At 40.3% G+C, this 72,089-nt stretch overlaps 1 non-coding gene across 1 annotated transcript; it reads right to left on the reverse strand.

The window, feature by feature from the left end:
• Positions 1 to 49,172: 49,172 nt before the first annotated feature.
• On the reverse strand, positions 49,173 to 49,279 carry LOC141616670 (small nucleolar RNA R71). The gene has a single exon (XR_012531003.1). It is a non-coding gene; the product is annotated as a small nucleolar RNA R71 (small nucleolar RNA).
• Between the last annotated feature and the right edge of the window lie 22,810 nt (positions 49,280 to 72,089).

Here is a 72,089-nt window from a genome sequence, read left to right on the forward strand (position 1 = left end):
CTTCGTCTCCTCTTCTCCTACCCGGTTTTAGGAGCCAAAACCAAACAATTTTGGTTCAATTTTTCACAAGATTAATATTGTACTAGCTCATATAATATTAATTTGATTAAGAGTAAGCTTTGGGTATTATTCCTAAGGAGAGATCCTACACTTGGATCTTGTTTCTTCCATTAAAGGAGAGCTCAAGAACAAAAGAAAAGGAGATTTCTTTTGTGCCCATAAAACCGACACTTCCATTGTAAGAACATGATTTCTTCTCTATTATGTTTATTTGTTTGCATGCATAAAATCCATGTTTAATTTTATGACAAATTAATTTAAACATATATGAGTATGTTAGTATGTATATAGATCTACATTTCCTTCAAAAAGTTTCGAATTTATTTCGAGAAAAATGTAATTGCGATTTATTGGTTTGATCAAATAAAACATCTAAAGCATATAAAAATTAATCTAATCAATTTTTCTACTTATATCTGATAAGTGGGACATAAATTCAACTTAAAATAATTTTCTCATGCCATGTTATTTGTTTTAGCTATTTTTTCTAAAATAGTCACTATTTTTGTTATTTTTACACTAAAAATTCATAAATCATGCAAAATGAATCAAGTTCATCTTAAATTTTACACATAGTGAGTAAAATGTGCATGTGACAACATATTAAAATTTCATGGCCTGTTTCGAAGTTTAACTATTTTTAAGCATTTTACCTCCTTTTAATCCATTTTTATCTCATAAAAATCATAAATCATGCAAAATAAATCAAATTTATACGAAATTTTACATACAATAAGTAAAATATGCATGTGAGGTCATATAAAAATTTCTAGGTCAGAAACTCAGTCTAACTATTTTTAGCATTTTAAATACCATTTTAATCATTAAAATGTAATAAAATCACTAAAAATCATTGAAATGAGCAATAAAATACCATAAATCATAAAAATGACCTAAGTATTTTAGAACCAGAATATATTACATGCAAATTTTTTTCGTGATTTATCATCATAAATCTAAAATATCTAGTTTTAATTAAGTTACCTTTAACTCGAAAAACCAGACCGATTATGCATGCAACATCAAAGCTCTAATACCAATTGTTAGGTTCATAAACCTCTATTAGACTCATCTAATTCATTTTATAAATTACCCATAATTTATATTTATGTCGATCTAGTGCATGCATAGCAAAATAAAAGAGATAAAGAAGAAAACAATGTTCCTTACATTATTAAATGGTTCGAAATGGGCACAAGTAAGGTCTCCTACCTTCACTTGTTCTTGAGCTTAATATTTTAGGATGATTTCCAAAAATCTTTAAGTTCTAAGTGTAGGAACACTCCAATCGGTTGCGCCCAAGACATTCCCATAACTCTAACACATATACTAACTAGGTATTATAAATTAGTAACCTTAAATTTGGATCTAATATAATTTCATTACTACTATAGTAACTTTTGGTCTTATTAGATCTAGAACAAATATTATGCATAAAATAACTTTTATGTGTAGAGAGAATATGTAAGATATATGCATGAGAATTATGTTGATTAAGATGAGAACTTATTCTAATCTTAAAGGGGGGAGGGGTGACCGGTTTTTTAGGCTTAGAAAAGGGTGAGCATGCCTTCTCCTTTTTGTCTTCTCAAAACATAGGTAGGCTAGGTCTAGGTTTAGGAGTCATCATTATGTTTCAAGCATCTTATTCTAAGATTAAGACAAAACGCTAAACTCCCATAACCACCCATAAAAAACCGGTCCACCCTACATAAAATGGACTCCATTTTATCTTTGTATTTTTGTCATTTGTAATTTGGTATGACATGTGACAAGTAACAAGTCATTAGAAATTTAAATGCATATTTAACTAATTAAATATCATTTTAAATCAAATAAATTACATTCAACAAATTAACAAGTAATTCACAATTACATGTGTATAAAAATGGGTCACATTAAGTCTAGTTAATATAATTTATAATATTTTGCAATTATGATTAACTAATTACTCTTATCTCAAATGTTTCATAAACATTGATCAATTTTAGTAATATAACATATTAATTACTAAATTGAATCTTATTTAATCACATTATAACAAGATATATAATTCTCACTCACAAATGAAATTTGTTCAATTTAAGGAATTAATTAATCTGTATCGACATACAATCAATAACTTATCAGTTAAGGGAATTGTCCTATAGGTGTGACCTTAAGGGATCAACTGACCACCAACGTCAAACGACAGTAACGTCAAACTATAGTTAGCCAATCATTACCGATTAATGTTGATCAGTTGACTATATATTGAATCATCCCTTTTGTATTTTTATTTTGAGGACACATACACCAACAATCTTACCAATTGATGACGAGGTGAATGCCTTGGAGAAGGATGCCTCGGACGGGGTATTCGTTTTCAGCGCCGCAACCATGCTTGCCATGTTCCAACAAGTTGTGGAGGCTATAACCACTCTCTCGAAAAGGATTACTCGACTTGACGACGCTTACCACCAATTTATTTTCAATCCTCCAACACCGCGCCTGAGGGAGGGTCCCCCAAACACCCAAAACTACCCTCACCAGGATGGATTGCTCCCGCGACCATTCTGGCACGCACCCCACCATAATCAACCCCACAATAATCAACCTCACAAAAATTACCCTCACAAAAACTACCCACTGAGGAATACCCCTCCAAGGTACCCTAGAGATCCCGAAATCAATGGTAACTGGAGAGATGACGCGGAGGACGTCTATGTGGTTCCGGGAAAGGGGAAACAGGCAAAAGAGATCGGCCATCTTACCCGGTCCGGACGCCCCTACGAAAACCCGAACAATTCAACAGTCGTTCCAACAACGAATGACCAGGTAGTCCCGGACGTGGACGCCCAACCCAAGGTTCCCGAAAATTCGATTCTCAAACAATTGCAAAAAGCAAAAGCCGAGATTTCAATTTGGCAATTGATTGCTACGTCCTTCGAACATCGGCATGCTTTACTACAAGCCTTGGGAAAGTAGACAGTTCCCTCTACCTCCTCTCCTGAAGAAGTGGTAGCACACATGACAAGGGATGTCCCCGACCTGAACAACCCGATCATCTTCTCTGATGAAGATATCCCTCCATTCGGAGCCAACCATAACCTGGCCCTATACATCACCATACAATGCCTCAAATGTGCTTATGGTTCTAGTGGATGACGGATCTGCGGTTAATGTCATTCCCCTGAAGACGACTCATAAACTGGGTATCAAAGAAGCTGATTTGGTCCCAACCAATCAAGGGGTACGCGCCTATGACGGCACTCGTCATAAGGTTGCAGGGCTGATCACCCTAACCATTACAACTGGACCCTTGGAAAGGCAAACCAGTTTCCAGGTAGTCGACATTGACGCCTCTTTCAACATGCTTCTGGGACGCCCCTGGATCCATGCCATCAAGGTCGTTACCTCAACCCTTCATCAGAAAATTAGGGTCCCTTTCAACGGGAAGACAATCACAATTCCCGCTTCCCCAATCAAGGTTGTCATGAAAAAGGGAATAGCCTCCAAGCTATTGAGGAGGACGATAGCGAGACGTGGGGATTCCAAGCTGTGAATGCCCTAACCGATGAATCAACAGCTTTCAATTGTGACCCGTTCTCCAACCTCACAGTCAACCGCATTTTGATGCGCTAGGGTTATTTCCCGGGTCTACCCCTCAATCCGCTGAAGAGCACCTTGCCTCCCTTGAAACAAGCTAAGGTCCCTAACATCCCTTTCAGCTAGGCTATGATCCTACCGATGAAGACATCCAGGAGATAAACCTCCTAATATGGAAGCGCAAGAAGCACAGAGTCATCCTCCGCCCCTATCATTTGACTCTCAATGGATACTTTGTCCCTGAGGGACAATTCGAGCTCTACCACGGCTTTCTTGAGCCGATCTATGATTCCGTAGCCAAGGTCAGGCACCCGGGTGTAGAAGTCTTTCAAGACTGCTACCTCATCCCCGACAACACCAAAGCTACATCAATCAAATCTGAGTCGACCCCATGTCTCGACGGACAAGCAGTCACTCTCCTCTTCAGGGAGGACAACATCAAGCACCTCCGCTATGAGGACATCATCAACATTGCTCTAAAGGACAATCAATTTGATCCCACCGCCTTAATCTCTTATACTGACCCAGAGAAAGCTGCACAAGGTTGGAGGAAAACTGTCAAATGGACCGATCGCCAAGGCCGTATTCTCAAGATTACAAATGGAGAAGGCCCTATGTTCAAAGAGGGAAGCGAAGAAGAGTCTGAGTCTGAGTCGGAGTCAGAGTCTGTCTTAGTTCCTAGCACTCTTGATGTCCCAGTAAAAGTCCCCTTCCCACTGTTTTATCACAAACTTGTGGCTGCTTCAGAGGCTGAATCAACTAGGGTCATCCCCACTCCCATGGAAGGTAGCAACGTAGAGCTTGTTATAGGGGCCACCTCCTCCACTGTGTCGCCTCTGACTGCCCATGGGATGTTTGTCCTATCCGAGCTTTTCGCTCAAGTCGACTTAATGAACGCTAAGTTTGCTTATGACTCGTCTTAATTTAACTGCAATGTAATTCTGAACGACTATGAGGAATTTGACTTGAGTGATTACCCGCCTCACCTAGCCAAAGAACTCTACAAATGAGAAACTAGGAGCCCCATCATTGAGGAGACCGAACCTATTAACGTCGGAACCGATAACATACCTCAAGAACTTAGGATAGGGACAACCCTTGACCCCTCGGAAAGACAATAGTTCATTGACCTCCTACACGAATACAAGGACGTATTCACCTGGTCCTACAAAGACATGCCCGGGATCGACAGGGAGATTGCGGAGCACATGATACCCATTAAACCCAGAGCTAAACCCGTAAAGCAAATGTTGCGCCGAATGCGCCCTGAATGGGCCCTAAAAATCAAGGAAGAAGTGGACAAACAGTTCAAGGCTGGGTTCATCAAAGTGTCTGAATACTCTGACTGGGTGGCCAACATTGTCCCTGTACCCAAGAAAGACTGAAGAATTCGGGTATGCGTCGATTTCAAGGATCTGAACAAATCAAGTCCAAAAGACGACTTCCTTTTGCCACATGTTGATATCCTAGTGGACAATACCGCCGAGCACGCCCTACTATCATTCATGTATGGGTATGCTGGGTACAACCAGATCAAAATGGCTGAGGAAGACATGCACAAAACTGCATTCACTACACAATGGGGTACATAATGCTACACGGTCATGCCTTTCGGTCTAATCAACGCCGGAGCAACCTATCAAAGAACTGCTACCACTCTCCTACATGATATGATGCACAAGGAGGTAGAGGTATATGTCGATGACATGATCGTCAAATCAAAAGAACGGGACGGCCACATCAACGCCATTCGGAAATTCTTCGCTCGTCTGCGGAAATATAACATGAGATTGGATCCTCATAAGTGTGCATTCGGGGTCACCTTCGGAAAACTCCTGGGACACGTCGTCAGCAAGAGAGGCATTGAGATTGATCCAACCAAAATCAAAGCCCTTCAACAAATGCTTCGGCCTAAGAACGAGAAGGAGATTCGGGGATTTCTCGGTCAAGTTCAATACATCAGCCGCTTCATAGCCAAGCTCACCATTATTTGTGAACCAATCTTCAAGAAGCTTCGCGCCTCCGATCACACCGATTGGGCGACGACTGTCAAACGGCCTTCGACAGGATAAAGGAAATCATATCCAAACCTCCTGTCCTCATGCCACCTCAACAAGGAATTCCTTATCCCTATACTTGACTGTCACCGACACAGCCATGGGAGCAATGCTAGCACAACCAGTCGACGGGAAAGAACGAGCCATCTACTACATCAGCAAAAAAGTTCATCGAGTATGAGACAAAGTACACCCAACTGGAAAAGACATGCCTTGCCCTAGTATGGTTAACAAAGAAGCTGCGACACTACATGCTCAGCTACACGGTTCACATCTACTCCAAGATGGACCCGGTCAAATATATCTTCGAAAAACCTGTACTAAACGGAAGGCTGTCTAGATGGACGCTCATGCTATCCGAATTTGATCTCAAGTTCGTACCCCTCAAGGTTATCAAGGGAAGGGTAGATGCCGATTTCCTAGCAGAAAATCCCGTCAACAAGGATCCAACGACCGACACCTAGTCACTTCCTGACGAAGACATCCTTTGTGCCGACACCGACGCATGGGACCTATACTTCGATGGTGCATCTAATCTGAGAGGCTTCGGGGTAGGAATCCTTCTAATATCACCATAGGGAGAACATGTTCTGATCTCGGTCAAACTAGATTTCGCCGTCACCAACAATGCCGCCGAATATGAAGCATGCCTCATCGGCCTACAAGCAGCCATAACACTTGGCATCAAGAGACTGCGGGTTCACGGCGATTCCTCACTCATCATCAATCAGGTGTCCGGATCCTGGAAAATCCAAAGCGACAGCTTAGCACCCTACCGAAAAAAAATCAATCAAGAGGTCGTATTCTTTGACCAAGTCGACTACTTCCACTTACCACGAGAGGAAAATCAATTTGCTGATGCCCTGGCAAAACTTGCCGCGCTCGTCAACATACCTAATGACATGATATCGATGCCCCTATGTGTCGAGAGAAGGAGCGAGCCAGCTCACATCTGTACCATTAACAACGACGAGGAAAACCATGTCGAACCTTGGTAACAAGCCATCCTCAACTACAAAACCAAAAAACGAATTCCCTCCTAACTATAATATAAGAGGACAAACAGCCATCCGTTTACTTGCATCACAATTCGTGATAAACCAAGAACAATAATACAAAAGAACACCCTAAGGGATTCTTCTCCTTTGCATTGACCATCACAAAGCCAAAAAGGTCATGGGAGAGGTCCACGACGGAGAGTGTGGCCTTCACATGAGCACAATGATGCTAGTCCAAAAAATCATGCGGTTAGGCTACTACTGGACCACCATGGAAGCCGATTGCAGAAACTACGTCAAACATTGCCACAATTGCCAAATCTTAGCCAACATACAACACATACCACCATCCCTTTTATACACCATGACATCACCCTGGCCTTTCTCGACCTGGGGCATCGACATCATCGGGAAAGTCAACCCAATAGGCACCAAAGGGCATTGCTTCGTCCTCGTCACCATCGACTACTTCACCAAATGGGTGGAAGCACAGTCCTATGCAGCTTTGACCGCCAAACAAGTGGCCAGGTTCATTCAGGTCAACATCATCTGCAGATATGGGGTACCCCATGAAATCATCAGCGACCAAGGCTCTCACTTCCGGGCGGAAGCACATGCATTGCTGGACAAATACAAGATCAAACGATAACGATCATCTCCCTACCGTTCCCAAATCGACGGAGTGGCAGAGGTAGCAAACAAAACTCTTGTCACCGTTATCAAAAAGATGCAAGAAAATTACCGCGATTGGCCGAGAAAACTCCCCTTCGCAGTCTGGGGGTACCGAACCCCCATTCGAACACCCACAGGCGCCACACCCTTCTACCTAGCAAATGGTATGGAGGCGGTTCAACCAGTAGAGTTGGAACTCCCATCTCTACGCATCCTACTGGAGAGTCAAGTTCCTGAGGCGGAATGGACCCGTCGAAGGTTCGAACTGTTGGAATATGTGTCTTCCGACAATAATGCGATCACGACTGTTGATCATAATGATCACATGTTTAAGTCTCATTATAAAGAATACAATTGGGAAGTAATATTTTTACTGTCAACTGATCAACATATATCGGTAATGATTGGCTGACTAGAGTTTGACATTACTGTCGTGCGACGGTGGTGATCAGTTGATCCCCTAGGTCATACCTATAGGGCAACACTCTTAATTGATCACTTAATTGATCGTATAACGTTACGAGTTAATTAAATTATTTGAAAATTGACGGACGATTTTGGAAGTAATATTTACGTATCTCATTGAAATTGATTAAAATGAGATACGGTCTGAGTAATCGAATTGTATCATTACTCAGATGAAATTATTGTTTAAGGAAACAATTGAATTTTGAATGAATTATTATAAATACAAATTGTTGTGATTTATAAATATTTTGGTACAAGTAATTATGAATTACTAAGTCGATTTTTGTATATGACGTATTTTTATTAATACGTTGATTTTTAATATGGTAAAAATACATAACAAATTTATGTGACATGTGACATGTAACATATTGACAAATTGACAAAAATAATATGGATTCCATGTTATAAGTGTACCGAAATTAAGAGGTGGATTAGGCTAAATATTGTGTTTATAATATGAGTGGTAAACATAATGATTACTTGCCTTACTAGCCATGCAACCCTAGTTTACATTGTGAAGATAAACAAAGGCATGCATTGGCTCCCCTCCCCACCTCTTATCCGATTTTACCACAAGAAAAGGCAAAGGGTTTTTGCCTTATATTTTGATAAAACAATACATCACAATGTTGTTGATATTCATTCATTATTCATTCACCTAAAATATTTTTAGAGAGATAAAATTATTTTCCTTTCTTCCTCTCTCTCCTACCCGGTTTTAGGAGACAAAAACCAAAATTATTTTGGGTCAATTTTCTTACAAAATTAATATTGTACTAGTATTTATAATATTGATTTTAATTAAGAGTGAGCTTTGGGTATAAATCCTTGGGAGAGATCCTACACTTGGGTCTTTGTTCATCCAAAAGGAAAGCTCAAGAACAAGAGAGAAAGGTGATCTCTCTTGTGCCCTATAAACCGAAAATCCAATGTAAGAACAATGTTTCTTCTTTATTTTGTTTAATAGTTTGCATGCATAAGATCATTAGTTAATTTTATGACAAATTAAATTACAACATATATGAATATGTTAAGTATATAGATCTACTTTTCCTTCAATCGGTATCAAGAGCCATGGTTGTTTGCATGCAAATCGGTTAAAAGTTTTTCCGAGTTATAAAGATTAACATATAAAACTTATAAAATTTGTGTTATTATGATATATCACGAAATTAATTTATGCATGTTAAAATTTCTGGTCCTAAAATGTTTTTAGGATATTTTGGTTATTTTATGGATTTTTATTGATTCATATTACATAATAATGACATTAAAATATGATTTTGTGAATAAAATGTCATTTTCGGACTAAAACTAGCTATACTTCGGATTTTCAAGTGATTTTTGGATATGTTATCACATATATTATTTTGAGATGACCTGTAAATTTTCATAATTTTTGGACTTCTTATGCTCGAAAAATGGATTTTTCATTATTAAAATCGGTTTTAGGTGAAAAATAGGTTAATATGAGATAAATTTTGAATCTGGTCATAGAAATTTAGTATGTTGTCACATACAATTTTACAAGATGTGTGTAAAATAATGGGCTATAGTGAAGTCTTTTTGCATGATTTATGGATTTTTGAAGAAAAATGGCATGAATAGTGACTTAATTAGTGAAAAATTAATAAAACATACTCTATGACTAAAGAAAAACATTATATGTTGCGTTTTATTATCTTTTTCAGATCTAAAATTGAAAATTTAATGAATATAATTTTTCACATGTTTTTATGATTATTTAGTTAAAACCGATAAACCGCAACATTGTTTTTCCGGAAAATTTTCGAAATTTTTAACCTAAGTTTTTTGAACATTATGAGTGTCATAGTATTTTTTCCAGAATGTTCATGAGTTTAAATTTCAAATTTTGAATTTATTTGAAATTTTGTGATTTATTTGAAGTTTATAGCTTATTTTTGTATTTTTGGTCCATTAATGAACAATTTTAGAAATATAAGTTAATTATGGTCAAATAATTAGTGAAGACTAAATTTTGAGTCCTAAGAGGTTAGGGTAATTAACTTATGCATAAATATGAATTTATGTAATTTTTGTGATTATAAAATGTTGAAATCACGCAAATCCGTAAAAACCGAGTAATATACGATATTGGCTAATTAAAGGCGATTTAGCATAAAATTGGGCATGTTCATACATATTATAATGCTGCATTTTCTTTATGATTGTCATAATTTTAATTTATGTAATTTTTGAATTATGTAATTTTACTTAGTATGGCCTTAGTTTTTAATTGGTATTTCCCGAAATGTATGGGAATATCGATTCGGTTGTAATTTATTGTGATCTCGTATCACCGTTTTGTAATTTAATAGATTTATTTTATTTTAGTTACAAATGTATAATAGGAAATTATGTAATTTGCTATGTAATTTAATTTATCTCGGAGTTCCCAAAGACGGATTTCTTCAAGATGGCGATACATAAAGACGGTGTTACCTCGAGATGCGTGCCACAACCGAAGTTCAAGGGACCAATGGAGTTGGTTTCCGAATATGTAATAGTTAAATAGTTTTTCTATTTTAGGAAAGGCCATACTAGGATTTTTTTTTTTTTTTATGTTTGCATTTTATTTATATGTCGCATGCATCGCTAAATCGCCATAACTAAAACATGCATCATCATCTTCATCGAGTTTATCGACCGTGTCAATTAGGATTATCGTAGTTCACCGCTTTAGTTCACTTAAAACGTGATAGATAATAAATTGACATGACCTCTCGCTAAAACAATCAATTGAGACATAGCCTTACCAAATAGTAGAAACCATGAAAACCTATTTCGTGAGGGAGTGCACTCGGTCACACCGGGGTACAAACCTTGTTACGTAGGGGAAGTGGGTGATGAATGTCTATCCACCGAATTCATTTTAATAAGGGGTATTTCGGCACACCGTGCCCTAAGTTGATATGGGTTTGGATTATGGACACATTTATTCGAAATTTGGGTTGTACTCAACGAAAGTATTCACGACGATTTCCGGATGTGTTTCGGGCTAAAGATGAATATTAATGTAAATATCATCGACCAAGAGTTCTAAAAGTAGAATCGATTAAAAGGTTAATCCACCGAGTTATGTTAATAAAGGGTATTTCAGCACACCGTGCCCTAAATTAATATGAATTTGGGTCTTGGAATCATTTATCTAGTTGGGTAGAGGTCACTAGAAAAATGCATAAAACTTGTTTAAATTATACATTTTACGAGTATTATTTTTAAAACGACATTTGTTTTACTCCTTCTATTTTGTTTTGTAGACCACTTCTTTTTCCCTCATAACAAATGGCAACACCAACCCCTAACACCACGCCTCTCGCTAACACATCTTGGCTCCGATCCTTCATGGATCGATGTAAACTTGAAAAGAATGGGTCAAATTTCTCCGATTGGGATGCCCAACTCAAATTAGCCGCCCAAGGTGACGACAAGCTTCGTTACCTTACCGAGGCCTCTCCTCCCGAACCTACTACTAGGTCGACCGCCGCCACTAGGGAAGCATATGAGGCTTACCAAAAGGAGTCCGCCGCAATGAAAAACGTCTTGATATTTGCAATGGAGGCGGATCTCCAAAGGAGAGCCTTTAAAATGGGCAATGCTAATGAGATTTAATCCAAGCTTGTGACAATGTTTTCACAAACTCCGCGGATCGTCCAATATGAGGCGGCTGCGGCATTCTTTGATCTCGACTTCAAAGAGGGCCAAAAGGTTAGCCCTCATGTGCTCAAACTTATGGAGCTTGTCGAGACCTTGAAAATTCAAAAGGTTGAAATCCCCAAAGAACTCATTGTAGATAGGATTCTACACTCCTTGTCCAAAGTAAAAGCGTATGTTCAACTCCGGGTGAATTTTAACATGCAAGATAAGGATGTGTCTCTTGAAGAATTGCACAAGTTACTTGTGCAAGCCGAGAGGGACATAGGGTTAAACGTGAGCCCACCAAAGGATGTGCTTAACATAAGCACTAAGAGTAAGGGGAAGTTCAAAAAGAATGGGAGGAAGGGTAAGAAGCAAGCTCCCACTTTCACCAAAGCTAAAGCTAATGATGCTAGCACTTCAAAAATCAAGAAGGGTCCTCTTGATAAATTCCATTATTGTAATGGTATGGGACATTGGAAAAGAAATTGTTCCAAATACCTTGGTGATATTAAGGCTGGAAAGATTACTCCAGTAGGTAAATGACTATCCCTTCTTTTATGTTTTTAATTCAACTATGGTATTATGATACAAAGTTGTGATAATGTATCTCCCTTTTTATTGTAAATAAGGCCTCCACTAAGCAAAGACAAAGGAAAGGAAAAGCAAGCATGAGAAACCATCAAGAAGCTAGGGATAGCTTTCATGGAGCTTTGCTTTTCATTGTCTTATTTTAAATTATGTTTTGGATTTTTAGAACCTCAAGTTTCCGTGTTTGACATGGAAAGGTATTTTGGATAATTGGTTTTATTTTGGATAATGGTGACTTGGTTTGCAACCCAAGTCACCCGTTTTATCATTTTATCCTTTTGTTCTAAAATCCGTATTTAAATGCTTGATCTTATAAACATATGATTATTCACTTAAAGTGATCTAATAGACAACTATAATGACGGGATTCATTATATGTCCACATGCTTAAGGCTTGTGTATGATCATTTATAAAGCGGTGTTGAGTCTATGAACTCTTTTTAAAGGAATGTCAATCACCAAGTACACTTACGAAATCTATAACTATTAGTCAACCTATGAGATAGTTCTCCTTATACTTCAAATTCATTGTTTGTGTCTCATATGCTATCTTTTTAATCTCTAGTGTATTTATTCTAAAGATAGAGTGGGAGAAAAATGAGGACACAACACACAAGCCAAGATAAGATTGTGTAAATGAGATCTACGCAAGAGAGAATGATTTGAATAAAGGTATATCTTTTTATATAGTATACCCAATAGATGAGATCTATGGTCTCAAGTAAGTTCTACATGACTAAAGAGACCAAGTGAAGTAATCGTAAGAGAATGTTCTCAAGATAACTACACGAGGAGACCAAAAGAAAGTTTTGGAACCAAATGACTAAAGTTAAGTCTTAACAAGAGTTTTGACTAGTTTATGTATAATTTTGACCAATAGTTTCAACCTTGAGATTTACTTAAGAGCCTAAATGAATCAATATGACATCCTAGTGATAAGCGATATTTATGACTAGAGGTTGCAAGGATTGATATACCGATATCTTCAATAGCCAAAGTTTTAAACCACGCAGATGTCATTACTTAACCTCATTATGAAAATGAATTGGTTAAACCTCCTTCTAAAAGGGGATATTTTGAATGATGTGTATTAGATATTACTCATATTTAATAAATGACATTGCCACACATCATTATGACATGAATGTGTTAGAGATTTAAAATCTCTTTCCATAAGGTTAAGATGAGACCTCTTCAAAATAGGAATTTTGAAAGGATATGATGGGAACATATATGGCTTCATCTTAATAACTTTGCAAAGCAACATACATTCCAATTTTGAAATGTTTTCGATTAAGTAATAAATTTCGAAACATGTGGAATTAAGTGGGAGTTTAGAAATTATCATGTGAAGACATGGAATTTAGTGGGAGCTATCATCCTTTGAATGTTTACAACTCATCACTCATTGAAGAATGATGAGCTAATACCTTCTTTCATAAAGAAGCATTTGAGTTTTCAATTCTGGATCAAAATGGACCATGATAAATCCAACTACATCATGAGATGTTGGATAAGTATTGTTAGATACACATCGAATCAACGAGATACGTAGGTTATTCATTTAAATGAAAATGGAATTGCCATTAGCAGTCATGGTCGTTCCTTGAACCTAAATATAGTTGATGACATGATTAAAAGTTACTAATGTTTCCGCCATTAGAATAATCATGCACATGTCCAATTATGAATCATATGCATAAGAGCATGATGGATCATTGGTAAGCCATAATAGAAACGTCATGAATTCACGAGTAGAATCCGATGAGCGATTTCGGTGTTTGACAGAATGCTCTATTGTGTGTCAAGAGGTTGCACATATTATAGAAAATTCGAGCACATGCAAGGATTTATGAGAATCCTAAACCTTTCAAGCTAGAAAGAGAAATAAGAAGTTTTGGAAAGATAGGAAAATGCAAGTATAAGAAGTTTGAACACATGGACACATGGCATGTTAAACTTCTATTGCAATCAATAAGTGTTTACACTTACGATATGCATCACAAGGTTGTAATATGGTATTGACTACCCAAGTGTGATGTCGACATTTGTCGTTTGAGTTATTATCAACTCACCTTATACTTTGTTACATCCAAACGGGTTGTGGAGACAATTGAACCCCGTTAAAGTGAACATGGATTAACATTGTATTTGCCCATAGTTACTTACATGAGGTGACGTCTCAAAGTGACTAGAGTGTGATGCGATTGATGGCAAGTTCAAGTGCCATAGAGTCATACGAGATGACTAGTCGATCACATAGGCAGATCATAGGAACATTTTGTCGGGCCTTATGACCGCTTATAGAGTTCTGGCAAATTTATATAGCCTGGTCGTGGCGAGAGCTGCTATAGTATTCAAATGAGTCGATTCTTTTGACTAAAGACTATTCGCCTAAGATGGCACAGTTTCAGATTAACTTTGATTTGTGTTACTAAGACCTTCGTAAATGGGGTCAAATGGGCATATTTTGGGTTATGATGGCTGTGGCTAGTTGAAGGGAATGAGTGCGATAGGAATTGTCCACCCCTAGTCAGGGTTATAACAATATCTCAGGGCCACTCGAGGAGTAATGAACTGGAAATGCGTGGCCACGCTCGGAATGTATCCATTGTGGATAAATCCGGTCAATCAGTTATTCTCCAGATCGAGGAAACCACTCTCGATATGATCACTTGCAAGTACGACCTGAAAGACACCTTGCATTGAGTGGGAGATAGTAATAGGACAAGAGAATTGGTGACGCACACTTGTCTAGGACAAGTGGGAGATTGTTGGAATATGTGTCCTCCGACAATAATGCGATCACGACTGTTGATCATGATGATCACATGTTTAAGTCTCATTATAAAGAATACAATTGGGAAGTAATATTTTTACTGTCAACTGATCAACATATATCGGTAATGATTGGCTGACTAGAGTTTGACATTACTGTCGTGCGACGGTGGTGATCAGTTGATCCCCTAGGTCATACCTATAGGGCAACACTCTTAATTGATCATTTAATTGATCGTATAACGTTACGAGTTAATTAAATTATTTGAAAATTGACGGACGATTTTGGAAGTAATATTTACGTATCTCATTGAAATTGATAAAAATGAGATACGGTCTGAGTAATCGAATTGTATCATTACTCAGATGAAATTATTGTTTAAGGAAACAATTGAATTTTGAATGAATTATTATAAATACAAATTGTTGTGATTTATAAATATTTTGGTACAAGTAATTATGAATTACTAAGTCGATTTTTGTATATGACATATTTTTATTAATACGTTGATTTTTAATATGTTAAAAATACATAACAAATTTATGTGACATGTGACATGTAACATATTGACAAAAATAATATGGATTCCATGTTATAAGTGTACCGAAATTAAGAGGTGGATTAGGCTAAATATTGTGTTTATAATATGAGTGGTAACCATAATGATTACTTGCCTTACTAGCCATGCAACCCTAGTTTACATTGTGAAGATAAACAAAGTCATGCATTGGCTCCCCTCTCCACCTCTTACCCGGTTTTACCACAAGAAAAGGCAAAGGGTTTTTGCCTTATATTTTGATAAAACAATACATCACAATGTTGTTGATATTCATTCATTATTCATTCACCTAAAATATTTTTAGAGAGATAAAAATATTTTCCTTTCTTCCTCTCTCTCCTACCCGGTTTTAGGAGACAAAAACCAAAATTATTTTGGGTCAATTTTCTTACAAAATTAATATTGTACTAGTATTTATAATATTGATTTTAATTAAGAGTGAGCTTTGGGTATAAATCCTTGGGAGAGATCCTACACTTGGGTCTTTGTTCATCCAAAAGGAAAGCTCAAGAACAAGAGAGAAAGGTGATCTCTCTTGTGCCCTATAAACCGAAAATCCAATGTAAGAAAAATGTTTCTTCTTTATTTTGTTTAATAGTTTGCATGCATAAGATCATTAGTTAATTTTATGACAAATTAAATTACAACATATATGAATATGTTAAGTATATAGATCTACTTTTCCTTCACGAACAACTCACACTTCTAGACGAACGGCGACTCAACGCCTTGCACAACGTCCAGCTATAACAACGACGTATACAACGGGCATTTAACAAAAAGGTCAAACCCTGAAACATCAAAGAAGGCGACTTGGTCCTCAAGTCGGTTCGAGCACCACTACCCGTCGATCTGAGGGGGAAATTCAAACCCAGTTGGGCCGGGCCATATCTGGTCAAGAAAATACTTTCGGGGGGCGTAGTGAGACTAAGTGACCTAGACGAGGAGGATTTAACAAACCCGACCAACCTAGACCAACTCAAGAAATACTACCCTTGAACCTTAACGACCAACAACCTCACCCTAGTTTTACAACTAGCGACCACCATATCCCTTTCAAGTCAAGTTCCTCAACGCGTTCTGATTTGAAATTGCATGTTTTATCGAGTCTATGTTTCGGCACCTCGCCCGTTTCAAATGCCCTTTGATCTGTCAAAGGCAACATCCATTTGAACTCAAAACAAAAATACCGGAACTACGAGCATGGTTTGATTTCACCTTTTCAGGTGGATACGTAGGCAGTCCTTTCTTACACAAGAGTGATACAACCACAAAACCCAAATAAATTTACAAAATATTTAGAACTACGATCATGGTTTGATTTCACCTTTTCAGGTGGATACGTAGGCAGTCCTTTTTTACACAAGAAGGATACAACCATCCCCATAATAAAAAAACACATCCCCACAGACAAAAAAACATCACCCATATCAACTTAAAAAAAAAACAAAACAAAGGAAGTAAGAGGAAAAGACATTCCCTTTTCCGCAAAAAATACAAAATAGAAGCGTTTCTCCTTTCCCACAAAAATCCCACTTTCCAAGTGCAATGTTTAGGATAATTCAAGCCGAATTGCCTTTACAAAATGGATGGAAGAAACAAGCATTCACGATTTCATTTAACACAAGCAATCCTCTTATTTAATTAGTAATGAGAAGGATTACAAATTCGACAACAAATAAAGTTCGGCAAGTCTACAACTTTTCGAAGCTAGAATGTCTGCTAAGACACCTCGCATAATAAAACTAGCACAAAACATACAATAAATAGCTAGTACAACATAATAAAAATCACAACACTAATACAACATAATAATAAATTGGGTAATGGAGATTTCATTCTTCCATTCTACCCTTGCCCTTTCCCTCGGGGTACATCTTCCCCTTGTTCTTCTTGTTGGCACGCCTAGCATGAACTTCCTCTACGGAACGGATCCTCAACGGATCTACAACGGCGACGGCCTGCGGTCTCTTGCATGGCCCCATACACGGTCCAAGACGAGCCCAAACACGGCCCACTACCTCCTTGGGACCCGAGCTTCTCCTCTTTGGTGGCCTCATCTCATCCGGACTAGCTCCATCAACAAAGTCGTCAAAGAAGGCACGGTTGGCTTTGCCAACCTCTCTATACTTCAAATCAAGAACCTCGTCCTTACGAGATTTGGACCTTTCCTCCAAGGTTTGAGCTCTTGCCCACTTGACATAAGCGGGAGTCACCCATGTCGTGGCAACGGGGTTTGGTACCTCCCAAATCGGCCGAGTGGCCCACCATCTTTCGAAGACCTCCACAAGCTCGGAGTTCCGAAAAACACTCTCTTGAACAAGGATATCTTGAGCGGGAACCTTTTGTTGACGCCCCATTTGCCTCATGAGCCTTTCGGGATAAATGAAGGAAACAACCTTCAAACCCACCACCATTAAAGAACAAGAGCTAGCAAATGAAGCGGGCAACCCTGTGAAGGACCTCAAGTGCCACCATGGCATAACCCAATGGATATGAGGACCACCCTGCTCCACCAATCTCGAGATCCAATAGGCCTCGGTGGATGCAAAACTATCCGAGTACAGTTTCTTCCTCATAGTAAGGTGACGGAATGAATAAGAAGAAGAATCGGCCGGAGGCTCCACATACCTTAGCCTATCCAATAGCCATACTTGGAGGATCCTTGGAGATCCAAACGAAGGAGCTTCTCCATGAGAGCCCTTCTTTTCCAAAGCCTAGATGATCTCGCCAAGTACCGACCATGATCGATCTCTACAATGCTCCATTTGCTCAATCACATGCACAAGGGTCATACTACCATAGCATTTTAACCCCTCCTTCTCCAAAGCATCAACGAAGAGGTATGCATGCACTAGGCAAAAGGCAAGAGCCCTTCTCCTAGCCACCTTCGAAACATTGACATCCAACCGGTTTGAGAAAATGTTGATAAGAGCCAACATATCCACACATACGGGGTTTTCTCTTCTTTTTTCAGGGGGAAGGGTTAGTCGCCCCGATCCACGACGGATCGTTTCGATCTTAGTCGAAAATTCCGAAAATTTTTCGCTTTTTCACATTTTTCCAGAAAAATCGAAAATTGATAACACGACGTCAATTTTCCTCAAAAATTCAAGCTCTTGCAAATTCGAGTCTTGATCTCACAAAAATCAAATCAAATACACTCGCGTAAATCAATTTTAAAATTCACCCGTGACGGTTTGAGTTTTAATTTTTCGAGTTACAAATCAATGCAATTTAATTCAAAACACAAGTTAATTGCTCAAAATTTTCAAATTTTAACTTCGAGCCATCGTAGTTATTTTGTTTCCATCAAGTGCTTTTACGTGTTTACATTTGTGCATACGTGCTACCTGTTGCCTGTTTTCTACACTAACGATGCAAGAACTAGCGCGACGCAAAGGGCAACTGACAGCCTATAGCGCTTCTCCGAAACACAACACAAAAAAGCCAAAAAACACAAATAAACCACAATCCAAAAACACATATATACAAACCGCCTCACGTAAAATGTAAATATGTACAAACAAGAGTCCAAAACACGAACTGACAACTACAACTACTCAGCACCTCCCGGTAGACCAGTCTCGATCTCACGGGGAGTCACGGGCAAAACCGACACCACCTCCTGCCCGGGCCTCCTCTCCGGAGAACTCTCCAGCGTCTCGTACTCCTGGTCCCGACTGAGCCCTGAGAGACGCAATCTCCGCATCTCGGCTCCGCAACCCGTCCTCGCGACGCCTCAACTCCTGGTCCCGACTGGTGATCTACAACCCCTGGGGCTCAATCGTCGACCTAGCTGCGTCCAACTCAGCACGGACCCGAGCAAGCTCTACCGGATCCGCAGTATCCTGCAAAACACAATTAATACAGATTGTTAGGATCTAAAAACGTGAAATGCAACATAAAAACACACAAAAATAACCAACAAAAAGCACCTGCGCAAGCCGAGACTCCCTCGCAGCCAGGTCACCAGTAAGTGCCCTCTACCGGTTAGCCATCCGCCACAAAGCCTGATGACTAGCGGTCGACACCTACAACCAAGAATGTCCTTCAATAGAATGCAAGGCAAAACATAAATGAGGAGGAGCTTTCAAATCAGGAACTCACCCTTAGAACAATCAACCTCTACTCCATGCCAGCATCGGTCACCTCAGCAACCGCAGGCTCTGGCAGGTCCAGCTGTAGCTCCTCACCACCCGGCCCCTGAAAGGCGGTTTGTGTCGGGAAAACTGGCGGCTGGGTCCTCATCAACGCGTCGACCCCCTCTAATATGGATCCACAATGAAGGTAACAAACCCTTCTATCAAAAGGCAATGAAAACAAAGAATAGAGGAAAAACATACCTCAATCGGGTACCAGGCGAGCCTCGACAACCAGAAGGTGTCGTAGTCAGCCTCCCGTAATAACAGCTCCTCACCTCCGTGACCGTGAAGGTGCTCCTCAACCTCGTCGGGTGTCGACTCCTGGAACAACACCCTAGGCGGATCGACCGGAACCACGAAGGTCTTACTAAAACACTGAAGAGCTAAACGTTCGCCCAGGTACCAAATCGGCTCGATCGCCGTCTCGAGGTACAAACGCTGGGAGCTCCGAGGTCGCAAACGCTCCCTGACAGCGGCCGACACGTCTGTGTAGTGCTCCCAAAGCCACCCAACAAACTGCACTCAAGGCGAAGGTAATCAACTAACTGGGGGCTTTCTAGACTACCTAGTCATCCTATCTCTATCCGTTTCTACAAAAATAAAAGAGGTAAGAGACAACAACTTACGTCAGCAACTCAGAGGGCGTTCACTCGACGCCTACAGTCCTCGTAAGTCGACTTAGTCGACTTCTTCCGAGCCACCGTCCAAGCCCTCACGGGAGGGTAAGTCGAAGGAACGCCACCAGTAGTCCCCGGGCGCAGAGGGATGAAGTAAGCGTATAACCAAGCCTGTATCAAAACACAGCAACCATAAATCAGCCAATTTTTTAAAAATTGCCAAACTCAAATCAAAATCAAAATGAAAAACAAACCACAAAATCAAAATCAAAATCAAAATCAAAATCAAACTCAACAAAAACTACAAAAAGCTCGTACCTCCAAGATGAGGCCGGGACCAACCAAAGCGGGAGAACTGCCATCCCCCATCACCTCCGGACGCACAGAAGCATCCAAGTACCGGTAAAACTCGCCAAAGCCGGCGTAGCCCAGTCAAACTGACCCAAAGCGTCTAGGTCAGCAAGAAGAGGAAGTACCTTGGTAGACAAGCGCTCACCCTTGTCACAAAAGTACGTGGTACCCAAGAAGTACCACAACCACAACCACAACCACGCCTCCTGCGCGTCAGCTTTAGTCTCAGCCTCCGAACTCGCCAACGGCGCCGAAGCGTAGCCCACCGCTCTCCTCCTGAAGTGATCCCTCACGTACGTTAAAATTTAGGTCTGAAACGACAAAAACAGCAAAAGCTTGACAAAACGATAAAATTTACCAGGCCCTCGTGTGCACGGTAGGAGAGGTGAGTGTCTAGCCGCAACAGCAGCTGACAACCGTCAAAATCCTCAGCCCAAGCAGGCGCCGTCCGCAGGTTCAGCACCCGCGGACCTGTAGCCCGTCTAGCCTCCCAACCCATGACGTGAGCGTCTCCCTCAACCGTCTCCGCTCGCAGTCTCTTCAACCCGCGAGACTCCATATGACGTGGAGGAGGCCTCTCAACGAACCTAACGACGTTCTGCAGCTCCCGTCTAGTCAGCCGAGGACCCCTCCTCCTAACAGTATTAACCCTCCTCCCGGAGGTACCAGCCTCAGACCTTGTCTGAGCCCTCTCAACACCAGCAGCCTCAACAACGGGCTCCTCCCGAGCCCTAGTGGCTCCCTCAGCACCAACAACCCCAATAACGGGCCCCTCACAAACCTCAACGGCTCCCTCGGCCCTAGCAACCTCCTCGGCGGGCTCCTCCTCATCGGAAGCGTCCTCTACTACCACCTTAGGTGCACTAGCCGGAGTACTAACCGGCCCAATCCCAAACAAGACCTTTAAGGTCTCAACAACGGACCCGGTAGACCCCGAACACTCCTCTGCAATCGGGACAAAACAAAAACGTCAGCCGAAATTTCGGCATTACGACGGCACAAGATGGACAAATCCAAAAACAAAAAAAAACCTGCAAAACAGAACAAGGGCAAACATGCCCAAACCCAACCAACGGAAACAAAAACAACAAAACAATTCACAAAAACCGCAAAAAAAAAACGACTCGTCCATCTTTTCAAGCAAAAGACGAGTCAAAATAACAACAAAAATTTCAAAAAATCACCCAACACCTCAAGGCCCACACAAGGCCCACGAAACAAACAGCAAAAGTGCCCGACACAACTGGGTATTTTTCAGAGCTCAAAAAGGCAACTTTACGCCAATTCGAGCACAACGCCAATTCGAGCACAAACAGGTCAAAAATTCAAAAACGACCACGACGAAACAACGTGATTTAATCACGTCTCAAAGCGACCTAAACTACCAATACGGTCCATTTCACAACAAATTGGCTCAATTTGAGCTCAAACAGGCGCTTATTTCAACAGACACAAGACCATCGCAAAAGGCAAAAATTCCAATTTTGCCCACAATACCCCAACGAAGGTTCAATGTGGAAAACACGGTCTTACCCGACTACAATACAACCTAGTGGGGCACACAACTCAAGCACCCCTATACTCCTAAACAGGTTTCTAACCTAATGCAATCATCAATTTCACTCGAAAATGGCCTAATAAAAAATGCCCAATTCAATTTTTGAGGGTTTAGGGATTCACCCTAATTCAATCAACAAAAAGACAAACAAATTCAAATGGATTAAAGAGGATTTACATACCTTGAGATGACATGATGATAATGGCACAAAGACAAGCAAGAGACAGGATCAAAAATGGCGATTTTTTCGCGTTTTTGAGAAGTTTGTCGAAGAAGATGAAGTGGAATGGGGTCGTCCTGTTTGTCGTAACTTTTCTACAAAAAATGGGAAGCTCCCTTACTTCGCAGCAAAACTCACGCCTCAATGGGGTGCTCCTTAACTCATTCAGCGAGATTTTGGTCTTTAACCCAATTTCTCGCACCAATTTCAAAATTTCCAACGGCGGCAATAAAAACCATCATTTCAAATACAAAAACATAACAATAGTGAAATTCAAAATTCACTATTTCAAAATTTTCAACAACGGCAATAAAAATCGTCATTTCAGACAAGAAAACAATAATAGTGAAATTCAAAATTCACTATTTTCGACGACGGTAATAAAAACCGTAATTTCAAAAACAAAGTAGTGAAGTCCAAATTCGCTATTTTCTCAAAATATCAATGATGGCAGTAAAAACCGTCACTTTTAAAAAATAATAGCAAAATTCAAACCCGCTATTCTCAAAAAATTCGACGACGACATTAAAAATCGTCATCTTTCAAATACAAAATCAATAGCGGAATTCAAATCAGCTATTCTCACAAGTATTTCAACAACAGTCACAAATCTAAAACAAGCGGCAATAAAAACCGTTATCTCTCTTCAAAATTCGAAATCACCGCCGACCACAGGGGCCAGGCTCACAAACCTGTCCCTTTCCGGCACCATAAACATTCAATACAAAACACCAAAATTCCCCAACAGGATATCAGAGGCTTCCTTATGAAGCCCACTAATTCAAACAACTTCTCGAAGTAGACCCGTCCAATGCGGCTATTTCCCACAGTCGATCAATCGACATTCAATATGGCTGGCGAGCCTTACACCGCACATTCAACATGGCTGGCGAGCCTTACAAGGCACATTCAATATGGCTGGCGAGCCTTACAACGCACATTCAATATGGCTGGCGAGCCTTACAACGCACATTCAACATGGCTGGCGAGGCTTAGAATGCACATTCAACATGGCTGACGAGCCTCATAATGCACATTCAATATGGCTGTCGAGCCTTATAACGCACATTCGATATGGCTGGCGAGCCTTACAACGCATATTCGATATGGCTGGCGAGCCTTACAATGCACATTCAATATGGCCGGTGAGCCTCACAACGCATTGTGGCTGGAGAGCCCCTTTCATATACGCACCGCGGCTGGCGAGCCCCTTTCATATACGCACCGCGGCTGGCGAGCCCTTTTCATAAATGCACCGTGGCTGGCAAGCCCCTTTTATATACGCACCGCGGCTGGCGAGCCTCTTTTATTTACGCACCGCGGCTGACGAGCCCCTTTATATCTGCAACATGGCTGGCCAGCTTTTGTCCGCAAATAAGAAACGACTCAAGGAAATACCCCGAAAATGCCTCAGGTATGAATCCTTCTTATGGCTGGCGAGCCTTTTATACGTAGTCTAACGGACTTTAAACGACCCGCACGTACAGTCGACAGATTCTAAACTGTTCCCGATGATAGGTCGTTGGCTGCTACCATCGAGTCGCCTTGACGTCGCCCTTCCCGACGGCAGGTCCTTGGCCCGAATCCTTTCGAGCCACCTCGACGTCGCTTCGGTCTCCAGGTTGTAATCTTCGATTAACCTGGGGGCTATACTTTGACTTTTGCCCTATCCAAGCCTAAGTCAAAGTGGGGGCTCTATAGATACCCAGTATCTATTGAGACTCTAACAAACACCCGATGATTATCGGACTACAACATGCTTAGGAATCGCAGCGTTTGATCGACAGTTTTGTATAACTATGCGTCAGAAAACTTAAAACGATTTCGAAAATAAAACATTTCAAAACTTTTGAAAAGTACCTGGAGTGTTTAGTGCATAACGACGGGATCACAATGACACTAATTAGAGTCAAAACCGACACCGGACCAAAAACCGACTCAAAATTCAAATCTCGACTCCAACAACGAGCCAAATCGAGTCAAACACAAAAAATAAACTTTTCAAATACTTCCATGTTAAGATTTCCCGAATCCTTAGTGGTCAAGTAAAAATCAAGTTCATCCAAAACCTAGAATAGAACAAATCACGATTGCACTTGCATGATAGTGACAAGACACCTCGATGGCCCGCGAAATGGCTCGCGCCTCTTCGAGCAGCCCATGTGGCCACGTCGCTCAAAACGCACACAAGCACCCATTTTCTTATAAATACCCCTCAAATGCCACCATTTGAGAGTTACGCGAGCGTCCACCCCTCACCTCTCTCATAAAATTCTAGACTCGACTTCTCAAGTCACAAACCGACACGTGTTTACGACCTACCGATCGTAAACACAAGCCTTACACATTGTTTGGTACCGTCATCATGCATTAAATCACTTAATCGACCATCTCGACCACTACATCATCACTAAACTTAAAACACTCTTTTTACATTGCTAAAACGGTTTTCAAACCGAGTTTTCCGACCAAACAAGTTGATACAATTTCGTCGATTTCTCGTCTCAAGCCTAGTATGTAAGTATGAGGGTGTAAAAATCCTCTTCTATCAGTTTTTTCATTTGTTTCGTGACTATAACATGCTAAAACATGCATAATATGGTCCAAATATGGGATAAATGAGCCAAAACCGGATTTTCGGTTGAGGCAGGGGCTGCTTGTGTAGCAGCCAGGCTCGCGCCTAAACCCCCTTCTCAGCCTAAATCCAACCGTGTTTGGTCTCTTCCTCCCCTTTATTTTCATTTCATATTTGTAATCGGTTTCACCATTTCAAATATTTCAAACCATTTTTATGACAAATTTTTAACCATGCAAAAAACATTTTCACCCTTGGCCCCTAATACCATGACGGTTTAATCCATGCTTCGGTGATAATATTTGGTTAATTACATTATAAAAGGTATTTTAAAACCTTTTATTTCATTTCTTTACATTTTGAAGGGTATTTTAAAGCCTTTCTCATTTCTTTACATTTTCAAAACAAATGTATTAGTCGTCAACAGAAAATCATCCTTGGTTCTACATACCATGTCGGATTTTAACCCGAGTACGATGATGAACATTGACTAATTACAAACAAAATAACTTAAAACAATTAGTTCATGATCATTTTCAAAACTATTCATGTCAAGCTGGCAAAACCGAACCCGACATCGAATATTGTCAAAACAATGACGATTATTCAAGTCTCGTTCTTAATATCAACACAAAAGCGGCCTAAATCACTACAAGAAAACCTGAAACAGGCGACCGAAATTTGGCGACTGAAAGAAGTAGTCGCCAAATTGGCGATTGATTTTCAAATTGGCGACTGAAATTAGTCGCCAATCTGGCGACTGACTTTTTCAAAAAGGGAATCAAACGTGGCGACCGAAATTTTGGATTTGGCGACTGAATTATGGGTAGTCGCCAATTTGGCGATCAAATTCGATCGCCAAATTGACAATCAGTCGCCAAATTTTTTAGTAGAAACCAGGCTGTCATTTTTAAAAAGGGAATCTACGTGGCGACCGATCTTTTACATTTGGCGACTGAAATTAGGGTAGTCGCCAAATTTGGCGACTGAATTTCAGTCGCCAAATTTAAAAATTCAGTCGCCAAATTTTTAAATACATTCAGCCCCTGTCTCCTACTTTACTCTTTGCGAAAAAAAAAAAAAAAAAAAGGGGACGAGCGATTTGGCGAAGCGACGACACCAACCAACCACACCACACTTCCACCCTTCCACCGCCATTTCCACCGCCACATCCACCCTCTTTAATTAGGTTAGTTGTTTTTGTTTAATTTCAGTTTATTTAGTTTAATTTGTTAGATTAATTTATAGTTAGTTTGATTAATTTGTTGTTAGTTGGTTAGATTTATTTGTAGTTAGTATGTTTGATTAATTTGTAGTTAGATTTAGTTTAATTTGTAGTTAGATTTAGTTTAATTTGTGTTTGAATTAAAAGGGAATGATTAAGGGGGTTTTTGTGGGGTGGGCCGTGGTGGGGTGGGTGGCGGTTCGGCCGTGGGTGGGCCGTGGTGGGGTGGTTGGCGGTTCGGCCGTGGGTGGGCCCACCGGTGGCGGTTCGGGTCGTGGGGTGGTGTTTGGTGTTGGTAGGTAAGTGAAACCGTCTCATTATCATTAGTATTAAGCTAAGTGGAACCGTCTTAATTAATATTATTATTAATATTAAGCTAAGTGAAACCGTCTTTTGCATTAATGGAATTAGCTAAGTGGAACCGTCTTTTGGATTAAGAGAAATTAGCTATTAGCTAAGTAGAACCTTCTTTAGGACTTGATTTTGATAAATTTAGTTTGATAATTCATGTTATTGATGAATTGAGGTAGAATAACCTTGTTATTTTTGTTTTTCTTTTCTCTTTTCAGGGTATCACCGTGCTGTTGCTAGGCACCACCGTCGTGCGTAGCTGTTGCTTCATGTTTTCTTTTCATTTTTGCTTTTACTTGATTAGGTAACCTCCTCTTACCTGTTACCTTTTAAATTTACTAATTTTAGTTCAAATTATGTTACGGACTTTAGGATAGAAGCCTTTATTATGTGGTTGAATTGGGCTATTGATTGACTTAATTAATTTAGTACTTGATTGTGTTGTTGTTTGATTTGATGTTGACTTAGTACCCGTTCAAGAATTACTCATTAGGAGTAATTCTTGAATAGTCCCCATTTTGGGATCGTCTTTGTACGTTCAAGTCATTTAGGTAGTAAACACGTACTTGTGATTTATTAATGAGGAATGAGTTTGGTGGCGATCCCTTTAATGTTCTCCGAATACATGTATATGTGTATTTGGAGAACTCAAGGGAATTGCTTTGCCGAATTTTTTCCTCATTAATAAATTACAAGTGTGTTTGCTAGTGACTTGAAACGTACATTGACGGGTTTAGGTTGGAGTGATAAGGACCCCATTCGAAGATGGATTACTTATTGACAATATTTATATATTGTTTTCATATGTTTATTGTATAATGTGGAGTATAATGTTTAAATTTTGTATGTAATATTATTGTTATTTTTTAAAAATGTTTAAATTACTTTGGGGTCTTCTTTAGATTAAAATGAAGAGATTGGAACGTTCATGGATGTATGAAGGAATATTAGACCATTCCAATAAGAAAAGACGTCCTACCGCTAGATTTATAAAGGGTGTTAGCGAGTTTATTGAATTTGCTAAACAACAAGATGAATATGACTTGGTAGACAAAAAACTTAGGTGCCCTTGTGCCAAATGCAAAAACCTGAAATACCAGCTTGACATTGTAGTAGAAGAACATCTCATTATAAACGGGTTTAAGCCAAATTATTACAATTGGATTTCACATGATGAAGATGAGGAAGAGGATGAGGATGAGGACGAGGGGTTTGAAGATGAAGATGATTAAATTGGTATAATTTTGTATTCCTCAAGAGTAAATTATTAAAATTTTGAAGTCTGTATAATTTTCATTTATCATTATTTGTGTTAATTTTTATTTGTATTACTACAGATGGCTGGAGCAGGTCGAGGTAGGAAGCGTGGAGGCGGCTCAGGAGGAGGACAGAGTACGCGTCCGGAGCAGGAGGAGGAGTTTGTGTAGGAAGATCCGATGCAGACAGACGGTGACGGTGAGGAGACTGACGCTACCGACGAGCCAGCACGGGTGCCGATACGGTACACTTCGGATCATCGGATGATTCTTGAGCCGACGGGATTATGGTAAGTTTTATTCTTTATTAGTCTACTAGTTTTATTTCTTTTTTTTTGTTTGTAATTTTACATGTTCAAAATAAATGCAGGTTTATGGACGATTGCGTGATACGAGGTGTCACGAAAAGCACGAAGACTAATTTCGTGGGTCCAATTCCTACATCGTGGACACAAGCTTCTCATGCACAAAGAGAGGCGTGGTTCAATAACTTTCGGGTATATATTTTCCGTAATTCTTTGTTTTAGAAACCAAATAATTAATTTTGATAAATTTTTTAAGAACCAAGGTTATACTTTTATTTTAAACTAATATGAAATTTTGTCGCTTTTTTTTTTTTGTAGTTATCATTTGCTTGGTCACCGTCTCAAGAACAGAATGTCCGTAACAGGTACAATGACGTCGGTACTCGACGATATCGGGACGTGATTTGGAAGGTAGTTAGGCGCCCAAAGGAACCAGACCACATGAAAGGTATTTAATTAACTTGTTTTGTTATTTGTATTAATTAGCATATACTCTCTTATATTATAAATAATATCAGTAACTTATTAGTTATGATTTCATATGTGTAATTGCAGGTGACAAGTATGAAGGCTTAATAAAGCATACCAAAAGTGAAGCTTTTCAGAAGAAGTCTAAGCAAGCATCCCTCAACAAAAGAGGAGGAAATGAAGACGCCGTGAACGAGCCTACTCATTACGCGGGTTCACGATCGTTCTGGAATCGTATGTTGGGTGTAAGTTTGTCTATTATTTCACACTTTTTTTTTGTTTTCAATGCAACATGTTTATTTTATGTTAGATTTTTTGTTGATTTTCTAACATGTATGTTTTTTTTTTCATTCAGAGAGGAAAGAAGAAGTCACAGCCGATTGCGACGGTACCGGAACTGTTTCTGGACACGCATTCCAGGGTTGACCACAAAGGGGTTAGAACTTGGACTAAGCCAAAAGACAAGCAATTATATATAAGTTTTCCGTAACACTTAATTTTAGTTAATTTATTCTCTTTTAAAATGTCGTATATAAGGTGGTTACCATATTAACTTACAACCATTTGTTTAATATTGTAGGAAGCATTTGAACGAGAAAAAGCCGCAAATCCAGAAAAACCGGATAATGACATATGGTATGAGTTAGTGGATGGCTTGAAGAAAGGGCACGTGTATGGTACCGGAAGTTCAACACCGGCTTTCTATGAGAAAACGCGTAGAACATCGACTTCAACAATTCCCAGCAACACGTATCAACCGGGAATTATTAGTCAACTTCAAAGTCAAATAAGAGAGCGTGATGAACGTGATGCCAAACGTGATGAAGAACTTGCCAAACGTGATGAAGAATTCCGGCAAATGAAGGAAAGAATGGAAATGTTTGAGAATTGGTGGCAAGGTTGTAACCCCGGACCTAGATCCAACTACGATCCAAATGATCCGCATGGTCCACATGGGGGGAGTGGAGCCGGTGTTGGCTTCCAAGTAAGATGATTTTAGCATGTAAGCTTGTAAAACTTGAACACTTTAGACTTGAACATTTAGAATAGCTTAGCTTGTAAAACTTTCATTTTCAATATATGAAATGAAGTTTGAGAAATTGGGAGGTGTTGGGTTGAAATGTATGGTGTTGTGTGTGTTGAAATTTGGGATGTATGGTGTTGCGGATCATCGGTTTGTATGCAGGTTGTAAATATTTGGCTAGCAATGAAAACGAAAAAAACCACCAAAACATACAGTAGCTTTGGCGACTGAATTGGGATTTGGCGACTGAAATTCAGTCGCCAAATTGGCGACTGATTTTTGGTAGTCGCCAATTTGGCGACTGAATTGCAGTCGCCAAATCCCAAATCAGTCGCCAAATTACCTCAGCCAAACTGGCTACGTCACCCAAAAAAGGCGACTAAATTGGCATTTGGCGACTGCTATTCAGTCGCCAATTTGGCGACTACCTTGAATCAGTCGCCAAATTGGCGACTACCCTATCCGTCGCCATTTTAGTCATTTGGCGACTGATTTTTCAGTCGCCAAATTTGGCGACCGACTTTAGTCGCCAAAGCTAGAAAAGGCGACTAAGGTCTGCGACTGACGTTTGGCGACTGATTTCAGTCGCCAAATTGATTTTGGCGACTGATTTCAGTCGCCAAAATCAGTCGCCTGTTTTAATTCTTTTTGTAGTGAATGGCCTTTTCAAATCAAGACGGGTTCAAACACCCTCTTTTCAACATATTTTACGAACTTTTTCAATGGTCAGAAGATGCTCTTCCATCGTCTATTGACCCGCGCCTAAACAGGCCACTCATTTTTCCATTTTCAAACCAGGGCAGACCTGCTTACATCGCCTGACGGCTCGCGCCTCTTCTGGCTGCCTGATGCAGGGTCTGTTTCCTTCCAGCCTTGTCTAGGACGATCCCGACTTCGGTTAACCCGAATACAGGACGGATCAGATGACAAATCTGCCCATTTCACATTATATCTGCAAAACGCCTTACTAAGACAAATGGAACACGTTATACACCATAAACCTAACTCGGTAAATGGATGTTTAATTTCCGTCTTGCATGCAAATCAACATTAAATCCAACTCGACATCAAATAGTTGATACTTGGATTAAAACAATCGACATAGAAAGCTCACATGTTAGGTTTAAACTCGTGGATGCGTATTCATGCATTTACCCGTTTTATCAACTTTTGCATTTAACCAACTATATGGGTAAAAATACCCTCTCATTTTCATCATGACGTGGCAACTCGCTATTGGGTAAGATAGAGGCACACGGATCAATGATAAGGCAGCATGCTGCTAGACACCAGGAAGAACAAGGGAGGATGAACCTGGACATTCAAGTTATACAAAGGCCACGGTTGAACTAAGTAACAAACGGCCAGCAGGAACTTCGAAACGGTCAGCAGGAACATTACGGTAATCACACTACTATAGATATAGGGTATAACAACGGTTAAAGACCGTTGTTATATAAAAAAGCGGACGTTGTTAAAGCATCCGTTGTTAAAGGTTTTAACAACGGTTGGTTTTTTAAGAAACCCATTGTGAAAACTATTAACAACGGTTAAAAACCGTTGTCGTTACGAGTCATTCGTTGTGGAAAGTGTGACTAATTTTTGGTGGGAAAGTTATAACAACGGATATAATAGAAAAAACTGTTGTTATAACTAAAGACAACAGGTTTTTTTTTTTTAAATAACCGTTGTTATTGTTTTTAAAAAAAATAAAATAAAAAATAAAAATACAAAGCATTACTGCCAAAATCCCTCCTGCATCAATTAATTATATATTACTAGATGCATTATTACTGCCAAAATCCCTACATGAAAGGACACAATATATGGAATGCGAAGGGTTATAAGATTTGAAGCATCAAACCCTAAACATATTAATTAAAAAAACAACTCAAACGACACATATACTAATTATAAATTCATTCCACTATCTCAATAAGCAATCCATTATATCACTATCTCCACCATAAACTCCAAACCCTAAATCTTTAAAACCTAATAAATTCCAAACTTCCTTCAATAATGAATGATACCATTCGTTTAACATGCATTATGACCGAGTAAAACAAAAGTTTCATACGCCGCTTGCAGGAAATCGAGAGGAAGAACAGGCTCTTCCTTGAGCAAGCTCGGATCTGGCTTGGTGTAGGAGTTAGAGCCGCAGTGATGGCCAAACAACATGGCTAGGTGCAGGAGTTAGAGCCGCAGATAATGCAGCTATATGAAGATATTGCATCTGTGGAACGAAACCTCCAAATAGCAAAGGAGGAGAGGATGATTCTCATAGAAGAGAATCCATCCCTAAATGAACATCTAAGAAATGTATTTTTAGCAATGCATTAAGTTTATGTATATATATCAATTAATTAAGTTTATGTATGTTAAATGTGGATTTGTTTTACTATCCTCTCCATCATCTTCTTTGTTTTATTTTATTTAATTTGTTTTACTAATAAACGCAGAAAAACTAAGCGAATAATTTGAGAAAGAACAATGACGGAGGAAAACAGAGCAAATAAAATAATTAGAGAAAGAACAATAATGACGGAGATGACAAAACCTAAAACCATAAAGCGATAGATATATACCTGATAATTAGAGAAAGAAAGAGACGATGACAACAACAGTGACGGAGATGATAAAGCGACGATGAGAAAGAGTGTGGTTGTGTGTTTGTGTTTGTGGCTGTAGCTGATCTGTGTTTGTGTGGTATATATTGTAGTATTTGCTTGAAAGTATTGACAACGGTTAATACACATAAACCCGTTGTCATTAGATAATATATTAACAACGGTTCCTTTGACAACCGTTGTTAAAAAGTATGAACAACGGGTTCTAATATAACCGTTGTAATTACTTTTCACTAATTTTGAGCCAAATTATTAACAATGGTTATAATATATTACAAAGTAAACTGTTGTTATTAGTTTTTATATTAACAACGGTTATGTTAGATTTACCCGTTGTTAAAACTAATAACAACGGGTGATAAAATAAAACCGTTGTAATTAAGTTTAGTAAAATTGCGCGGAAAAACAATAATCCATTCAACAATGTCTTTTCGTAATTTTCGTGAATAAGCGTTGTTAAAGGGCCGTTGTGGTTGCCTAGTTTTGTAGTAGTGTCAGCAGGAGCTTTGACAAAGTCAGCAACCACATCCTATTTCATAGGAAGTGGAGCATATGGTTGAGCAAATATAGGGACATGTGCGACAATTCAAGGAAGGCTATAAAAGAGAAACAAACATGAGATTCAAGGCATTCCTCATTCCATTTTCACTCCATTCGAAGAAACATCATTCACCACCTGCAACAATTAATAATTAACACACTTAGAAACATATACACCATTCGTGTCATTTGTACTTAGTCATTTTGAGATTTCTGCGGTTCCTCCTGATTGTTCCAGCTAGGTTTATCCTCGAATACTATTATTACTAGTGGATCATTAGTGGGATACCATTCCCCCCGCGGTTTTTCCCACATTTTGGGTTTCCTGCGTCACCATTTTGCTTGTGTCATTTGTCTCTCTTTCTTTTTCGTTTGCTTTTCTTTCGTACTAGTTGTTTACTTTCGTTCTCGTTATGTTCTTACTACTGATCTATCTAAGTCTATAAATACCGTATTTTAATTGAAATAGCCGCATTGACTCACAAATCTTTAGTCGGTAAAATCTTACTAAAACAATTTGGCGCCCACCGTGGGGCATTGTGGTTAAATCTTGGTTAAAATACCTCTTTTCGAAATATCCTAACATCTCTATAGTTGGTCATGTCAGGATCGAATCAGAACGTATCTGATCCGATGAGTACATCAGCGCAAACTCCAGTAGTAGGGGCAACTCTAGCAACCTCCGGTGTTCCAACAACGGCAGTCCCTACCACCAGAGCAACTGCAGGCCAGGCTCAGCCCCAAGCATCAGCAAAGCCTCCTTACTTCCCCAAAATCACAGATCTGGGAGCAGGAAAGGCTGGCAAATCACCAGTTATTAATCCTGTACCCAAGCCTAATAGGGATGGGAGTCCGTAGCGCCCAGGATCACAAGGACACCTGACAGGAGCCCGTCTCCCAGGAGCGTCACAACCGGATCCGGTACAATAGTTGCTCCAAGGGATGACATCCTTGTAGCAGGCGGTGATAGGGGTACAAAGGGACAACCAGTCCTTGCAGGAAAAGATAGATGCAGTGTCACCCCCGGGAACAACCTAGCAGATGGCAAGGTCGACACTCGGCCATGGGAATGCCAGGGAGTACTCAGGGAGGCTACTGCCGCAAAATCTAGTAACCAGGCTCGATATGGATATGCTGCCACCAGGGGTAACCACACCACCCGAGCAAGTATATCCAGCAGGAACGGTGGCCACCCAAGGTACAATCCAACCACCAGGGGTTCCACCACCACCAAGGATGCCGCAAACGTACCTTATGGTACTTAATCCTGTGGGATTAGGATCACTACTCCAGATCCCATACCAACAACCAACAGTATGCCAGTGGTACCAGGAAGCAATCTAGGGGAACAGTCAGCAAGAAACGCATATCCCGGGATGTGCTCCAATATGCCATATACTCCGGACAGCCAGTTCAGGCCTATTGTGAACTCAACACCATTACCTGGAAGCTACATGGTCCCTCCTTACATGTCAGGAGGAACACCAAATCCATATGGGGCCAAAGGGGTTCACCACGCCAACAATGACGTTGTATGATGGAACAGAGGATCCGCTGGAGCACATCAACCAGTACAAACAGAAAATGATGGTGGTTGCAGCAACATGGCCTGAAAAGGAGGCATGTATGTGCAAAGGATTCAGTTCCACCTTGTCAGGAGCCGCACTCCAGTGGTTCATTAACCTTCAATAATTCTATTTCCAGCTTCGCAGGGTTAGTGAACGTTTTCAATCAGCAAATCGCAAGCAGTCGCAAGCCAGAAAAATTATCCAGTGATCTATACCGGATCGTCCAGAGGTTCGAGGAGTCCACCAGGGATTATCTCGCCAGATTCAATGTGGAAAAAATATATATACCTAGGTGCGACCTTACAACAGCAGTCTATGCCTTTAGAAGGGGATTGCATCGCGACTCTGATTTGTACAAGGATCTCACCAAGCACCCATGTGCCACCTTCAAGGAAGTCAAACAAATGACAGAGGCTACTTATCGCCTAGAGGAGGATGAGGATAGAAGGGACCTTTACGGAACAGAGTCATCCAGCAGAAAAATCACAACCGAGAAGAAGAACGAAAGAGCCAAACCCTACAGCAAGAACACAGTGAACAAAGTCTCAGGAGAAACAGAGAGCACCGAGGCTCCTCCTAAGCTCAGCGAGGCCGGGTTCACCACTGGACTTGCTGGGGTATTGAAGGCAATCAGGGAACTAAGGCAGAGGGCCAGGTGGCCCAAGAAGCCTACCCCCAGGGAGAACGACAGAATAGATGCCAGCAAAAGGTGTGAATACCACAACGATATTGGCCACAATACAGAAAATTGTGTAGTACTACGAAAGGAAGTAAAACACCTCTACAGTGCTGGATGCTTGGATCACCTGCTCCCCAAGGGAGCGAAATCTTGAAAGGTCAATACTGCTAACCAGGCCTAACTATCCCCCACCTTTACCTTAGTCAAAGGTCGTGAGCGTCATCACAGGAGGGTCGGAGATATGTGGTCTCACTTATTCAGTAGCAAAGCGCCATGCAACCGAGACTAAAGGAGATAAACCATATTTCTCCCTCAGGGTCAGTAGACAGGATCTACCAGCAATCTCATTTGACGAGGAAGACATACCCGATGAGGCAGAACACCACCATGACGCCTTGATCATTACCCTTTCTATAAGGAATTGCCTTGTTAAAAAGATATTGGTAGATACAGGAAGCTCTGTGAATCTAATAATGCTAGAAACCTTGAAGAACATGGGGTTCAGTGAGAAAGACCTAGTGCAGAAGGCAGTACCCTTGGTAGGCTTCAGTGGAGAAACTAAACAATCCCTTAGAGAAATAGTGATACCTACCTTTGCAGGGGGTATGAACAAACAGGTACGGTACTTGGTCATTGATGGTCTGTCAACTTATAACGTGATACTTGGCAGGCCTTTGATCCATGAAATGAAAGCGGTACCATCAACGTACCATCAAAGCCTGAAGTTCCCTACACCATGGGGGGTAGAGGAGATACGGGGAGATCAAAATATCGCTCGGGATTGCTACAAGAACGCTCTGAAACCCACTGCAACTTGTCCAACATAGCAATTACAGAAAACTGTGCGTCCAGAGGAGTATATCGCACCTCCCCAGGAGGAACTCGACGAAGTAGTCCTAGACCCACAGTTTCCAGCAAGAACAGTGCTGGTGGGAGCTGACTGTGCAGGTAACATCTGTGAGCAGATAATTGAATTTCTACGTACTAATATGGATTGTTTCGCCCGGTCCCATAGCGACATGATTGGCATAGATCCAAGTGTAATTACACACCGGTTAAATTTAGACCCCAGCTTTCCTCCAGTCCAGATGAAATGGCGGAAATTTGCTCCTGAAAGGAACGAGGTGATAAACCAGGAGGTAGACAACCTCTTGGCAGCATGCAAGATCAAGGAAGTTAACTACCCATAATGGCTCTTTAATGTTGTGGTTGTACCCAAGAAGAACAACAAGTAGAGAGTATTTTTTGATTTTACAGATCTTAACAAAGCTTGCCTAAAAGACCCGTTCCCCCTGCCGTACATTGATTTCATGGTAGACGCAACAGCAGTGCATGAGCTACTTACCTTCCTTGACGCCTGGAGTGGATATAACCAGATAAAAATGGACCCTAAGGATCAGGAGAAAACAGCCTTCAGATCTGATAGAGGCTTGTACTGCTACAATGTGATGCCCTTTGGGCTCAAGAATTCCGGTTCCACCTATTAGCGCCTGGTGAACAGAATGTTCAAGAAGGAGATAGGGAGAACAATGGAAGTCTACATTGATGATATGGTAGTCAAATCCAAGAAGGCAGGACAACACATGTCGCGCCTGGAAAATACCTTCTCGATCCTCAGAAAATACCATATGAAGCTGAACCCCCTGAAATGCACTTTTGGAGTCTCCTCGGGGAAATTCCTGGGGTACTTGGTGACGCAAAGAGGGATAGAGGCCAGCACGGAGCAAATCGAAGCAGTACTCCAGTTAGAATCTGCTCAGAAGCCAAAGGACGTACAGAGGCTCACAGGACGGGTAGCAGCACTAAACCGGTTCATATCAAGGTCTTCAGACAGGTGTCGATTGTTCTATGACATCCTGAGGAAGAGCCAGAAGTTTGAATGGACGCAAGAGCATGAAAAGGCGTTTGGGGAGCTCAAGCAGTACCTAAGCACCCCTCCTCTTCTCTCCAAGCCAGAGCAGGGAGAACCACTGTACTTGTATCTCACAAGAAAAAGAGGCTACAGAAGCGCCAGATCGGTACGAGAGCACGAAGGTATGCAAAAACCAGTATACTATATAAGCAAGTCTCTGTTACCTGCAGAGACCAGGTACACATCTCTAGAAAAACTCGTTTTAGCACTTGTAACTGCTTCGTACAAATTACGTCCCTATTTTGAGTCACATACAATTTCAGTCGTGACCAACTACCCCCTGAGAACCATAATGAGGAAACTCGAACTGTCAGGGAGAATGGTTAAGTGGTCTGTCCACCTAAGTGGGTACGACCTAAAATTTGAACCACGAACAGCCATAAAGTCCCAAGCCCTAGCTGACTTTGTGTCAGACTTTAGTCCCACCCTTCAAGAACAAGCCGACAGTGAAATCTTGACCCTAATTGAGGCTAAAGGGGAGCAGGTATGGGAATTAAATGTTGATGGGGCATCCAACACGTAGGGAGCGGTGGTAGGGCTGGTCCTGAAATCACCTCAGGGGGAACAGATAATACAGGCAGTACGGTGCGAGTTCAAAGCAACGAATAACGAGGCTAAATACGAGGCCCTTATCTTAGGACGCCCATTAGCCTTAGAAATGCAAATCAATCACATCAAGGTGTATAGTGACTCCCAACTGATTGTCAATAACGTGAATAACGTGTATATGACCAGGGATCCTAAAATGGTAGCCTACCTAGAAGTGGCAAAGGAGCTCAAACTCCGCTTTGCCTCCTTCCACATCCAGTAGATACCAAGGGACTAGAATGCTAAAGCAGATGCTCTCGCCACCCTGGGAGCAGCCTTCGCTCCAGAGGTAGTGGGTTCTATACCATTCATCCATGTCATGAAATCTGCCATATGCCAGAATGAACAACAGAACGCCAGTAAGGCTGCAACCACCCAGTGGACATACAAAGCGGGGATATTGTGTACTACCACACCCCAGGAAGAAACTGATGATTGGTGCAAGCCTTACATTATTTGGCTACGCGATGAGGTATTACCACCTGACCAGAAAGATGCTAGGAACTTTAAAATGAAATCCTCAAGATTCTTACTCATTGATGGTATCCTGTTTAGAAGTCCTTGGCAGGACCCTATCTGAGGTGCTTGAGCATATAGGAGGCACAGGCAGTAATGTGTGATATCCACAATAGTGATTGTGGAAATCACACAGGGGGTAGGAGCCTATCCAACAAGACACTGAGACAGGGTTACTTCTGGCCTCCCATGAGGAAGGACGCCATAGATTACGTCAAGAAATGCGAAGAATGCCAAAGGCACGCTCCTGTCAGCCACCAGCCAGCAGAACATATGCATCTGATCATCTCGCCTTAGCGTTTTATGAAATGGGGAATAGACATTGTGGGACCATTACCCCGTGCTTCTGGAAACAAGACGTACATGCTGGCAAAAACGGACTACTTCTCTAAATGGATAGAGGCAGAAGCTTTCCCTCAGATCCTGGAGAAGCATGTGATATCTTTCATCAAGAGGAACATAGTAAGCAGATACGGCATCCCTTCAGAAATCATATGTCACAACGGGTCACAATTCTTATCCAACAGAACGGAAGACTATCACGCCGGTGGAACATCAAGTCGTTTTTAAGTCTACTCCTAGGAATCCACAGTCCAACGGTCAGGCAGAATCCAGCAACAAGATAGTCATTAACAACCTCAAAAGAAGGCTGTTGGAGATATGAGCCAATTGGGCAGATGAGCTCCCCTTCGTACTATGGTCTGATAGAACCACCCCCAAAGTGGCAAAAGGTCAAAGACCAGTCAGTCTGGTATATGGGGCCGAGGCAGTTATTCCCTCTGAGGTGCAAATACCGACGCATCGATATGCCAGTGCCACCGAAGAGAGGAACCAGATAGAAATGGCAAGCAGCCTAGATACCATTGATGAGCCAAGAACCAGCGCCCAAATCAGGATGGCAGCCTACAAACAGACAACAGCCAGGATTTACAACAAAAACGTAAGACTGAGAACGCTGCAGGTAGGGGACCTGGTACTCAGGAAGGTATTCCCAAACACCAAGAATCAGAGTGCAGGTAAATTCGCCTATAACTGGGAAGGTCCCTACCGCATAGAAGGCGTCGTGGGTAATGGGGCATACAAGTTGGAGACTATGGATGGGGAAGCTGTCCCTAGATCCTGGAACATCATTCACCTTAAAAAGTATTATGTCTGAGGTTCCAGGTGCAGGACCAAGAAGTTCCACCTCCAGCAGGTACACCCCAGGACCCTTGAATCCCAACATTCAGTACTCCAAAAACCTTAGAACATGAACTAACTTGCTAAAAGTCTCTTTGATTATACAGTTATCGCTTGAAGGGGAACAACCCCAGAACCCACTTGCTGGAGCCACAACTCACTCTCTCATGACGTACATACACAAAGAACTAATCATTTTGTCCCGTACCACCTGACTGTACCACCTGCGTTGGTCTAACAGTAACATCTCTTTTGACAGCAGGAACAACTAAGTCACCAGGCAAAGTCTTTCGTTCAGTACGCACGTGCTAAGTCTCCTGAATTCAGCAGGTACTACTAAGGAAATGACAACTTACAACGTATCTTTCAAATCCTTTGAGTCAAAACCCTTTTTTCTTTTTTTCCCTTGGTGTCGACTTCACAGGTGTCACAAGGAGCAAAATATGGAAGCAACGTACTTAGTATTTCAAAAGGCCAAAATAAAACTCTATTTCTTTTAAGTTGTTGTAAAAATTCTGGAGGAACACACTTTGTGCTCCCTAAACTATTTTGGATTTATGAAATTGCTTCCATTTTTAAGTTTATCGTTATTTTTAGATTGAATATGGATATGGTAAGTTGAATATTAAGGCAATGTCCTAGTAGGCTAACTGATGAACAAGAACTAGCAAATTGTTCCTCCTGCAGGAAGTACCCAATGTGCGCGTGGTCGAAACAGAGGGATTCGGGCACCCTAATAAACAGATAGCTCCCTGAACCACCATAGGCACCTCAACAAGTACGAAGTCGGCACACAAATAGAAAGAACAAAAGAATTGCTAGCAAAACAACAGACGGAACAAAACGAAAATTCATAAACACCCCTCAGCAGGGGGAACTTGAAAAGCAAAGTATTTTTGCCCCTCCTACGAGGCAAAAACAAATGTACTAAGAGGTGCCCAAAACTACCAGGCACCAAAGAGTTGGATTACAATAGGCCACCACACAGGGTGCCCAACAAAACATCAAGATAAAAAATTAAAACTTAAATGCCTAAACTAGGCAGCAATAGCAGAATCTGGGGCGGCATCAGCAGGAACATCCACAAGGATGTTAGGCTCCACAATAGCCTCTTCTCCAGATGGACCTTCCCCTCTCTGGGCGACGAGGGCTTCCTCCCTAACCTCCTTAACTGACGCGATAACTGGTTGTTCAGTCCTAGCATTGGTCTCTCCATCATCACCACCCAGCAAGTCGTTGATGAGACCGAAGTCTGGCTTGACTGGATACGCAGCGTTGAACAGCCGTTCCTCCTCAACAAGGTCCCAGTTGGAGTGCTCACCCGCCTCAAAATCCTTGATGCACTTGATCTTTATTTCCCAGGCGGAAACCAATGAAGAGTCCAAGAGCAGCTGCTTCAATAGCTCCACCTCCTTGTGAGCCTCTTCCATACGCCCTTCTGCCACCCTCCTCTCAGCATCCAGCTGTTTCTGGGCAGCTGCCTTCTCCTCAGCCAGCTTCTTCTAGGCAGCCACCTTCACCCTTTTAGCCAGCTCCAGATCTACCTCCACCTTCCCCAGGTTGACATTGAGGTTATTCACCTCCCCCATCAATCTGGCAACCTGCCTGCGCAGGAACATGCCATCCTTCAAAACCTGCCAGAGGAATTGTCAGCAGCACGAACAAAATAGACCACTAAACGTAAAGGGAAATAAAAAGGTACCTGCAGGGTGCGCCCAAGAGCTTCATCTAGCACAGTAGGGAAGGGAGTATTTCCCAGAGAATGGACTACAACTGGAAGCATGAGTGTTCCATATGAGGCCAGAGAGGCAGCCCACTGGAACCGTACCCCTTAGGAAGGCGGATTACAGTGGAAGTATTGGGCAGGGGTGGCCTAGGAGCCACCGCAGTCAGAGGAGCAGCCTCAACAGGACAGGCGTGCTAACCGGCTCCTTTTCAGCAGGGAGCGACGGTCTCTTCCTGGGAGAAGGACCGGAGGAGGCAGAAGCAACTTGCTTCCTCTTTCTATCCAGCAGGGAAAGAGAGGAAACAGGAGTATTCCCTAGTACAAGAACACAGTTAGAACATAAACACAAAATGACCATATAGCAAGAACAAATACCCATAAAAAACAAAGCCTTACCAGACGACATCTGGAATTCGGCAGTTGGGGGTTCTTGCTGACTGGTGGAGGTACTAACTTCCTCTTCCTCTTTTTCCTCTACCTCTTATTCCTTCTCTTCTTCCTCCTCTTACTCTCCTTCACTAATGTCAAGAGGCACGGAGGCACATGCACCAACAGGGGAAGAAAGTACACCAGGGTAAGAACGAGTTGCAACAGGGAGAGCAAATAAACGGCTAACCACGCTATGATCTCTTGAGGGAACTGGCTGCTTCAAACCTGCAACAGTACAACAGTAAGAACATTAAGGTAAAAGAAAAACAACAGACACCCAGAAACTAAAATTACCTTTAGAGGCCCCCCACTTATCAAATAAGTACTCGGGGGTGGGGGTAAGAGAGTCGATCATAACAAAGGTGAATTTTGTATTCCAGGCTTCATCCCTCACTTTGGGAGGAAGGATCACGCTAGGGTTGATGCGGTCACATGACCTCAAGGTGATAAGCCCGACAACAAAGGGTCTGAAAGTATATAGCAGGGCGAGGTCACCCAGACCAATGCCCAGAGCGCGATCCTCAGCAAGAATGCAGAGCGAAACCAGAACGCGCCATGCATGAGGCGCAAGCTGGCTGATCGCCAACCTATAGTGGCGCAAGATCCTTTGCACCAAAGGAGGGTAGGGAAAAGACAAACCCTGGGTAAAAGGGTACTTGTACAGGCACACCCAACCGGGATTATGGGCATCTGACGGCTCCCCAGGCTGAGGAATGTGAATCTCGACCTCCTGCCCAAGGCCAAACCTCTCTCTCACCTCCTCAATGGGGGGTGTCAGCTGTTGGAATATGTGTCCTCCGACAATAATGCGATCACAACTGTCGATCATGATGATCACATGTTTAAATCTCGTTTTAAGAATACATGTAGGATATAATATTTTACAGTCAACTGGTCCACACTTATCAGTAATGATTGGCTGACTAGAGTTCGACATTACTGTCGTGCGACGGTGGTGATCAGTCGATCCCCTTAGGTCATACCTAAATGGTAACACTCATAATTGAATATTTAATTGATCGTATGACGATACGAGTCAATTAAATTACTTAAAATTGACGGACGATTTTGGAAGTAATATTTACGTGTCTCGTTGTAATTTGATTAAATTAGACACGGTCTAAGTAATCGAATTGTTTTATTGCTTAGATGAAATTATTGTTTACGGAAACAATTGAAACTGAATGAAAAATTTATTATAAATACAAGATGTTGTAATTTATAATTGGTAAACCATTTTGGTACAAGTAATTGTGAATTACTAAGTCGATTTTGTACATGACGTATTTTACTAATACGTTGATTTTTAATATGTTAAAAATGCATGACAATTTTACATGACTTGTGACATGTGACAAATTGATAAATTGACAAAGATAAATTGGAACCCATTTTATCTTATATGGACCGAAATATGGAGGGAGTATGGTGTTTTAATTATGTTAAATTATTTGAGTGGAAACAAGAAGATTACACCTAGCATATAGCCATGCAAGCCTATGTTTTCTTGGATAGAAAAATTTGCCCATGCATTGGCTCTCCTACTCCCCACCCACCGGTTTTCTAAGGCAAATTTAGAGAGTTTTTCCTCTCTAATTTTTCATTCATACTTTACATAATATTTCTAGTGTAAGAAATACAAAAACTCTCTAAGAAAACTAGAGAAATAAAACTCCAAAAATCATTCTCTCTTGGCCGAAATTACAGGTGACAAAAACAATTATTTTGGGTCAATTTTTAGTAAGATTATTATTATTCTAGATCAAGTAATATTAATCTATTAAGGGGTTATCTTGGGTATTCATCTTTGGGAGAGATTCTATCTTGGAATCTTTGTTCATCCATATAAGGAAAGCTCAAGGACAAGTAAGAAGGAGATCTTACTTGTGCCCTTTGATCCGAAATTTCATAGTAAGAAAGACGATTTCTTTTCTATACTTATTTATGTTTGCATGCATAAGATCTACTTTTAATTTTATGACTAAATTAAATTGTCACATATATGAATATGTCAAATAATGAGAAAATAGTTTAACAAGCGGTATCAGAGCCTTAGGTTGTTTGCATGCAAATCGGTTATTGTTTTTCCGAGTTATACGATTAACAAACAAAACTAATAAATTTGTGTTTATTATGATATATCACGAAATTTATTTGCATGTTAAAGTTTCTGGTCCTAAAATGTATTTAGGATTTTTTGGTTTTATTTATGGATTTTATTGTTCATTTTATAGAATAATGGCATTAAAATGTGATTTTTATGATAAAAATGTCATTTTTGGACTAAAAATAGCTAAACATAGGTTTTTCCAGTGGTTTTTGGATATGTTTTCATATATATTATATAATGATGGCCTGTAAATTTTCATAATAATATGAGTTGTTATGCTCGAAATATGGATTTTTCAAAATAAAATCGTATTTAAATGGGAAAATAGGTTAATATGAGTAATATTTCGAATCTGGTCATAGAAATTTAGTATGTTGTCACATAAAATTTTACAAGATGTTTGTAAAATATTTGGCTATATAGAAGTCTTTATGCATGATTTATAAATTTTTGATGAAAAATCACATAAATAGTGACTTTAATTAGTAAAAATTGCTAAAACATACTTCATGATTAAAGAAAAACGTCACATGTTTCATTTTATCATATATTTTAGATCTAAAATTGAAAAGTTGATAAAAAAAAATTTTCTCATTTTTTTATGGTTATTATTGATAAATCCGATAAACCGCAACATTGCTTTTCTCGATAATTTTCCAAATTTTTAACCTATGGGTTTTTGAGCATTATGAGTGTCATGGTATTTTTTTCCAGAATGTTCATGAGTTTAAATTTCAAATTTTGAAATTATTTGAAATTTTTATGATTTAATCTGAAGTTTATGGCAAAATTTTGTATTTTGAGTCCTTTTATGAACAATATTAAGAAATATAAGTTAACTATTGTCAATATGTTAGTGGAGACTAATTTTGAGTCCTAAGTTGGTTAGGGTAATTAACCTGTACATAAATATGATTTTATGTAACTATTGTGATTTTAAAAGGTTAAATAACGCAAATCCGTAAAAACCGATTAATATACGATATTGGCTCCTTAAAGGCGATTTAGCATAAAATTGGGCATGTTCATACATATTATAATGATGCATTTTATTTATGATTGTCATATTTTAAGTTTATGTAATTTTTGAATTATGTAGTTTACTTAGTATGGCCTTAGTTTAATTGGTATTACCCGAAATGTATGGGAATATCGATTTGGTTGTAATTTATTGTGATCTCGTATCACCGTTTTGTAATTTAATAGATTTATTTTTATTTTAATTACAAATGTATAATAGGTAATTATGTAATTTATTATGTAATTTATTTATTCCGGAGTTCCTTGAAGACGGTGCCACTCGAGAAGGCGATCCATTAAAGAAAGTGTTGCCTTGAAATGCGTGCCAAGACCGAAGTTCAAGGGACCAAAGGAGTTGGTTTCCGAATATGTAATAGTTAATTAGATTTACTATTTTAGGAAGGCCATACTAGGATTTAATTTATTCTTTGCATTTTATTTATATGTTGCATGCATCGCTAAATCGCCATAACTAAACATGCATTTTAATCGAGTTTATTGACCGTATCAATTACAATTATCGTAGTTCACCGCTTTAGTTCACTTAAAACGTGATAGATAATAAATTGACATGACTTCTCGCTAAAATAAATAATTGAGACTTAGCCTTACCAAAAAGTAGAAACCATGAAAACCTATTTCGCGAGGGAGTGCACTCGGCTACCCCGGGGTACAAACCTTGTTACGTAGGGGAAGTGGGTGATAAATGTCTATCCACCGAATTCATGTTGATGAGGGATGAATCGGCTACCCCGTGTCCAAGTTAATGTGAATTTGGATTGACCTCAACGGAAGTATTCGTGACCGTAGTCGCATGTGTTCCGGGCTATAGATAAATATTAGAGTAATTTTATCGACCGAGAGTTCTAAAAGTAGAATCGATTAAAAAGTTAATCCACCGACTTATATTGATGAGGGATGAATCGGCTGCCACGTGCCCAAGTTAATATGAATTTGGATCTCGGAATCATTTATAATAGTTGGGTAGAGGTCGCTATATAAATGCTCATATCTTGTTGAAATATTTACAAGTATGATTTAAAAAGACAAATGTTAATATTTCCTTTTCCTCCATACTTGTAGTTCATTACAATGAATCCATCAAACGCTACTACACCGATTACCATTGAGTCTTGCCACAATGTTTTTGACGACGTTTGCTTCAACAATGATTTCGACACTACTAGACTTTCTTTTGGGATAGGTTCGGATGGAAACATAAACTTCATCACTTCTTCTAAACCTCCTACCACTACAAGATCTCTTGTGAGCTGGTCTCAGGAAGACCGCCTAATAAAATCTATAGGATCTTTGTCTTTGGAAGAGAAAGATGCTAAAACTAGTGGGAGCTCAAGCAATCAAGTTCTTGCTTCCAAGGGCAAAAAGTTTAAGAAGAAGGGAAAGAACGGGAAAAACTTCAAGCAAGTTGAAGATGAGTGCCATTATTGCTATGGCATGGAACATTGGCTTAGGAATTGTCCCGTATATTTGCGAAATATAAGGGAAGGAATCATAGTTCCAAAAGGTAAAATTCCTAAGGAAATTTATGTTATTGATGTAAATTATACTTCCACTACGACATGGGTACTGGATACCGGTTGTGGTTCTCACCTTTGTAATCATTTACAGGGGTTAAGAGACGTGAAGAGGCTTAGCAAAGAAGATGTTGATCTACGCCTTGGAAATGGAGCTCGAGTAGCGGCCGAATCCAAGGGAAATTATGTATTAGCTTTGACTAATGGGTGTGAGTTGTATTTACATAATTGTTTTTATGTGCCTACACTTTCTAAAAACATTATTTCAATCGCTATGTTAGACATGGTTTTGTCATTAAGAACAATCGTTGTACTATTTTAAGGAATGACTTGGTTATAGGCCAAGCTCCTTCCATTAATGGCATTTTCATTTTAGAAACCTCGAATCCGACTAATGACATCTACAACATTCAATCAAAGAAACTCAAATCAAGTGATCTAGATGAATCGTTCATTTGGCATTGTCGATTAGGTCACATAAACGAGAATCGCATCAAAAGATTAATTTCGACTAATGTGATTACACCATTTGATTATCAATCATATGGAACATGCGAATATTGCCTTCTTAGCAAGATGACTCGTAATACTTTTAACGGTAAAGGAACACGAGCTAGTGAGCTATTGGGACTCATACATACCGATGTGTGTGGACCAATGAGTATCACCGCTCGAGGAAATTATGACTACTTCATAACCTTCACCGATGACTTGAGTAGATATGGGTATATCTATTTAATGAAGTGATGCGACCATAATTGGCGCATATTTAGCCCCCGAATTACCATTGTTTCTATGCTTTTTAGTGCCTATTTGGGTCATTTCTTATCTTTAGATCTTTGTTTTGCATATTCTTTGAGATTTTGATCCCTTGGTAGGAAAGGAGTAAGAATCTTGCATTTTCATGGCAAAACGAGGCTAAATGGATCGTATTCAATGACCAAGCATCAAGGAGAGACAAGACTAGAAGGCCTTTGTACATAGCTAAGTAGAAGATCAATGTTGAGAAAGGATCCTTGAGTCCCCAAGGAAATCCCCAAGGATTCTATGAAGAAAAGGGAAGAAAAGAAGAAGGAATGACGCTGTAGAAGAATCCGAACGGATCATCCATGATCCGTCCGTCCGCCCAGCTCAATCCGAGCGTCCTTACCCAAGATCCGCTCGGATCCCCCAGGCCCAATCCGAGCGTCTTCTGCCTCCATCCGCTCGGATCGTCCATGCCCCATCCGTCCGTCTCGACCTCCATCCGCTCGGATCACGATCAAAGACACGGTTTCGTCCTTCAAGTTACAAAATGGAGACGCCCTTCTCTCATTGAATACCGGAGTCTCCTTGCTCAACTTAAAAAGTGTAATTACTAGTTTAACCCTTAGTTAACCCTAATGCATCCTCCCTAATTTTCACTATAAATACCCCATTAGTCTAATTAGAGGAGCATGTTCTTCTTATCAATAATTAGTGTAGTTAATATCAATCAAATCTCTCTTCAATATTGTAATCAAATATTAATCAAGTTTTAATCCAAGTTTTAGTTCCTTAATCTCTCTCTTGTTCTTACTTTATTTTGGGTAATTGAAGATTATTTGGGTTATTATTGGGAGATTGACAACCTCTCAATCTAGGATTCAAGTACTTCTATTATTCTTGCTTTATTATTGGAATCATTAGTAGGTATAATCTCTTAATCCCTTTTTAATTATTGCTAATTACTTTCATTTATTCATCATGTTTCATTATGTTAGTATGATTGACAACCTTTCTAGCATGATCAATATGATAATGAGTGAGTAGTCTCTTAGCTAGGGTTTAATGGGTGATTAAGGGAAACCAACATGGGGATGATTCATGCTTAAATCAATATGCTTTCATATCTTATTTGCTTGCTTGTTTTGATCTCAATACATGCACATGTTATGTTTGATGAAATGCTAAGCCTATGAATCCTTGCATTTATTATCATCTACTATCTCTTCAACTTGACTTGTAAGACATAACCCAACTCGAGTCTTGTTAGACCATGCATGCTTTGAGTAGGAAAGATTAAGTCGACTTGTAGGTGTTGTACAATCTATGTGATTCGGCTCCGGGACCCAAACTTTCCTAGGATCGTAAGATATAACCCAACTCGATCCATCACAACAATAATTGCTTGCTTATAATTTGAGAACATGTTTGTATGATCATATCCCATGAATCCCCTATGAACCCATGACACCCTAGTGCTTTTAATCAATTGTTTACACCCTTATTTCATTTACCTTGTTAGCTTATTTTCATTGCTATTTTAGTTTAGTAACCTTCTACATCAACCCAACTTGTGACACCCCTAGACACCCCTAGTAGCAATAGAAATCTTCGTTTTCAATACCCGTCCCTTGGGATCCGACCTTTACTTGCCCCTTTACTAATTGTAGAGTTGTTTGTGAAGTATAAATTGTGTTTTGTATCGACCATTGACCAACGACCACATATGCTTAATTGTGAACACCAAATGGCATCGATCAAAAATGGCGCCGTTGCCGGGGACGGTGTTTAATTGATTTTAGATTTCTTTTGTTATTTTTAGTTGTGTCTTTTTCACCTTGGGGAAGTAAAACTCCTCAAGGAATGTTCTAATTGTTTTCTAGTTGTTTGATATTTTGCATGTCTAGAAGGTTACAAAGAAATTTGTTACCTTTTGACCGTGAAATCGAAAGAACCTTGACGAATAATAGGAGACTTGTTAGGAGGAATTTGGGAGGTGTTGGTGAAGTTGTTCAACCCACTAGTGAGTTTGTCAATCCTTTCGCAATAGAAGGAGAAGAGAACCCATTAAACAATACCACACAAAATCCACCTACAATGCCTAAATTCTCGTCACACTCTATACCCACCGAGGAGGATCTACCAAATGGTACTCCTACCCCACAACATCTTACCGGAAATTTTATTGCCAAGTCCGCCTTCATCCAACTAGTTGAGAGGAGCCAATTCGGGAGAATGCCTAGTGAGGACCCTCATTCTCATATGGAAACATTTTGTGATTATTGTGAAGCTATCTCTCAAACGGGCGTGACTCAAGACCAAATAAGATGGGTCTTATTTCCTTTTTCGTTAATCGGCACCGCAAAGCAATGGTTGAAGGGCCTTGATAAGGCCACCCTTGGAATAGATTCTTGGAAGAAGTTAGCTCTCGCTTTCTACAAAAAATTCTACCCACCGGAGAAGACCAATATGCTAAGAGCTCAAATCACGAGTTTTAAGCAAAGGGATGAAGAGTCTTTGTATGAAGCTTGGGAGCGGTTCAAAGGTGTTTGTCGCTCATGTCCTCACCATGGACTTAGCGAATGGTTTTTAGTGCAACAATTTTGGAATGGTTTATATGAAGATTCAAGGAACATCCTCAATATGGGATCTAATGGAATGTTCACCGAAGTTGATGACAATCAAACATGGAACAAGATTGAGGAAATGGCGGTCCATAATTCGCAATATAGTAGGCCTCGCAAGGCTACTAGAGGAGGAAAGTATGAAGTGGACACCGTTACTCAATTGGGTGCTCAACTTAGTGCTCACATTGACACAATCAACTTGAAATTTGAACAAGCTATGGCTAGGCTTGAGGAAAACTCAAAATCATCAAAGCATCATGTCAATGCCATGACGGCATCCTCATCAATCCCAAGCGGGATATGTGAGAATTGTGGAACCTTAGGTCATGACTCAAGTGAATGTAGGGGAACAACCGAACAAGTCAATGCTTTCCAAGCTTACAAAAGTGGCACCCCTTATTCAAATTTTTACAATGAAAACACCAAGTTCCACCCAAATCTCTCATACAAGAGCCAAAATGTTCAAAACCCTCAAACTACATACACTCCACCACCCATGAGGAATCAAAATCAAAGACCCTTTTTCAATCAAAACCAAGGCTACCAAAATCAAAATCCATACAATCACCACAATGACCAAAGTTTTGATGTCCAAAAAGCGGTCATTCAAATGCAAAAAAATCAACAAGAATTCTTCACCCAAATGCAAAAGGATAGCCAAGCAAAGGATACCACCATCAACAACATTCTAGCTCACACCAAGATGTTGGAAACACAATTGACCCAACTAGCATCTTCAAGCTCATCAAGACAAAAAGGGCAATTACCACCTCAAGGTAATCCCCCTAGACATGAAACGGTCAGTGCCATTCACTTGAGAAGTGGTACAAGATATGAAGCCCCGAAGAAGCAAGTTGAGAATGAAGTTGTGAGAGCTAGTGAGAATGAAGTTGTGGTGGAAGGTCCCAAAGAAGGGGAATCATCAAAAGAAGAAAGTTCAAAGAAAAATGAAGACAAAACCAAAGAAAAGGAGCCCATTGTGATTAGACTTCCTTTTCCAAGTCGTCAAGCCAAGCCCAAATTTGATGATCAACTTGGAAAGTTCATGGAAATTGTAAAGAACCTAGAAGTCTCAATTCCTTTTACGGAATTAATCAATCACGTTCCGGCCTATGCGAAGTACATGAAGGATATTCTCACAAAGAAGAAGTCAATCCGGAAACTTGAGACTATCGCCTTCACTAAGGTGAGTAGTGCAATTCTTCAAAGGAGTTCACCTCCAAAGTTAAAGGATCCGGGAAGCTTCTCAATACCGTGTACCATTGGCGACACAACGATCAACAAAGCCTTATGTGATCTAGGGGCTAGTGTGAGTGTCATGCCGTACTCGGTGAGTAAAAGGTTGGGAATGGGAGAGCTCAAATGTACCAACATCACTCTTCAAATGGCCGATAGATCGACGAAGACACCGCTAGGGATATGGGAAGATGTCCCCGTGCGAATTGGGAAGTTTTTCATTCCGGTGGACTTTGTCATTGTTGATATGGAGGAAGATTCCAACATTCCAATCATCTTAGGAAGACCTTTCCTACACACCGCGGGTGCGGTAATTGATGTGAAACATGGAGAGCTCACTCTAGAGGTAGGAGATGAAAGCATAACTTTTAATCTTGACAAGACCATGAGAGCTCCTCGTTTGCATGAGCCATGTTTCATGATTGATCATTATAGCCGCAAAGATGAAAAGAAGAAATCGGAACTCCAATGGAAGAAGAAAGTTGAAGATACTCCATTCAAAGAGCAAGTGAATTGTGAAAAGGAGAGCTTGCAAAGCTCATCAAAATCAACCAAGGAAGAAGATGATGGCCTCATTGGCCAGAAGAAGAAATTGGGAGAGTTGTCTCCATCCAAGCAAGAGATTTTCAATGATCAACTCAATGAAGTTTGTGGTCTTTGGGACGACGAATTTGAAGGGATCTTTAATCCCTACATTGGGCATGCCATCGATCATGATCAACAACAAGAGCCACGGTCTATTGAGGACCTCTACCACAACAATGAACAAGCTTTTAATTACTTCTTCGAGGTGTTGAGCAACATCAACAACACCTTGAACATGCCTCCTTGACATCTCATCAAGAATGAGAGTTTGGTGGAGTCCTCCCTAAACCACCACTTGTAAATATTTCTAACTCCCTAACTTACATTTAATTTTTGCATTGCATTTTTGTCATTTTTGGATTTTATTTACCTTGATCAAAATAATTGTCATGAAAAGAGAGAAGTGAGGGAGGGACTAATGATTTTAATTGATGTGTAGTGATTTACCTTAGTGTGGGGATGGCAATTGCCTAGGCTATTCATGCCTTAGTAGTGCCCCCACAATGAAGAACACAAGATTTGAAAGAAAGAAAGAAAGAATGTTAAGGAATGGGTTTGCGCAAGGATCCGTGTAATCAAGGAAGAATCCGAGCGGATTCCTGACAATCCGCCCGTCTGCAGAGGATCCGAGCGTCCGGTGAGAAGACGCCCGTCTTGGGCTGTGCAAATATTGAAGAATTCTGTCATGTTAAGGAATCCGAGCGGATTTACGGAAAGACGCCCGTCTCCCGGATCCGTCCGTCTCGGTAAAATCCGCCCGTCTTGAAGCTGAAGAAAAACAAGAAAAATCTCTGGATGAGAATCCGTCCGGATTTCCCAAGAGACGCCCGTCCCTCAATAAAAATCCGAGCGGATTTCCCCAGGAGACGCCCGTCTTCAGGCGGGATTTTTAAAATTTGAAGCTTGAAAATCCGAGCGGATTGCGCCTAATCCGCACGGATCGTGCCTGCATCTTCGAGATTTTCGTTTTCTTTAAATACCCCCCCCACCTTCATTCATTCATTCATTCATTCATAAACACTACTCATAATACCAAAACCCTCATCCTCTCCATCTCAAACACAAAAACCCTCAACAAAATCACCAAAACAAAATCAAATCATCCTTCAAACATCAAATTAATCACTCCATCTTCAAGAAAAATCAAAACCAAGCACAAAATCTTCACCCTTTGAGTCGATTTTTGCTCTCATAAAAACAAAGCCTTTCACTTTCAAAATCGATTTGGGCATTCTACAAATTGAAGATTTTTGATTCTCTACTTGGTTTTCAAATGGCAAGAACAAAGGGAGCAACAAAGGCACCAAAAGCAAAGGCTCTCTCTCAAAGGCAAAAAGCTCTACAAACAAAGAAAGCTTTGGCAATGGTGGTGTCAACACCAAGCTTGGTAGTGGAACAACCTCAAAGAAATTTCTATGGAAGCATCACCTTCTACTCCGGTAATTAATCAACTCTTGCATTATCCGGAGGTAACTTTCATCTCCGATGACCATAGAAATTCATTTGTCAAGTTTGCTATGAAACAAATTCAATCCACCAAGTTCATATGTGAAAAAACCTTAGAGAAGCTAGGTGTCCTTGAACAAACAAGAGTCTTTTTCAATGCCATGGGTTTGAAGAAATTGTTTGAAATGAAAGAAGTAACATACCCCTCCCTTGTTTTGGAATTCTTAAGTTCTTTAAAAGTGACAAAGGTTGAGAATAGAGAAAATATTGAGTTTCGTCTAGCTAACACTAGTAGACGCATTTCCTTTCCGGAATTGGGTGCAATTTTGGGTCTTAGCGATACACATAAATTCTATAAGCAATATGGTAAGTACAATCCCGCGCCTCTTTGGGAGGCAATCTCCGGGAAGAAATATGAAGATTTTCATGCTTGTCGTGCTCTCTTGGTCCATCATCCGGGCATAAGAGTTTGGCACAAAGTTGTGGGAAATACCATAATTGCTAGAAGAGACACCAATCATTTCACGGGGCTCGATTTTATTCTCCTCGAATCAACCTTGAATATTGGAAGAATTCACACCAAGCCTTACAATTGTTTGAGGCTATTGGTTGATAGATGGCTTCATGTAGATAGTGGGAAGAAGGGTCAAACCGTAATTGTCAATGGCGGCCTTGTCACGGCTCTAGCCAAGCACTTTGATCCTAATTTCAATAAGGATAACAAGTACAAGGCTAAGGATGGTGGCCATCTTATTGATATGTCCACCTTGATTAACAAGTTTAAGTGGGTTGCTCACAATCCCCTTGATACCAAGTATGGGTGGCTTACTAGTGAGGCTCGTTCATTCACTTTACCCGCAAAGATTTGCCGTCTTAGTGTCCACCGGACCAACTATTTACTTCCCCTAACCAAAGAAGCCGAGTACATCATTCAACAACAAAAGGGTGATCATGAAACTCCCTCCTCTTCCATTGTTGTACCACCTTACCCCTATGATTATGAAGAGTTCAAACCGCAAGGAGTTGAAATTGGAAAAGATTATGTCACTCTTCTAATGCAAGCCATGCACAAGCAAGCTTATGAAGATCGGAAAAATGCTTATTTGGCTCAATATCCTCCCCTCCTACATCTAGCTAGGCAAGGACTCCTTGATCCATCTTGTCCTTTGCCTAGTTGGGCGGATAGAGAAGCCTTATTTCCGGGTGCATCAAGGGATGTGGTGGAAGGCAATGAGGTTGTTGGAAATGATGAGGAGATTGATGATAATATTGAGGAAGAAGCAAGTGGATATGAAGAAAGGGATGGTGAAGATGGTGAAGATAATGATGAGGAAGATGATGATGAGGAAAGCAATGAAGAAAGTGCCAAGGAAAGTGGCAATGAGACCACTTCTCATGAGGGAAGTGATGGTGATAGTAGCATGATGGAAGACTAGCCTTGGAGATTCCTACTCTCCCACGGTTTGTCTATATCTCTTTATACTTTATTTTCATTTTGATCATTGTTGGTTTAGTCCTAGCAACATCAAAGGACTCACACCTCGGTTCCATTGAGGTGTTCTTTATTGTTCCCATCTTTGAAAATCCAAAATGACAATCTAGTCTCATGCATAGCATAGTGTGTGCATGAACTCCCCCATGCTTTGACATTAGCAATAGTGTCTTACTTGGTTTGGGGAAGTTAATGCATACGCAACGGGAGGTAATTTAAATTATCCTCTCCGTCATAACAAAAACCATGCATCATGTAGAATAGTTTAGTGTAGAATTGCATTTAGCATAGAAATCATGCATCATCTTTGCATAATTTCCATCATTTTGGCCATTGAGGACAATGCCCATATTAGTGTGGGGATGGGAATTCTAACACTTAACTTCTATTCAAAAACCATAAAAAATTGAAAAATTTCAAAAACCGTAAAAATTTAAAAATTGAAAAATCCAAAAACAAGTTCATTTCCCTTGTATATATTGTCTTGTGTATATTGTGTTTGTTTCATCCTTGTTCACTTTGATTGACTACGCCACATCCGAGACATGAGGATATTGAAGACCGCATGGTATGATCTTTCCAATCTCCTTTTTCCTCTTTATGTTAATGACTATGTGGCTTTATTTTGATTGATGCGGTAAAACAATGTGAACTTAGGACTTGCATTTAGTTTATTTGTCATATTAGTTGGTAGAATCATTTGCATTAGGATGTATAAATGTTAGTTGCATCATGGCATGTAGTTGCATGTTAGAAAATTTTGCGAAACCGTCTATTTGGGAAGCTTGACAAGTGTATTTAGGCCCTAGTAGATGCTTTTTCTTCTTAAGACTTTGCTTGTTAGAATACTTGTAAAACACCCTAGGATGTGTCATGCTAGTATCCTTTGACCCATGGATTAAGGCCTAGTCAAGAGTACCTTGTGGTGTGATAACTCCTTGGCTACCGTTTATTCCAAGGTGACCCTTGAAACCATGCATACTTCTATCATTCATCCATGTTCTACCACATTTTTGTCATCAAAGGGAATGGGCACAAAAACAAAAAGAAATCAATTTGAGTTCAAAGAAATGAAAAGAAAAGAAAAAGTTTGCAAAAATGCATCAAATGAAAAGAGGAGCAAAAATAGAACTCCTAAAGCTTCAAATACAAGGCACCCTCGTTACTAATTGGGGTGACTTTGAAAATGTTCAAAAGAAAATGCAAAAAGTTGTCAAGTATTGAAATGCCAAAAATCAAAAAGAAATGGCAAAAAGAAAGTGTTCTCAAATGTCAAATGCCAATGAAATTGGGGGGAAAAACAAAAACAAAAGCAAACTCCCAAAGTGAAACTCAAATATCTATCGATCCCTTTATCCATCGTATCCATTTTTGTGCATGGTAGAGAGGGGACGACCCTTCTTCTTGTCTAGGCAAGAGGGGGAATTCCGCGATCCTCCGGTGTTTCTAACACCATAAGGAGTCTACTCTTGACAAAAGCATTTAGCGATTGAGGACAAAGGTACCCTAGCTTGACACATTTTGGAGGTGATTTATTGGTATCCTTCTAGGCTTAGTAGTTTGAACAAATTGCATCTATGAAGGATTGTGTACCCTTGAATTGCTTCCCTTGTAGATAATTTCCGCCACTTAGATGAGGAAAGTGGCTATTCTTTTGTAGATGCATCCATTACTTGATTTTGTGTGCTTTAATGTTTGGATGTGTCGCCATTTTGGCAAGACCCACCTTGCCTTGCAAGAAGGCATCCTACCTCATGGTTGTCTTGTTGTGAGTTGAAGGGGCGGAGTGAGACCCGCTAATTGTCTCATATCGGCTATTATTATTAGGTTAGGTTAGTATTGGTCCTAGTCTTTGTCACCTCTTTACTCGGGACGAGCAAAGGTTCGGTTTGGGGATATTTGATGCGACCATAATTGGCGCATATTTAGCCCCCGAATTACCATTGTTTCTATGCTTTTTAGTGCCTATTTGGGTCATTTCTTATCTTTAGATCTTTGTTTTGCATATTCTTTGAGATTTTGATCCCTTGGTAGGAAAGGAGTAAGAATCTTGCATTTTCATGGCAAAACGAGGCTAAATGGATCGTATTCAATGACCAAGCATCAAGGAGAGACAAGACTAGAAGGCCTTTGTACATAGCTAAGTAGAAGATCAATGTTGAGAAAGGATCCTTGAGTCCCCAAGGAAATCCCCAAGGATTCTATGAAGAAAAGGGAAGAAAAGAAGAAGGAATGACGCTGTAGAAGAATCCGAACGGATCATCCATGATCCGTCCGTCCGCCCAGCTCAATCCGAGCGTCCTTACCCGAGGATCCGCTCGGATCCCCCGGGCCCAATCCGAGCGTCTTACGCCTCCATCCGCTCGGATCGTCCATGCCCCATCCGTCCGTCTCGACCTCCATCCGCTCGGATCACGATGACACACGGTTTCGTCCTTCAAGTTACAAAATGGAGACGCCCTTCTCTCATTGAATACCGGAGTCTCCTTGCTCAACTTAAAAGTGTAATTACTAGTTTAACCCTTAGTTAACCCTAATGCATCCTCCCTAATTTTCACTATAAATACCCCATTAGTCTAATTAGAGGAGCATGTTCTTCTTATCAATAATTAGTGTAGTTAATATCAATCAAATCTCTCTTCAATATTGTAATCAAATATTAATCAAGTTTTAATCCAAGTTTTAGTTCCTTAATCTCTCTCTTGTTCTTACTTTATTTTGGGTAATTGAAGATTATTTGGGTTATTATTGGGAGATTGACAACCTCTCAATCTAGGATTCAAGTACTTCTATTATTCTTGCTTTATTATTGGAATCATTAGTAGGTATAATCTCTTAATCCCTTTTTAATTATTGCTAATTACTTTCATTTATTCATCATGTTTCATTATGTTAGTATGATTGACAACCTTTCTAGCATGATCAATATGATAATGAGTGAGTAGTCTCTTAGCTAGGGTTTAATGGGTGATTAGGGGAAACCAACATGGGGATGATTCATGCTTAAATCAATATGCTTTCATATCTTATTTGCTTGCTTGTTTTGATCTCAATACATGCACATGTTATGTTTGATGAAATGCTAAGCCTATGAATCCTTGCATTTATTATCATCTACTATCTCTTCAACTTGACTTGTAAGACATAACCCAACTCGAGTCTTGTTAGACCATGCATGCTTTGAGTAGGAAAGATTAAGTCGACTTGTAGGTGTTGTACAATCTATGTGATTCGGCTCCGGGACCCAAACTTTCCTAGGATCGTAAGATATAACCCAACTCGATCCATCACAACAATAATTGCTTGCTTATAATTTGAGAACATGTTTGTATGATCATATCCCATGAATCCCCTATGAACCCATGACACCCTAGTGCTTTTAATCAATTGTTTACACCCTTATTTCATTTACCTTGTTAGCTTATTTTCATTGCTATTTTAGTTTAGTAACCTTCTACATCAACCCAACTTGTGACACCCCTAGACACCCCTAGTAGCAATAGAAATCTTCGTTTTCAATACCCGTCCCTTGGGATCCGACCTTTACTTGCCCCTTTACTAATTGTAGAGTTGTTTGTGAAGTATAAATTGTGTTTTGTATCGACCATTGACCAACGACCACATATGCTTAATTGTGAACACCAAATGGCATCGATCATGAAGCATAAAAGTGAAGGTTTTGAGAAATTCAAGGAATTTCAAAACGAAGTAGAGAACCAATTGAACAAAAGTATAAAGGCACTACGATCCGATCGTGGTAGAGAATATCTTAGCCTTGAATTCGATTTACACTTGAAAGGTTGTGGTATTATATCACAACTTTCTGCACCCGGAACACCACAACTCAATGGTGTTGCCGAAAGGAGAAATCGAACCCTAATTGAAATGGTTCGATCCATGATGAGTCAAACCGAGTTACCGAACTCGTTTTGGGGATTTGCAATCCAAACTGCAATTATATCTTTGAATAATAGTCCCACAAAGTCAACCGAAAAGACTCCATTTGAGATATGGAAAGGAAGAGTTCCTAATCTATCCTACATGAAAATTTGGGGATGTAATGCTTACGTCAAGGCAAAGACCGACAACAAGCTTGCCCCAAGATCCGAAAAATGCATCTTTGTAGGTTACCCCGTGACCTCTCGAGGATATTACTTCTACAAGCCTCAAGAAAACAAAGTGTTTGTGTCTTGCGAGGCTGTCTTCTTAGAAATAGAATTTATTTCTAAGAGACAGAGTGGAAGAAATTTTGAACTTGATGAAGTTCAAGAGCCACAAACCGAGGTAGAGACGCAAGAAGATGTTCCTTCGTCATCTAGCGTGGTTGTCCCTCCTCCTCTCAGAAGAACGGGCCGAGTTATTCGCCATCCCGATCGATATGTGGGACTTATCGAAGAAGATGGAACACTCGATGTGTTGCTTTTAGAAAGTGACGAGCCCGCCACCTACAAGGTCGCAATCTCTAGTCCAAATTCCTCCTTATGGCTTGAAGCCATGAAGTCCGAGATGGATTCTATGCACGAAAACCAAGTTTGGAACTTGGTGGATTTGCCTAAAGGTGCAAGACCTCTTCAATGCAAATGGATTTTCAAGGTCAAAAATGTCATAGAAGGACATGATGATGTCTACAAAGCTAGGCTAGTGGCAAAAGGATTTACCCAAGTCCAAGGTCTCCATTATGATGAAACCTTCGCCCCCGTAGCCATGGTAAGATCCATACGGATTTTGTTAGCGATTGCCGCATTTCATGATTATGAAATATGGCAAATGTATGTCAAAACCGCTTTTCTAAATAGGCATTTAGAAGAGGAGGTGTACATGATACAACCCGAAGGTTTTGTCGATTCTAAATATCCTAACAAAGTGTGCAAACTTAAGAGATCCATTTATGGTCTTAAGCAAGCATCTAGAATTTGGAATCATCGATTCGATCATGTGATAAAATAGAATGGTTTCACTCGAAGTGTTGAGGAACCATGTTTATACATGAAATTTAGTGGGAGCAATGTTGTGTTCCTAATCTTGTATGTCGATGACATACTACTCATTGGAAATGACATTCCAATGTTGTCTTCTGTTAAGAAGTGGTTAGGTAACCATTTCCAAATGAAGGATTTAGGAGAGGCACAACGCATATTAGGTATCCGGATCTATAAAGATAGATCCAAGAGGATATTGGCACTAATTCAAGAATCTTATGTTGATAAGATTCTTCGACGTTTCAGCATGGACAAATCAAAAAGGGGATTGGTGCCTATGGTAACTGGGACAATATTGAGCAAGTCTCAATCTCCCTCCGAACCCCATGATGTTGAACGCATGAAGATGATCCCTTATGCTTCCGCTGTTGAATCAATCATGTACGCCATGATATGCACACGTCCTGATGTCTCGTATGCCTTAAGCATGACGAGTATATATCAAGGAAATCCAGGTGAGAGTCACTGGATAGCTGTCATGAACATCCTTAAGTACTTGAGAAGAACTAAGGATTCTATCTTAGTGTTTGCAGGAGACACCGAGCTCCATGTTAATGGTTACACGGACTCAAGTTTCGAAACGGATAGAGATGACATGAAATCACAAGCTGGTTTCGTTTTTATGCTCAATGGTGGTGCCGTTAGCTGGAGAAGCTTCAAGGAAGCTGTGACTGCGGATTCAACAACGGAGGCTGAGTACATTGCAGCATCAGAAGCTGCCAAGGAAGCTGTATGGATCAGTCAATTCACAGAAGGTCTAAGAGTAGTACCTACCGCCAACGATCCCATCCCTCTTTATTGTGATAATAGTGGGACGATCTTCCAAGCTAAAGAGCCAAAGTCTAGTAATAGATCTAAACATGTACTTAGAAAATATCATGTAATTAGAGATTTCATTGAAAGAAAGGAAATTGCGATATGTAAGGTTGGGACGGATGACAACATAGCTGATCCGCTCACCAAGCCTTTATCGCAGGCTAAGCATGATGGACATGTTGCGTCCATGGGACTTAAAGGTGTACCAAGTTTGTGTTAGATTTTGAAATGAAATAAAAGTGTTGTTTTTGTTCATGTTCATAATCACATTTGTCTTTTATCTTTTCTTTATACATTGTTACATCCAAACGGGTTGTAGTGACAATTGAACCCCGTTAAAGTGAACACGGATTAACATTGTATTCGCCCATAGTCACTTGTATGAGGTGACATTTCGAAGTGATTAGAGTGTGATGCGATTGATGGCAATTTCAAGTGCCATGGAGTCATATGAGAATGACTAGTCGATCACATAGGCAGACTGTTAAGAACACTTTGTCGGGCATTATGACCGCTTATAGAGTTCTGGCAAATTTATATAGCCTGGTCGTGGCGAGAGCTACTATAGTATTCTAATGAGTCGATTCTTTTGACTAAAGACTGTTCGCCTAAGGTGGCACAGTTTCAGATTAACTTTGATTTATGTTACTACGACCTTCGTAAATGGGGTCAAATGGGCATATTTTGGGTTATGATGGTTATGGCTAGTCGAAGGGAATAAGTGCGATAGGAATTGTCCACCCCTTTCAGGGTTATAACAATATCTCAGGGCCACTCGAAGAGTAATGAACTGGAAATGCGTGGCCATGCTCGGAAGGTATCTATGGTAGATAATTCCGGTCAATCAGTTATTCTCAAGATCGAGGAAACCACTCTCGATATGAGCACTTGCAAGTACGACCTGAAAGACACCTTGCATTGAGTGAGAGATAGTAATAGGACAAGAGAATTGGTGATGCACACTTGTCGAGGACAAGTGGGAGATTGTTGGAATATGTGTCCTCTGACAATAATGTGATCACAAGTGTCGATCAGGATGATCACATGTTTAAATCTCGTTTTAAGAATACATGTGGGATGTAATATTTTGCAGTCAACTGGTCCACACATATCAGTAATGATTGGCTGACTAGAGTTTGACATTACTGTCGTGCGACGGTGGTGATCGGTTGATTCCCTTAGGTCATACCTAAATGGTAACACTCTTAATTAAATATTTAATTGATCGTTGATACCGTCGTTTTAGTATCAAAAATAAACCTAAAAACAACTAACAGAAGTCAGCGGTAAGTAGGGTCGATCTCCACAGGGAGGCGGTGTACTATCTACTTGTCTATCCTATCTGTCCGATGTCACTAATGGGGGTTTTGATTGATGACTAGACTAATGAGGCTAAGGCAAGAGGTCAAGGAATGCAAGAAATTAACAATAAGAGAAGGGAATATGCTAGGAGTCGGTCTACCGTGGCAGCTATAATATCAGGAATACTGAGGCGATTAGACTATTGATAAGAAGAGCTATGGTCGTCACCTTTCGGTCCTTAAACCGCCCAGAGCGTAAATAGCTTAGCTTTCGCCCTCACTACAATACCCTATTGTAACTAAGCAAGCCTTCCCTTCCAATCTTTCGATCCAGGTCGAGGTTAACTAGATTTATTGGTCTACTGCATGCATTCATTCGACCTGATAACAATTAAATTGCCTAATACAATTCTTATCGCAAGACTAATCTATTCAAGTCAATTAAAACATGCTACCACGGCTTCCCTAATCCTAACATACTAAGGAATTAGCTACGCATGGCTCGGGATACTACACTAGCAATTGCTAATCTAATAACATAAGACATGATAACTAAATAATAAAGAAACAATAAAAGCAATAAAGGAACAAGGAAGAATAAAAGGGAAGAGAAATGTTACTGAAATAAATCCGGAAATAGGGAAGAACAAAAGTAACAGTGTTTTGGAAATAATTAGAGAGGAGAAGCCCCCCTCATTATGTCGTCCTAATATCCTATTTATAAGAAAAATAGGATTTTTTAACCTAATTGACGAAAATAACTAAAAAGCCCAAGCCCGTAACAAAATCCACTCGATCGAGTGGATTAAAACCACTCGATCGAGCAAACCTAGCCAGAAACTGCTCGATCGACTAACTAAATCACTCGATCGAGTAAAGGCTATTATGGAACTGGTCGATCGACCAGAAAAACTGCTCGAGCGACTGATTATTGAATCCTAAACCACTCGATCGACTAGAAAAGCACTCGATCGAGTGGAAACCTACTTCAGCAGCTCAAAAATCTCGTTAGTTTGACTTTGACTTGTCCTTTTAGCTCCTGAAACACCTTCACGCATCCCAAGACAGCTATATTTCCCGCTCCAAATCTACTCTTCCTCCAAATGCATGCAAAACAGACGGCAAATAGCTTGATTTCACTACCTTATGGTCCATTCCTGCAATTAAGACAAAATACACCAAAGTAGCATATTCGGGGCATTTCGTAGCATAAAACCATGATAAAAGCATAGAAATACGTGGATAAAATAGGCTAATAAGACTATATAAAATGCACGTATCAAATCTCCCCAAAACAAACTTTTACTCGTCCTCGAGTAAACTTAAATGCAACTAAAGGAACGGGAAAGATAACTCAGAGCTAGCTACAAATGCCCACTTAAACCAATTTAATGCAAACAAACTAACACTTATAGCAAAACAGTCAAATGCAAACGAGTTATAGGATGTCTATAATAAAACTGAACCGTCGACCTTGCAAGACCTTTAATAATGGTCTCTCACGGGTCACTCTTCTCTCATGAAGCAAAGGGTGAACATATATATGTAAAAGAGAGAAAGAGGAATAGTCGCTCACCTAGACTACGTCCCACATAAACATGCATGCAACTAATATGATAGACAATTCTAGCTACCGTACATACATTCCAACCAAACAAGGTCCGTCACAGCCGAGGGCTTACAAAAATATGGTAAAGTGAGGCAATGGGTAAGAAAAGGCAAAACATTTATGGGAATGTGGAGGTATAGGTGATCAAGCTAGTACCTAAACAAAACCATATAACAACATCCGATTCTTACTCAATTATGAATTAAGCACATGCCCTTCATTTGGCATAAAACTCACCAAACCGAACTAGAAATACTCCTCAAATGATATAGATAAAGCATAGGAGCGAAACCGTCAACAATACAAACTCTTCTTTTTTTTTCGAATATTCTTTTCTTTTTCTATTTTTTTCGGTTTCTTCTTTTCTTCTTTTTCGAATTTTTTTTCTCTTTTTCATTTTCGAATTCCTTTTTTTCAACTTCTTTTTTTTTTTTCCTTTTTCACGTCTTTTTCATCATCCTCCCTTCCTTCATAGATTACCAACTCCGACTCAAATTGATACAAGCCAAATTTGGCACAATAAAGTATATACCGCAAAACAATCTAAACTAGCTTGACAAGGCAGGCTAAATTTTGATGTAGCTAAGGGTCAACAGGCAAATTTGGCTAATGTGGAGTTAAATGGGTAAAAATGAAAGAAGGGGAAATTGTAAGCACCTCCCTGCATGTGACACCAACCACTAACCCGAATGTATGACGGCAAAAAGCAATTGAATTTCATATACGTGCAAATTAATGAACATGCTATGCAAGGAGTAACTACTCACAATCCTACATGAAACCGGTCATAAATGACACCAGTTTATAAGGCTCTAATCCTTAGAAATTATAAGTAGGTTGCCAAAATTTCAGGTCAAGTCTATTCGTTCAGCTAAATTTAAACATTAACTCGCAGATATGCAATAAGACAAAGCTAAAAGATAAAAGTTCAATGCAAGGCTTAAGCAAAAAGACAGATAATAGTGTAAATTCATCATGGAAATCGAGCGTTCCGACTCAACCTATATGCTAAAATAAACGTGCAAATTTTTGAATTTTTAACAATTTTCTGATTTTTATTGAATTTTTTCTTGAATTTTAACGAAAATAAACAACAATGCAAACATAAATTAAATGTGATAACAGAAATGCAATAAAAGCAATATGCAGACACCGATATGGATGCATAACCTCCCCAAACCAAACTGTACAATGCCCCCATTGTACCAAAACATGGAAAGGAAATGCAAACTGAAAGAGAAAGAGAGTAAATGCGGAAAACTCACAAGATAGCGCGAATAAAGGGACCTCCCCAAACCGACCATGAACATGGGAGGTTGCTAAAGGTCCGGAAAACCGTCTCAGGAAGCTAATCCAAGTCAACACGCGAAAGGGCATCCAAACACTACTCGATCGAAGGGAATTGTGGTCGATCGAGTAGTTTCTCATCTTGCAGGTAGTCGATCGAGTAGATAATCCACTCGATCGAGTGAAATTGACAGCAACAGTGCTCGATCGAGTAGAAAATCCACTCGATCGAGTGATCCTCAATGTAATTCCTGCAAAACGCAATTAAAACAGCCCGCAAACTAACTAAACAAGCATACTGAGATCGTCTATGGTATAAAGACCATTTATTACAACTGAAATAAAATAAAAATGCAAAATCAAATCGTCGGGTTGCCTCCCGGATAGCGCTAGCTTCAGTCAGGTCCCAGCTCGACCGTCTTTTCTTCAAGCTACTCTAATTAGTCACAATCAAAACAGCTCAAAGCGCGCAGCATTAAATCGTACATCTGCGCATGTGCTACAAAGAAGCATAAGTAGCACCAAAGTGGAATAATAGAGAAATAGGAAATGAAGGTATGTAAACATTTAAGTCTAACAAATTTCCTATGCGAGCTCCTAAATTTATCCACAAAATAAAGGAGCTCGGGAGCAATAGACGATAAATTAGGTCCCGATTCAGATTAGCAATTTTGACATGACAAGTACGGTGAATATTCGTCAAATTATACATCCACATGGGAGGGGGTATATCATTATAAGAATTAGCACGAGTCAAACGAGGTAGCCTACTTTGAATATTAACAATAATAAAATTACCGCTAATTACCTCAGGTAGGTTGCTCTCAACATCGGAATCACTGACAGTGGAATTTATTACCTCATCCGTGCTAGGAGCATATACCGACTCAGCTATCCGTCCGTCGCCCTCAGTGGAATTCGCCCCGTAAATCTCAGCCTCAAGCGCATCCAACTCGGCTTTGAATAGGGGAGATTCACCGTATCCATTGTCATCGTCAAAATCGTCATCTAAATCAAACCCACATGACGAATCATAGCTCCCAATGGCCAACTCAGTCGATCGAGCAGAATAATCACTCGATCGACCAACTTCCTCCTGAATTCCACTCGATCGAGTGGAATTAGCACTCGATCGATCACCTTCTCCTGGCAAATCACTCGATCAACCTATATTAGTCACTCGATCGAGTGATTCCTCCTGTACAGGGCTGAAATCTTCGCGTGAGGCATTGAAATAAGATAGAAACTCGTCATCCGAGTCATAGAGGTCATCCTCAGCATTGGGTAACATGGTTTCCTCAGGGGAAAGACCGCTCTCAGCAAGGTATACCTCTTCTTCTTGCATCTCAGCTGCTAACTGAGCAATGTCAGTTTCGAACTTAAGGAATCGAGCGTCCATATTTTTATTGGTCTCTTGCATTTGTGATATAAGCGTTCCCATTGATCATGTCAGCTCCGCGATCTCTTCTATCTCCATCTCGGTTGCTAACTGAGCAACTACAGACTCGAGCTCATCAACTCGCGAGTAGAATTGTCTATCATAATCTTGCTGAGCTTGCATTTGAGATGCAAGTGTCTCCAATAAAGATTTCAGCTCCGCAAATTCTTCGTTTTGTATATCGGGAGGATCTTGTTGCGGTGGCCATTGATAGGATGGATGTGGCGGCACAACTACAGCTGCTTGACTAGCTCGACTGCGCTGCTTGAACGCGTAAACTTAGTCATTCTCTGCGAAACAAAAAACTGCATCATGCCCAGCAGCACCACATCTCCCGCAGTAAATCACCTGCTGTCCCACATAATAGGACATTGGTGATGGGTCAAAGGTACTCAAGCCTTCCCTTTGACGGTATTTCACCTAGAACTGTCTAGGTAGTACCTGTAAGGCCTATCAAAACAGCACTCAAGGAAAAGGATTAAAACGGCCGCAAGGGAAAAATCCCCTGAGGCTAAAAACAGATAAAATGAAACAAATAAATAAATAGCTGCCTCCCCGGCAACGGCGCCAAAATTTGATACCGTCGTTTTAGTATCAAAAATAAACCTAAAAACAACTAACAGAAGTCAGCGGTAAGTAGGGTCGATCTCCACAGGGAGGCGGTGTACTATCTACTTGTCTATCCTATCTGTCCGATGTCACTAATGGGGGTTTTGATTGATGACTAGACTAATGAGGCTAAGGCAAGAGGTCAAGGAATGCAAGAAATTAACAATAAGAGAAGGGAATATGCTAGGAGTCGGTCTACCGTGGCAGCTATAATATCAGGAATACTGAGGCGATTAGACTATTGATAAGAAGAGCTATGGTCGTCACCTTTCGGTCCTTAAACCGCCCTAGAGCGTAAATAGCTTAGCTTTCCCCCTCACTACAATACCCTATTGTAACTAAGCAAGCCTTCCCTTCCAATCTTTCGATCCAGGTCGGGGTTAACTAGATTTATTGGTCTCCTGCATGCATTCATTCGACCTGATAACAATTAAATTGCCTAATACAATTCTTATCGCAAGACTAATCTATTCAAGTCAATTAAAACATTCTACCACGGCTTCCCTAATCCTAACATACTAAGGAATTAGCTACGCATGGCTCGGGATACAACACTAGCAATTGCTAATCTAATAACATAAGACATGATAACTAAATAATAAAGAAACAATAAAAGCAATAAAGGAACAAGGAAGAATAAAAAGGAAGAGAAATGTTACTGAAATAAATCCGGAAATAGGGAAGAACAAAAGTAACAGTGTTTTGGAAATAATTAGAGAGGAGAAGCCCCCCTCATTATGTCGTCCTAATATCCTATTTATAAGAAAAATAGGATTTTTTAACCTAATTGACGAAAATAACTAAAAAGCCCAAGCCCGTAGCAAAATCCACTCGATCGAGTGGATTAAAACCACTCGATCGAGCAAACCTAGCCAGAAACTGCTCGATCGACTAACTAAATCACTCGATCGAGTAAAGGCTATTATGGTACTGGTCGATCGACCAGAAAAACTGCTCGAGCGACTGATTATTGAATCCTAAACCACTCGATCGACTAGAAAAGCACTCGATCGAGTGGAAACCTACTTCAGCAGCTCAAAAATCTCGTTAGTTTGACTTTGACTTGTCCTTTTAGCTCCTGAAACACCTTCACGCATCCCAAGACAGCTATATTTCCCGCTCCAAATCTACTCTTCCCCCAAATGCATGCAAAACGGACGGCAAATAGCTTGATTTCACTACTTTATGGTCCATTCCTGCAATTAAGACAAAATACACCAAAGTAGCATATTCGGGGCATTTCGTAGCATAAAACCATGATAAAAGCATAGAAATACGTGCATAAAATAGGCTAATAAGACTATATAAAATGCACGTATCAATCGTATGACGATACGAGTCAATTAAATTACTTAAAATTGGCGGACGATTTTGGAAGTAATATTTACGTGTCTCGTTGTAATTTGATTAAATTAGACACGGTCTAAGTAATCGAATTGTTTTATTGCTTAGATGAAATTATTGTTTACGGAAACAATTGAAACTGAATGAATAATTTATTATAAATACAAGATGTTGTAATTTATAATCGGTAAACCGTTTTGGTACAAGTAATTATGAATTACTAAGTCGATTTTGTACATGACGTATTTTACTAATACGTTGATTTTTAATATGTTAAAAATGAATGACAATTTTACATGACTTGTGACATGTGACAAATTGATAAATTGACAAAGATAAAATAGAACCCATTTTATCTTATATGGACCGAAATATGGAGGGAGTATGGTGTTTTAATTATGTTAAATTATTTGAGTGGAAACAAGATGATTACACCTAGCATATAGCCATGCAAGCCTATGTTTTCTTGGATAGAAAAACTTGCCCATGCATTGGCTCTCCTACTCCCCACCAACCGGTTTTCTAAGGCAAATTTAGAGAGTTTTTCCTCTCTAATTTTTCATTCATACTTTACATAATATTTCTAGTGTAAGAAATACAAAAACTCTCTAATAAAACTAGAGAAATAAAACTCCAAAAATCATTCTCTCTTGGCCGAAATTACAAGAGACAAAAACAATTATTTTGGGTCAATTTTTAGTAAGATTATTATTATTCTAGATCAAGTAATATTAATCTATTAAGGGGTTATCTAGGGTATTCATCTTTGGGAGAGATTGTAACACCCCCATACTCCGAATGCCTTACCAGGACCACTCAGGTATGAAGACATCACCATCTCGGTCGCCCGAGGTATGATAATCAAATAGACAAAACAGAAACAACATTTATTGTAAATAGTTTAATGAATAAATACAATCCTCGAAACCAAACTGAAAGTGCAATACATTATTCCAAACTATCTGTTCTCAACTGAAATGTGAATAAAAGCTAAACTACAAGCGGAAGACTCTATCGTCATGTCGTGGCCATCCCTATCCCGGTACTCATCTCTATACTGTTCAATATCTGCTCACCATCCCCGAATGGATCACCGCAGTTTTACAAAACAACACCGGGTCGATACTAATCACACAAATCAATATAGATAACAACAATAAGACAAACAGACAAAATTGAATCATGTCACACACACACACCACCAACTCCCATCATCTCAATACCGACGCCCACGGACCCCGGCCACGCGGTGGGGGACCGCAACCGTTCCCACCTAAGCCCCGCTCATCGTACGAGCGATAACCCTGTCCATTAATGTGCACATCCCCTTCCGTGGCGGGTTCCACGAAGGGCGAAACTTGGGCGTGAGATCACTCCCGCAAGTGACCCCACTCAGCCGAGAACGCATCTCGAGAACCATCAACAAACACAACCACAACCACAATCACATTCACAATCATCATATCAAACAACTAACTACAAAGACATCACCAATATCCCATTATGGGACTAATACCGAGTAGAAATCCTACCGGAAAGCACAACACGCAGACGGTATCTACAACATGTATCAAAACGGCTCCTCTACGAATTCTCCTCCTATCATACAACACATAGATGCTACTATTCAAATACTACTCATAAAAACCCCCAATTCCTAAATTAGGGTTTCATCAATCTTATCAAAACATTATAGAAATTATATTAAAAGCTTACCCTCGACGCAAGGAATCCAACGACACGAACTACGATACGAACTGACCGTCTGAACTCCGGGAATTGTCAAGAACGCGATTAGGAAGAAGACTAGTTGCTTTCTCTCTTAAACAGGTTTTAGGTTTTGTAAAAAGTGATTTAGAACAATTACGAATATGTTTAAATACCTTAATCGCGTAATTAACAAAACCCGAGAAAACTCCCCCGTAAAACCGGACACTCGATCGAGTACCCAAGGTACTCGATCGAGTACCCCTACTCGATCGAGTGCCCCACTACTCGATCGAGTGCCCAACAGTCGAAACTATTTTGCTTCGCCACTTACCCTTACTCGACAGAGTAAGGCCTACTCGATGGAGTACCCCCAAGACTATAAATACGGAGTATTACAGTCTTCCCTCCTTAAAAGGAACTTCGTCCCCGAAGTTCAAACCACTACTAAAACAAAGGTACTCCAAAACATTCCCGACTCAACAACCAAAACAAAACTCAATATAAAACACGCTACTTACCCAACTCATCCCGACAACCTACCGACGCAACATATAAAAAGGTGTATAAAACTCTTAGAAACTGCTCGCGATCATCTCCTACCCCCCTAAAAGAAACGAGGTTACGTCCCCGTAACCATACATACCTGATCAAAAAGGAAGGGGTAACGCTCTTTCACGATATCCTCTGCCTCCCATGTAGCTTCCTCGGTCTCGTGGTTAGACCAAAGGATCTTGAGCAAAACTGTCTCACCACTCCTGGTCTTCCTAACCTTTCGGTCTAGGATCTGCTTAGGCACCTCAAGGTATGATAAAGACTCATCCAGCTCTAAGCTCTCTGCCTCCAACACATGCGACGGGTCACTCACATACTTCCGCAGCTGCGATACATGAAACACATTATGTACTCTCTCTAACGCACCGGTAAAGCCGACGATAAGCAACTTCCCCAACTCGCTCTAAGATCTCATAAGGCCCTATAAACTTCTGGCTTAGCTTGCCTTTCTTCCCAAATCTCATAACCCCACGCATAGGAGACACTTTCGGAAGAACCTTGTCCCCAACCCGAAACTCTATGTCCCGACGGTGTAGATCCGCATAACTCTTCTCGTCGATCCCGGGCTGCTCTCATCCGTTCCCTGATCATCTTAATCTGTTCCACCATCTCATGTACCATCTCTTGTCCTAAAACCACTGCCTCAGCATTATCGTCCCAACAGATCGGACTCCTACATCTCCTCCCATACAAAGCCTCAAACGGTGCCATACCAATACTGGTGTGATAGCTGTTGTTGTAAGAAAACTCTATCAAGTCCAACCTCTGCTCCCAGCTACCACCAAAATCCATCACACAAGCTCGCAACATATCCTCAAGAGTCTTGATTGTTCTCTCGATCTGCCCGTCTGTCGCAGGGATGAAATGTCAGTACTCATCTTGATTTGTCCCCAACGATTCCTGCAACTCCTTCCAAAACCTCGATATAAACCTCGCATCTCTGTCAGACACTATGTCCTTAGGGACTCCATGTAACTTAAGCACGTTCTTTCGATAGGCCATAGCCAATTGTGCCTTAGTCCATGTATCTTTCATTGGAACAAAGTGAGCTGACTTGGTCAGACGATCCACTATCACCCAAATCATATTGTTACCTTGTTGACTCTTAGGTAAACCCACAATGAAATCCATGGAAATGGATTCCTACTTCCACTCAGGAACCTCCAAAGACTGAACCTTACCTTGTGGTCTTCTCTGTTCCCCTTTAACTCTTTGGCATGTCAAACAACGGGACACAAACTCAGCTGTCTCTTTCTTCATCCCAGGCCACCAAAACGTTTTCTTCAAATCTTTGTAAAGCTTGTCTCCACCCGGATGCACCGAATATGGTGTGCAATGTGCCTCTGTCATGATAGTCTTTTTCAACTCCTCATCATTAGGAACACACCACCTACCATCAAACCTCAAACTACCATCTCGTATGAATGGAAAACCGGACACGCCCCTTTCTCTACTCCAGCTCTCCACTCCACTATCTTAGGATCCAAAGCCCGCTTATCCCGAATATCATCATAAAACTCAAGTCATCTTTGTCATATCACCCATGGCATCTCCTTTCGCATCATATGTATCCCGAACCTCGCTACCTCATCCCTCAGCCTCATCAAAGATAGAGCCGTACACAAAGAATGTACACTCTTCCTACTCAAAGCATCAGCTACAACATTGGCCTTTCCTTCATGGTAGATGATTTCCATGTCATAATCGCCAATCAACTCCATCCACCTCCTCTGTCTCATGTTCAACTCCTTCTGCGTGAAGATGTACTTGAGACTCTTATGATCGAAAAATACCTTAAAGATTGCTCCATAAAGGTAATGTCTCCAAATCTTGAGAGCAAACACCACCGCACCCAACTCCAAATCATGAGTAGGGTAATTCTCCTCATAAGGCTTCAATCGCCTAGAAGCATAGGCAATCACTTTACCATTCTGCATCAACACACAACCTAGCCCATTCTTGGAAGCATCGGTATAAACCTCAAAATTCTCGCTCCCTTCAGGAATGCGAGGACAGGAGCTGTGGTCAAACGCTCCTTTAAGGTTTGGAACGCCATCTCACAACTCTCATCCCAACGAAACCTGTTCTCTTTCCTCATCAACGCCGTCATCGGTCTAGCTATCTTGGAGAAATCTTTCACGAACCGCCCGTAGTATCCAAATAAACCCAAGAAACTCCTAACCTCGAAGAACATTCTTGGTGCTTCCCACTTTGTCATTACCTCAATCTTCGCCGGATCCACAACTACCCCATCTTTAGAGATTACATGCCCCAGAAAAGCAACTTTCTCCAACCAGAACTCACACTTGGACAACTTAGCATACAACTCATGATCCCTCAAAGTCTGCAACACGA

This window comes from Silene latifolia, chromosome 11, assembly GCF_048544455.1.
Source record: "Silene latifolia isolate original U9 population chromosome 11, ASM4854445v1, whole genome shotgun sequence".
NCBI classification, from domain to species: Eukaryota; Viridiplantae; Streptophyta; class Magnoliopsida; order Caryophyllales; family Caryophyllaceae; genus Silene; species Silene latifolia.